General features: G+C 48.8%; 4 protein-coding genes across 9 annotated transcripts in view; 3 read left to right on the top strand and 1 right to left on the bottom strand.

Annotated features, from left to right (window-relative positions):
• Zpbp2 (zona pellucida binding protein 2) overlaps positions 1-2101 on the top strand; it is an 11842-nt gene extending 9741 nt beyond the window's left edge. For 2 of the 3 annotated variants that reach the window (XM_036197047.1, XM_036197046.1), the window contains 2 exons: positions 74-254; positions 1661-2049. In XM_036197047.1, the coding sequence (XP_036052940.1) occupies positions 74-254; positions 1661-1755 (276 nt within the window). In that variant the 3' untranslated portion in view covers positions 1756-2049. Of the gene's footprint in view, positions 1-73; positions 255-1660 lie in introns of all 3 variants that reach the window. The other variant, XM_036197045.1, reaches the window with a different exon arrangement.
• An 18480-nt stretch (positions 2102-20581) lies between these two features.
• Positions 20582-26557, bottom strand: Ormdl3 (ORMDL sphingolipid biosynthesis regulator 3). 2 transcript variants are annotated; one of them, XM_036198187.1, is made up of 4 exons: positions 26419-26557; positions 23275-23473; positions 22418-22569; positions 20582-22108 (listed from the first exon to the last, which is right to left on the bottom strand). In XM_036198187.1, exons 2-4 carry the CDS (start codon positions 23446-23448, stop codon positions 21973-21975), a joined length of 462 nt encoding a protein of 153 aa, XP_036054080.1. In that variant the 5' UTR covers positions 23449-23473; positions 26419-26557; the 3' UTR covers positions 20582-21972. The 2 variants fall into 2 exon arrangements, with proteins under 2 accessions (XP_036054080.1, XP_036054079.1); XM_036198186.1 differs by lacking the exon at positions 26419-26557 and adding an exon at positions 26285-26407.
• Positions 26558-37578: 11021 nt separating this feature from the next.
• Positions 37579-38343, top strand: Lrrc3c (leucine rich repeat containing 3C). Its single transcript, XM_036195030.1, has one exon. The coding sequence runs from the start codon at positions 37579-37581 to the stop codon at positions 38341-38343; it is 765 nt and encodes a 254-aa protein (XP_036050923.1).
• A 10605-nt stretch (positions 38344-48948) lies between these two features.
• Gsdma (gasdermin A) lies at positions 48949-59651 on the top strand. 3 transcript variants are annotated; one of them, XM_036197985.1, is made up of 12 exons: positions 48949-49032; positions 50703-50921; positions 51106-51286; positions 53680-53845; positions 54719-54815; positions 55256-55303; positions 55648-55674; positions 56175-56195; positions 56745-56899; positions 57344-57458; positions 58831-58904; positions 59144-59651. In XM_036197985.1, exons 2-12 carry the CDS (start codon positions 50708-50710, stop codon positions 59384-59386), a joined length of 1341 nt encoding a protein of 446 aa, XP_036053878.1. In that variant the 5' UTR covers positions 48949-49032; positions 50703-50707; the 3' UTR covers positions 59387-59651. The 3 variants fall into 3 exon arrangements, with proteins under 3 accessions (XP_036053878.1, XP_036053879.1, XP_036053880.1); XM_036197986.1 differs by lacking the exons at positions 48949-49032; positions 55648-55674; positions 56175-56195 and having other exon boundaries at positions 50708-50921; positions 56715-56899; positions 59144-59581; XM_036197987.1 differs by lacking the exons at positions 48949-49032; positions 51106-51286; positions 53680-53845; positions 55648-55674; positions 56175-56195 and having other exon boundaries at positions 50865-50921; positions 56715-56899; positions 59144-59581.
• The last annotated feature ends 1573 nt before the right edge of the window (positions 59652-61224 follow it).

Consider the following 61224-nt stretch of genomic DNA (forward strand, 5'->3'; position numbering starts at 1 on the left):
GCCTGTGTTCATGAGAAGAAGTTTGGTTATTGTATTAGTAATTGTAATTTTCTCTGGTATTTCTAAATCTTAGGCAAGAGATCGGATAGAAGAATTTTTTCGGAGCCAAGCATACATTTTGTACCATCACTTTAATAAAACTATACCAGCTATGCATTTTGTGGACCACAGTTTTCAAGTAGTACGAATAGATAACTGTCGACCAGGCTTTGGGAAAAATGAAGGTCTACACAGCAATTGTGCTAGCTGCTGCGGTAATTATAAAATATAAATACCTAAATGTCTGTATATTCCAGAGAAAAGATGAATAACTCACCTAGGATTATTGAACTTGATCTTTGTTGTTTGTTTGTTTGTTTGTTTGTTTGTTTGTTTGTTTGTTTTTTCGAGACAGGGTTTCTCTGTGTAATTTTGGTGCCTGTCCGGATCTCGCTCTGTAGACCAGGCTGGCCTTGAACTCACGGAGATCCACCTGGCTCTGCCTCCCGAGTGCTGGGATTAAAGGCGTGGACCACCAGCACCTGGCTACTGGATCTTTTCATTGATTCTTTCATAAAAAAGAGAAGTCAAAAACTTCAAAGCCCAAATTTCCAAATATAATTATCCTAATATATGTTCTTTGTACGGTTCTCTCTTATCTTACAACACATTTCCATGGTGTTCTGGCATACAATACTGTTCTGTGCAGAACGGTCCTGCCTGGGAAGCACAGAGCTAGGACACAAGGTATTGCTGCAGGCAGGCACTTATACACGAGGCGCTGAGAAGGCCTTGGGAATAATGACAAAAGGGAAAATACAGTATTCTAACTCTTCCCTGTAGCAGGCTTTCTTAGACTGCCAGCTCTCAGATAATGACACAAAGATTTAGTATTAGTTATGAGTGCTCAGCCTTAGTTTAGGCTTGTTCCACTACCTCTTAAAACTTATTTTAGCCGGGCGGTGGTGGCACACGCCTGTAATCCCAGCACTCGGGAGGCAGAGGCAGGTGGATCTCTGTGAGTTCGAGGCCAGCCTGGTCTACAGAGTAAGTTCCAGGACAGCCTCCAAAGCTACAGAGAAACCCTGTCTCGAAAAAACTAAAAAAAAAACCAAAACTTATTTTAACCTGTTTTTCTTCATCTATGTTTTGCCTTGGGGCGTTTTACGTTTGTTCCATTCTGCACATACTACTCCATGGCTGGCTGGTCCCAGGCGTCTCCCTTTTTTCTCCCCCATTCTCTTCTCTCATTCTCTCCTGAGTCTAGATTCCTCCTCCTACTTATTCTCTCTGCCTGCCAGCCCCATCTGGCCCTCTCCTGCCTAACTATCGACGAGTCAGCTTTTTATAAGACCAATCAGGTGCCTTAGGCAGGCAGAGCAACACATCTCTACCTTGTTAAACAAATGCAGCATAAACAAATGCAACACACCTTTACATAGTTAAACGCTGCAGTACAAACAAAACATCTTTGTACAGTTAAAGTCATAATCCACAAGGCTCCCCTGTTTTTAAAATTATCACATTACAAAGTTTGAGGTAATCTTCCCAACTTTATTGGTTGAACTAGTGTGGGTGTCCTATGTAGGAAAGGTGTAATATTGAAGATGCTTTTGTGTTGTTGTTCTGTGGTATCTATGAACTATGTTGACTGACAGACAGCTTGTGTTTTCCCTTGCAGTGGTCTGTAGTCCTGGAACATTCAGTCCTGATGTCGATGTCACCTGTCAGATCTGTGTTTCTGTCCATTCATATGGAGCTAAATCTTGCCCATAAACTTCAAGACCAGAGATGAAAGCATGGTTACTTGCCTCTGAAGGTGGGGACAAAGATTTGTTCACATCTGAGAGCATCATAGATACGTCCATAAATAAGATCTGTAAGAGCAAAACTTTGGGAATGTGCATTTTAGAAACAACAGAAAAGTGCTGACAAGGCATTTCTGAGGAGTTGAACTCAGTGTCCCCAGTGTATGAGCGGAAGTGAAGTGTTAGTGGATCCTTTAAATGAAATGTGTTCTGTTATCTACAAAGTAAAACATGCTTTGTACCTGGTACTATATAAGGTCAAAATGAGTAGCAAAGTATATTACAATAAAAAATTTCTATTTTCCATATATTAATTTGTTAAAATGACTTCTATCAAGACATACAGAATACCCTTTTTGATTTTGGTTTTTAATGCCAGGCAATGGTGGCTCACGCCTTTAATCCCAGCATTCAGAAGGTGGAGGCAGGTGAATCTGAGTTTGAGGCCAGTCTGGTCTACAGAGCAAGTTCCAGGATGGCCAGGGCTACACAGAGAGACCCTATTTTGAAAAGCGCATAAAAAAAAAAGTGTTTAGACTTATTTTGTCGGATGTGTATGTTTGTTTTGCCAGCATGTATATCTGTGCACCAGATATGTGCTTGGTACCTTCCAAGACCAAAAGAAGGCATTGGATCCCCCAGAACTGGTTACAGAAGGTTGTAAATCCTCATGTGGGTGCTGGGAATCCAACCCAAGTCTCCAGGAAGAACAGCCAGTGCTCTTAACAATTGAGCCATCTCTCCAGAACCCATAGTACTTTTGAAATTAGAACTAAACAAGCTACTTTAGTCCCTTTGATTCTATTTTTTAACAGTTCATGTTGAATATAGGCTTAGATTTTCAGAAGATGAAACAAGTGATATATAGCTCACATATACCTCCATGGACACTTGTTCTCCCCCACTCATCCTCCATTACTATCTGATGTAATCCATGGTTCACATTAAAGTTTTATTCTTCCTGTTATAGGTTTAGGCAAAGGCGTAGTGATGTATGCAACATTTAGTTTCCTATAAACTAGTGTTGCCACACTGAAAATCCGCTTTGCTCCTCTGCTCCTCCCTGCATCCTGAGTCCCTGGTTCTTCTCACCACCATCTTCTTTTGTTTTGTTGTTGTTTTGTTTTTCAAGACAGGGTTTCTCTATCCTGGATCTCCCTCTGTAGATCAGGCTGGCGTCGAACTCACAGAGATCCGCCTTGCGCCACCACCGCCTGGCCATCTTTTTGTTATCTTTATAGTTTTACCTTTTCCCAAATGCCACGTAGTTGGGATTATACTGTAGCAGAAATCTTAAAAGTCTTATTAATAAGATCAAACCTGAGGCCAGTTACTGGGGTGAATGCTGGAAGATCAGAGACACAGAACAAGCCACAGCTTCCTCACCTCGCCAATTCCTCAGCTGATCTTGTTTCCTCAGACTGTAAGCTTCTGAGTCCTCATCCAGAATGGATCTCAGCTGAACTGTGCTGCTCCAAAGCCTAAAAGCTTAACCAGCCAAATCTTAACCAGCCAAATGCTGCTAGTGTCTGGTCTTCACACCTTATATATCTTTCTCTTTCTGCTGTCACGCCCTGTGATTAAAGGCTGTGTGTCTCCATGCTGGCTGTATCCTTGAACACACAGAGATCTGCCTAGCTCTGCCTCCCAAGTGCTGGGATTAAAGGCCTGCACCACTACCACCCAGCTTCTGCTATGGCTTGCTCTGACCCATTTTCTAGCCACCATTTTTGGGCTCCATATCTAGTGGCTGTCTGTTCTTTGGCCCCAGATAAATTGATTAGGGTGCACAATATATTGGGGAACACAATACCACCACATTATACAATGCATTGGCTCTTCAGATTGGCTTCTTTTCACTCAGCACTATGCATTTTAGGTTCCTTTATGTCTTTTTATGATGCAATAGCTTATTTTTATTGCTGAGTAATTTCCTCCATGGTATAAATACATCTGCCATGAACATCTGTGTGCAAATTTTTGTGTGGATATAGTTTCAGCTCAGTTAATACTTAGAAATGTGGTTGTTGGCTAAGACAGTACGACATGTCTTGTTTTGTAAGAGACAAGAATACTGCCAACCAAGTTACCATTTCATGGTCTTGTTCCACCTCCTCACCAGCATTTGGTACCATCGGTTTGGGGGTGGGGAATGACTACTCTAACACAGGGAGCAGGTATTCCCTTTTTGTTTTAATTCCCAAATTCTTAAACCTTTTAAGCCTTCTGATACTTAGCATCTTTTTGTATGGTCACTTGCTCTCTGTTTCTGTTTGTTGGTTATTATTTGGTGTCCAGATTTTTTGCCATTTTTTAATTGGGTTGTCTGTCTTCCTGTGTGGTCTAGGATTTCTCTGTGTATTCTAGGTGCAGAGTTTTAGATGCTTTTACAAAGATTTTGCTCCCTCTGGAGTTCGATGCTTCATTCCTTTCACACTTTGGCTCACAGAGCAGAAGTTTTCATTTTAATGAATTTCCACTCTACTGTCTGCTTGTCTGTCCTTAGTACTGTGCTGTCTTGACTCATGGGTACCAATCACAGCCTAATTGGACTAGTGTTCTTCAGTATTCTACTAGTAATTCTGCACTTATTGACACAGTCATATGATTTTCCTTTAGCCTGTTAATATGATGAATTACATTAATTCAGAAAGATTACCACAAGTTCAAGACCAGCCTAGGCTACACATGCATTCCAGAGCAACCTGTACTACAGAGTGAGACTATCTCAAACCTTCTCCCAACAGAATTTTCAAATGTTGGATCAGATTTGTGTAGTTGATTAAACCCTTCCTAGTCATTGTATATAATTTTTTCTCTAAATACTTTGTCTTTCTCAAAAGACAGTAGTATTATGGATTTGGGGAAATTTGGGGATTGTTTTGCTTCATTGTTGGGTTTTTGTTTGTTTGTTTGGTTGGTCTGGTTTGTTTTGAGATAGCCTTTGTTTGGCAATGCTAGGGATAGAACCCAATGTCTCGTATAGAATAGGTGTGGTGGCTTGAAAGAAAATGGTCCCCAAAGGGAGTGGCACTATTAGGAGGTGTGGCTTTGTTTGAGTGGGTGTGGCCTTGTTGGAGGAAGTGCGTCACTGTAGGGGGTGGGCTTACGGATACCAGAAGTCAACCTCACATACTGACCTTGGGTTCTTTTGTTTTGTTGCATTGTGTTGCATTTGAAATCACATCTTCTCCCTAGCATCTGGGGCGTGCCAATTCAACTCGACTGGCCGGCTAGCGAGACCCCGGACCCTCCTGTCTCCATTTCTCTGGCACTGGGATTACAAACGCGTGCCATCACACCCAGCTATAGAATTATAGATGTTTGTTTTGTTTTATCTGTGGGTGCATGCACATGTCAGCATGGATGCTCTAGAGGCCACAAAAGGGTGTTCTTTGTCTAATATGGAAGTGGACTTACAGGCAGTTGTGAGTCGGTCAGCATGGGTTCTTGGAACCAAACTGTGGTCCTCTGCAAGAGCAACAAATGCTCCTAACCACTAAGCTGTGTCTCCAGCTGCCATCATCTAGCTTTCTTACGTGGGTTCTGGGTACCAACCAGACTAGGATCCTCTTACTTGATTAGCAAACATTTTACCTACTTAGATATCTCCTCAGCCATCTTCCCTTTGTTTTTCTTGATGTTATTTGATCTTTAGAGACATGGTCTCATGTAGCCTAAGCTAGCCTCAGACTTGTAACTAGGGATTACTTTGATTTGCTAAGCGTCTTTTCCCCTAGCTCCTAAATCCTGGGATTACAAGTATGTGCCTCCATGCCAGGCCTGAATCCCCTACTTTGATAGTTATAATGAATTAAAGCAACTGAGTCTGCATCCAGAAGTAAATTTTTGGTTCCCCCTACTCACTGTTTATTTTGAGCTTTGAATTGTTTTCTGGTGGTTTACTGAGTGACATTCCCCCACCCACAACACCCTAATCCACAATAACCCATTTAAATATAATACAGAAAAATAAGGAGGGAATATTGAATGGTAAAACAGTAATTAAGTAACGGTCACCTTCTCTTTCATTAGCATTAAAAGATCCTGAAATGGCAACAAAGTTACATCTTCACATTATTCAATAAAAAACAGATACTGTAACATCATCCTTCACAGGGTAGTATTGGAAAAATCCCAGCTGTCTTTCATCTTGAGTCTGTAAGTGTCCCTTTGTAGGGCTTAGAAGTCCAATGTCATGTACCTGTTATCTACCAAATGTCACTGTTACATAATGTTTTGTACTTTGTACTGCCACAAGGGTATTTTCCAACATTGGTAGATTATTAATGATAAAGGACCATTTGGATCTCATTTGTTTGGTCTAATATCCATCTGACTGTCTGCAGAGTTAAAAGGCTTAAGCTTTCTGTCTTGTGGATGCTTTTGCTTGAAAAGACTAAAAACATTAATGCATTTACTTAGATCAAATAATACACTTCAGTGAAATTTCCTATCCATATGCAAAATACCACTGACGTAAAAGAAAATTACTGATAATTCAAACTTCAAAGAATTCAAACTTTGAAGAACATAATTTCAGGCTGGAGAGATGGCTCAGCTGCCCTTGCACCTGGGTTCAATTCTCAGCACCCACATGGTAGCTCACAACCATCCATAACTCCAGTACCAGGGCAGTGCAAGTGATTAACAGCCTGGTGGTCTTCGTTATCTGTTGGGCCAGGCCATATCAAGTTCCTAAACCAGGACTAGAGGTGGCTAGTAATCTAAAGGACACTTACAGCCAGGGTCTCCCCAAGTCCCCACAACAGGGAAAGAGGTTGCTAATAGCTCAGTTGATACACAGCTATCTGTATGACCAAGACCAGGCCAGCTTCCCTAGGCCCTTAAGCTAGTACAGGTAGCCTATCTCCATCTTCTTGAAAGAAATCACATATGCACTGAGTTGAGTTTTGATGTAATTATGCTTTCCTGTGCACCTGGGATTGTTTTACACCAAGAAACTTTTTTTTTTTCAAATTATACTGTGTTTAAATATACTGGCAATAAACTGACTTCAGACTCCCTGAAGTCCTTTATTTTTATTTACTTATTTATTTTTATATTATGTGCATTCATTTTTTGCTTACACATATGTCTGTGTGTGAGGATGTTGGATCCTCCAGAACTGGAGTTATAGACAGTTGTGAGCTGCCATGTGGGTGCTGGAAATTGAACACAGGTCCTCTGGAAGAGCAGCAGTGTTCTTAACCTCCGAGCCATCGCTCCAGCCCCCCTCCCTGAAGTCTTAGAAGTCGATCTGGACTAGGTTTTCATTCTCACCTCTTCACAACACCTGCAGAGACCTTCCCCAGGTCATTATTTCTGTGATGAAACATCATTACCAAAAGCAGCTTGGGGAGGAAAGAGTTGATTTCACTCACAGTTGCATAGAACAGTTCATCATCAAAAGCAGGGCAGGATCCTGGAGGCTGGCTGGTGCAGAGGCCATGGAGGAGTGCTGTTTACTGGCTCGCTCCCCATGGCTTACTCAGCCTGCTTTCTTATGGAACCCAGGCCTGCTAGCCCAGGAACAGCACCCACAATCGGCTGGGCCCTCTCCCACCAATCACTGATGAAGGAAATGCCCTACAGACTTGCCCACAGCCTGATCTTGCTAATGCATTTTCTCAGTTGAGACTCCTTTCTCTCTGGTGACTCCAGCTTGTATCAAGTTGTCATAAAACTAGCTACCACATCCAGTAAACACGGAGCTACCCACCACCAAAGAAAAGACTACTCTTCCATGTATAATCCAAACTGTTATTCAGGTTGGTTGTACTAGCTTGTAGCCTATGAAAGTTCTTGGCCCCTGGCTTAGGGCCTGTCAGTCAGTCATCATGGTAGGGAAGGTGTAGCAGTTGGAATAGACCCGCCCAGGGCAGCAGAAATTTGCTAAGTGGCATCTGCACATCTGTGGGATCAGAAAGCCAAGACTGGAAGCTAAAGTATGCCCCCCAGGCCTGCCCCGTGTTGCCTGTGTCCACCTAGGCCCTCCCTCCCAGTACTTTTACAACCTCAAAACAGTGCTTCCAACTGGAGATGAGGTTTCCAAACACATGCACATATGGGACATGATACATATAAACTATAGAAATGGTGCTCTTGGGGGCTGGAAAGATGGCTCAGTGGTTAAGAGCACTGACTGCTCTCCCAGAGGATCCAGGTTCAATTCCCAGCACCCACATGGAGATCACAACTGACTGTAACTCCAATCCTCATGGCAAAACACTAGGGGGAAAAATGGTGCTGTTGAAATCCCTCACATAGTTTCCTAGTGGGTCTTCTGTTTTGTTTTGTTACCTATACAAGTGCCTTCATGTCCTAGATGGCAGTCTCCAAAAAGTGTGTTTTGGTTTGGTTTGGTTTGGTTTTTCCAGACAGGGTTTCTCTGTGTAGCTTTGGAGCCTGTCCTGGAACTCACTCTGTAGACCAGGCTGGCCTTGAATTTACAGAGATCTGCTTGCCTCTGGCTCCCCCTCCAGGCATGGTGCGTTGTTTTATGCAGCATCTCATTCTGTGCTGCCTCTACCCTGCTTGTGATATATTTTGATGAAACTGAAGTTTTGATGTTACCATAATTACATTTTTGCCATTCACATTTTGATTGAAAGTGCTTCTGGAGTTAATACCGGGTAAAGGGATGGACACTGTGTAATCACCTCTGTCTGTGGCTGTCCCATTGTCCTGGCACTGGCCTTTCCCACTGATCTTCAGTCTCTATTCTCTCATATGTCAGATGTCCTTGTCCACATGGATCCATTTCTGAGGTATCTCATCTGTTTTTGTTTTTGTCTACAGCAGCTCCAACGTCACACTAAAATATTAAAGTTTTATAATCGGTCTTTAATCTAGTGGAACAAGTTTTTCTACTTTGCTCTTTTTGAAGACTATCATGGGGTTGGAGAGATGACTCAGCTGTTAAGAGCAGTTACTGCTCTTGCCGAAGTCTTGGGTTCAGTTCACAAAAGACCTGGGTTCAATTCAAAGAACTGGTGTCAGGCAGCCCCCAGTCTCCTGTAACACCAGTACCAGTGAATGCAGCACCCTCTTCTGGCCTCCATAGGTACTGCACACACATGGTGCACCTCAACTCATGCAGGCACACACACATACACAAAAATAAATAAATCAGTATTCTTTTTAAATATCATGGCTGGTTTTAATCCTTTGCATTTTCAAATCAGACAGACAACCATTGGGATTGTAGTAATCTGTAAATTACTGTGAGAAAAATCAACTTTTTTTTTTGGAACTGAGGATCAAACCCAGGGCCTCTACCACTGAGCTAAATCCCCAACCCCCCCAAAAAAAAACAACATTCTTACAATATTATCTCTTCTAATTCTTCAGTATTTATCTTTCATTTCATCTTTTCAAAGATCTCTCATTTAACAAGGGAGTAGAGCCCTTTTATACCCTTTGTCTGATACTTTCCTAAATATTTCATGTTGTACAAATTTTCTTTTGCATTTATTGGCAATCTATCTAGTAAATATTGATTGTATCTTGATACAATCAATATTTATTTATTTATTTGTTTGTTTGTTTATTTATTTATTTATTTTAATAAATTTTCTGTAAATCTACAGTTTTGACACATATATTTGGTCAACTTGAAGCCACAGGTGTTCTCCTCTGCCTCCTCCTTTCTTACACCTCACTACCTGCCTCCTGTTCTTGCTCCATCTCCTGTACAGTGTGAAGTGGGGACCGTGGGCATGCCCATCTTTCGAGGCCCAGAGAGAAGGCACAGAAACACTTCCTCTGCTGAGCCTGTGCTCACTGGGTGTTCTCATGTACTCCGATCAGATTAGAGCAGTGCCTGCGTGTGTGTGCCTGCTTTTCTAGGAAATGAGGACATACTGAATTTTACAGAGTGCTTTTTCATTTCTGTTGAAATGATCATATCATTTCCCTTCTTAAATTTCTTCCTTTTGTTTATTTTGTTGTTTTGAGAGAGTCTCTCTGTGTAGCCTCGGCTGGCCTGGTATTTGCTGAAATCCTCTAGCCTACATTCTGAGTGCTGGGATTACAGGAATGAGCCACCATGCCCAGTTTAAATTGGGAATGAGCTAAAATCTGACATGTTAAGCCAGACTGAAACCCCAGATTAGTAAAGATATTTTTTTCTGAGCTAAGAATCGAACCCAGGGCCTTGCGCTTGCTAGGCAAGCGCTCTACCACTAAGCTAAATCCCCAAGCCAGATATATTCTGCTTGGGGTTTTTTGTTTGTTTGTTTTTTGTTTTGTTTTCTGCTTTTTCCTCTAAGTTAATGAGGAGGCTGACCTGCATCTTCCTTCGACCACACATTAGATTGTGCTTTTACTCAGAACCTTCAATCATTCTCCCACCACCATTTTTTTAGGCAAGGTCTCTCAATCAAACCTAGAGCCAACGGATGTGGCTGGTCTCCATAACCAGCTTACTCCAGGTTCCCCTTCTGAGGCTGCAATCCAGGTGGTCACGTGCCTGAAATGGCATTTGCTTGGACTCTGGGGATCTGGTTCCAGTCTTTTGCTCACTTGTGTTACGGTGCTTTAAATACTGACCCACCTCTCCAGGCTGTAGCCCTGACTTTTTTTCTTCTAATCTAAATTAGGGAAATTCATATTTTTCTGGGTTTTGTTGGTTTTTTTTGTTTGTTTGTTTTTTGTTTTTGGTTTTTGTTTTTTTTGGTTTTTCAAGACAAGGTTTCTCTGTAGCTTTGGAGCCTGTCCTGGACTAGCTCTGTAGACCAGGCTGGCCGTGAACTCACAGAGAGGGCTGTGATTACAGACATGCACTACCACTGCCTGGCCATATTTTTCTGTTTTAAAAAATGGTCTTAGCTTACCCCCACAGATTTTCTATGTATATTTTAGTACCATTAAGTACAAAAGAAAACCTTCTAATTTATATTAGGATTTTCCCTTGACTTGTGATTTACTTAAAAATATGTGCCTTCCCTATTGAGGAGACTCCTCAAACCAGGATCCCTAGGTTCACCCAAGGCAAAGTATGAGTCCAATGGTCACCTTGAAGGGAGACAGAGTTAGCACATTCTCCAGTGCCAGGTTCTGTGTGTGTGAGTGTGTGTGTGTGTGTGAGTGTGTGTGTGTGTGCATATGTGAGTATGTATGTGTATGTGTGTGTGCCAGAATGTGAGGGTGTGTACATGTATGTGTGAGAGTATGAGTATGTGTGCACGTGTGTGTGTGTGTGTGTGTGTGTGTGTGTGTTGTGTTTAGTTTTTTTTAGCAGAGTCTCTCTCTATAGCCCTAGCTGCCCTGTGGCTTCTAGCTCTGAATACATCCTACTACACACTCAGCCACGCATTGTCTTCTGTTTAACAATCATGTCCTTGCCTGTTCTGAAACATGAACGGGTAGCCCGGGGGCTTACTCACATCCTTGAAAAGACTTTGTTTTCTTCAGTCCAGAAGGCTATAGCTAACCCAGCCCCGAGGGGAGATGGAAAGAGGGAGAAAGAATAAGAAAATAGTAGTTTCTTGCTGGGTATTGGTGGCACACTCCTTTAATCCCAGCACTTGGGAGGCAGAGGCAGATGGACCTCTGTCAGTTGAGGGCCAGCCTAGTATACAAAGTGAGTTCCAGGACAGCTAAGGCTGTTACACATAGAAATCCTGTCTCAAAATTTAAAAAAAAAAAAAAAAAAAGTAGTTTCTGATTCTTCCATCCCTCAATCCCCACACTCTGCTCCCAACCAAGGAAACGAAAGAAAAACTATTGCTAATCGTTAGGATGTCATGGCGAGTGCAAGCCGGGTCAATCTGGCCGGAGCCCATATGGCCCTCAGGCCTTCTCTGGCCCTCTTCCCTTCTTCCTCTCCCACCTCTGTGCTCACCAGCCACCCATGCCAGGCTGATACAGAGCTTGGCTCACTCCACATCCACCCACTCGTGTTCAGGGCCCCATTTCCTGTGCCCATAGCATTTTGCTTACATATTCTCCCCTTCTCGAAGAGGAGCTGCTTCTTTCCATAGGCCAGGATCATGTTGGCAGGGATGGCGACTTTGTTCTGGCTCGAGGGAGAGCGAGCTCATGTTGATGGATATTACACTGCTATCTTGCCTCATCTCCCACACACTCCTATGAGGTGGACATTTTTATTCTAAGTTTACAAATGGAAGGACCAAGACTCTATGGCAAGTATCTGAGCCAGCCCTACAGCTGAAACCGACGGCAGGGCTAAGACTTGAACCCATGTCTGACACCAACCCCATGCTGCTTTCCGCTGTTCATTTAACAAGTATGTACTGAAGACATTCACTTTGTCCCGGGACTCTAGCTCCTCTTGCCTACTAGAAAGGGAAACAGACAAGGGATAGACTAGAATACTCATGTAATTAAGAATTCCAAATGATAGACTGAGTGTGCTGGTGCACATAGTACTCCAAGAGGCAGGCAGATTTCTGTGAGTTCAAAGCCAGTGAGTTCCAGGACTATGTGGAGAAACCTTGTCTCAAAAGACTAAAAAAATAAAAGTTGAAAAAGAAAGAAACTGAAAAGAGAGCATCCTAAGGCAGGGACTCCTCCACAAGACACCACTCTCTTCCTTGGACTGAAGAAAAACCAGAGAGACCAGCCAGCACTGCTCCAAAGGCCTGAGGGAGGAGCTAAGATGGCTGAGTCGTGGCTGGCACCCTCTGGCCTTGAGTGGATGGCACAAGGCTGCTGGTCCACACCCCATCTCCCAGGAAACTAACCTTGTTTTCATGGCTAATGCCCTTAAGGAGTGAGCTCCAAATCTGATATTGCGTTTCTGCTTGTAGGGTCTCCAGAGTTCCTGTCACTAGGCACACACTTTCAACTATCGTTTTGAATGAAGTTGGTAGTTTCTGCTTCAGCCTTTTACAGCGAGTGGAAGGGGTGAGGTTCAGGGCCCCCAGTGACACCTCTCCCTGTCCACCAACAACTTCCTTTTGAGAGTAAATGCCTGTGTGGCTGCAAAACCAAGAAACATGGCAGCTGTCACACTTCTTTCTGCCCACTATGAGCTGGGGCAGGGGCACCTGTGGTGGTATTGTGTTCCCCGAAATAAAATTATCTGGGGTCAGAAAGCAGGACGGCACAATATTAAACATGAGGATAGGCAGTGGTAGCACACGCCTTTAATCCTAGCATTTCAGAGACAGAAATACCTCTGGATCTCTAAATTCAAGGCCACATTAGAAACAGCCAGGCATGGTGACACAGGCCTTTAATCCCAGGGAGTGACGGCAGCAAGTAGAAAGATATATAAGGCGTGAAGACCAGAAACTAGCAGCATTAGGCTGGTTAAGCTTTTAGGGCTTTCAAGCAGCAGTTCAGCTGAGAGCCATTGGGATGAGGACCAGAAGCTTGCAGTCTGAGGAAACAAGATCAGCTGAGGAACTGGCGAGGTGAGGAAGCTGTGGCTTGTTCTGCTCCTCTGATCTTCCAGCGTTCACCCCAATAACTGGCCTTGGGGGGTTTGATTTTCTTAATAAGACCTTCTAACCATTCTGCTACAGGCACCGTGGCAAAGGAACTCACTGGCATTTTCAGTGTGTTCCTGCCCACCACAGATCTGCATCTTTTTTTTAACTACATCTATTGGTTTGGGGGTGGGGTGGGGAATGTATGGTGGTGTGAATGAGGTGTCCCCAAAGTCTTGGTTCCCAGTTGGTGGTGCTGTTCGGGAGGTTTAGGAGGTGTGGCCTTACTGGAAATGCAGCACTCAGTGGAGCTTTGAGGTTTCAAAGCCTCCCGCCATGGGGTCACTCTGCTCCCTGCTTGTGGTTAGGGATGTGAACTCTCAGCTTGTGGTTAGGGATGTGAACTCTCAGCTTGTGATTAGGGATGTGAACTCTCAGCTTGTGCTTCCTGACACCATGTCTGCTGCCTGCTACCAAATCTCCCCGTTGTGAGACTGTTTGTTTGTTTGTTTGTGGTGTTTTCGAGACAGGGTTTCTCTGTGTAGCTTTGCCCCTTTTCTGGAAACTCACCCAGGCTGGCCTCGAACTCAGAGATCCACCTGCCTCTGCTTCCCGAGGGGGGGTGGGATTAAAGGCGTGTACCACCACCGCCTGGCACGATGGACTCTTATTAAGACGGCTTATTATTAAGGCCAGCCTGGGACTCTACATTCGAGTTCCAGGCCCACCAGAGCTATAATAGTTGAGACTCTGTTTCAAAACAAACAAAAAATTGTTTGTTTGTTTGTTTGTTTGTTTGTTGATCTAAAGAGGTAACTTGGTGGTTAAGAGGACCTGGGTTCAATTCCCAGTACCTATGAGGTGGCTCACAACTGTCTGTGACATCAGCCCTAGAGGACATGAAACCCTGTTCTGGCCTCCTTGGATACCAGGCACACATGATGCAGACATACATGCAGATAAAACACTCATACATATACATGAAATAAATTTATTTAGAAAAACTGTTAACAGTATAGGGCCACACAGCTATTAAGTATACAGCTGTGGCAGCTCAAACCCTGGTCTATGAATCCAAAGCATGTCTTTCTCAGACACTAAAGGTCTCTGGCAGGGCTGGCACCACTGAGAAGGGATGACTCCAGCTCCTGGCACTGGAGCCCCAGAACTCACCTGGCTGCTCTGCCTGTCCTCCAGCTCATGAGATAGCCCTGATTCCATAAGAAAAGTCATTTGTGACTTAGAAAATAGCTTGATAAAGCTTCTGCTACTTACAAAGTCTCTCAAACAAGTGCCTCCAGATGGAGGTGGTGACGGTGGCGGCAGTGGTGGTGGCGTATGCCTTTGATCCCAGCACTCAGGAGGCAGAGGCAGACGGATCTCTGAGTTCAAGGCTACTCTGGTCTACAAAGGGAGTCCAGGACAGCCAGGGCTACACAGAGAAACCCTGTCTCAAGGGAAAAAAAAGAGGATGTCCCTCCATACTGTCCATGACCTTCCCCTCCCTCTTTAGGAAACCTACCATCAACCTAGAAACAATCCATTCAAGAAAAGAAACTCAACTCTAGAAAAGCCCTGGAGACCCTTCCAAAGCAGTTCTGCTGTAAGAGTAGTTCAAAGGCCCAACAAAGCCTCACTGAGCTTTTAGGCTTGCAAAAAGAAAAAAGTGCTGGGCGGTGGTGGCGAACACCTTTAATCCCAGCACTTGGGAGGCAGAGCCAGGTGGATCTCTGTGAGTTCGAGACCAGCCCGGGCTACAGAGCGAGATCCAGGACAGCCAAAACTACATGGAGAAACCTTGTCTCCAAAAACAAGCAAAAAGGAAAAAGTATAAATATGCCCACTCTATTAAGAAAGAACTAGCCCAACCCTTTAATCCCAGCTCTTGGGAGGCAGAGGCAGGTGGATTTTGTTGAGTTCCATTCCATCCTGGTCTACAGAGCAAGTTTCAGCACAGCCAGAGCTACATAGAGAAACCCTGTCTGGAAAAAAAAAAAGCCAAAAAAAGAAAAAGAAAGAACAAACTAGCCCTCAAAACCAGCGGGGCGCCTGCGCCTGAGGGCTGCCATTCCCAGCCTGGTTATTTTAACTTCCTTGTGCTTTACTTCTGACCACCTACTGTGTGGAGTCAACAGAGGTGAGCACAGCCGGTAACTTGTCCCAAGTTGCTCCTAATCCAGTGGGGCAGATGACAGGGAGACTATGGGTTACAAGGCAAAGCAAAACATGCACAAAATGCTGAGTTGGACCACTGAGTGCAGGAGAGCAAGGATAGCGGCCTCAGGACAACAGCTGACATGTCCAAAGCACAGGAAATGAAATGAGGACGTGACTGCTCCAAGGTATGGTTGGAGGTTTGCACTGTAGACCTGTGAGAGCCAGCCAGAGTCATCCGGAAGTGTCCAGAGCAGGGAGAGAAAAGAGTAGACTGAACGGAGCAATGGACTGGGGGAGTTGGGGAGAGAGGAAGAGAGAGAGGAGAGAGAGCAAGCTGACCAAGCAACATATGGCCAAAATGACAAGGTTATAGAGGAATGAGAGGCTGGAGGGTGAGAAGCAAAGCCCACAGGCTGGAGAAGGTTAGGGTTGGGGGCAGATGTGAAGAGCTGAGAAAAGCCACAGGGAGTGAGTGAGTGAGTGGAGGGGAGCAGCATCCACTTTGGTATGCTAATAGGCGCCATAGTTAGTCTTTTGTCCTGGGTTTCTTTTTTTTTTCCCCTAAAGATTCATTTATTATGTATACAGTGTTTTGCCTGCAGGTCAGAAGAGGGCGCCAGATCTCATTACAGATGGTTGGGAGCCACCAAGTGGTTGCTGAGACTTGAACTCAGGACCTCTAGCAAGAATAGCCAGTGCTCTTAACACTGAGCAATCTCTCCAGCCCTGTCCTGGTTTTCTTTGGACCTGACAGCAGCTGGTCATCCAGAAGATGGCAGGCTATTAGGGAACTAGGAGGCTGTCTGGCCAGAGAAGGAAGGTCAGTGCAGTAGGCCTGAGGGTGAGGAGCCAGGGTGCCCCTGCGATGCCTCCAAGCCCAGAATGCACCCTTCCCTTGTTCCTTCCAGCAACTGCCTGACTCCAGCCCCATCTTTAAAAAATCGTTATTTACGTGAAAGTGCCTAAGTGTCTGTATGTGTATCAGAAGAGAGCATCAGATTTGGAACTGGAGTTACAGATGCTTGGGAGCTCCCATGGGAGTGCTGTGAACCAATACCAGTCCTTTGCATGAGCAGCAAGTGCTCTTAACCACTGAACCGTCTCTTCAGCTGCCAGCCTCACTTGTTCTCAAGGAAATCCAAACAACTGGGTTGTTTCCCGATGTGTGATGGTGGCTTTCCATTTGCAGGACCGCAAATACTTGAACTGCAAATATTTCTTCAGGGAATTCTGCTGTCAGCTCTGAATCTGTGTTATCGTGACTTGAAATTTAGCCTTTTCATCTGGAAAGGAAAGACCAGAGTAAATATCACATTGACACTAACCTAAAAGACCTTTCTCCAGAAAGTCCTTAGAACAGTCCTTCTCAACCTTCCTGATGCTGCGACCCTTTCATACAGTTCCTCCTGTTATGGTGACCCCCAACCATAAAATTATCTCATTACTACATCATAACTGTAATTTTTCTAGTTATGAATCATAATGTAAATATCTGATATGCAGGATATCGGCTATATGGCCCCCATGAAAGGGTCATTATGACCCACAGAGGGGTCGCAACCCATAGGTTGAGAACTGCTGCCTTACAAATTTCAGCTCACCAGCTTCTCTTTCAGCCTGTGCCCAGGGAGGAGAGAGTACGTCTCCAGCAGCAGAGCTATCTGAGGGCAGCTCTGTGTGCACCTCCTGTGGCTGGCACTGCCATTTACTCTTAGTCCTAGAGTGAACAGGTGAACACTGAAACTCACACAGATAAAAGCAGCTTGGCCAGAGGTCGCCCTGCTGGTCAACAGCAGAGTGGGCTTCAAATCCGGGCAACCTTAGCTGTAAAGTCTGCATCCTTCCTTGGCTACCGTGCCATCTCCCTCCATTTCCCCGTCAGCTTAATGATAAAAATATAAACACCGAGCTCTGAAATTGGACTTGTAGAGAGACATAGGAAAGGAAGACTATGTAGGAAAGATTTCCAAGATAAAGAAATCTCACTGGGTGGTGTTGGCAGTGCATGTCTTTCATCTCAGCACTCAGGAGGCAAAGGCAAGTGGACCTCTAAGTTCAAGGCCAGCCTGATCTACAGAGTGAGTTCCGGGATATCCAGGGCTACACAGAGACACGCTGTCTCGGAAAAAAAAAAAAAAGCAAAACAAAAATCTCTACTTTCTTCTTCTTGCTCACCGCCTCTTCTGTGTGTTTCTTAGTGGAGGTGTGCCAGCATGTACAAGTCAACAGCTGAGGGCAATGAGGAACGGAGCGCAGGGCAGAAGAGAAGCAGCCAAGGCCTCAGGCCGGCCATTCCTCACCCCCCCCACATACTGACCTGAGTCCCACAAGCAGCCTCTCAAACAGCTCTTTGTCCAGCATGTCCTCTAGGGTGAGATCTGGCTTGCAGTAGCGCCATCCCCAAGCCTCTTCCGCCCTCTCACCAAATAACCGCATTTGAATGCACCAGCATCAACCAGTCTTCAACTCTTGGACCAGAGATCTCGTGACTCTTTCAAATACAGACATTAAGCCTGGCCCAACATGAGAGATGTGCTGGTTCAGAGAGGAGGTTTTGTTATTTGGCTTTATTTTAAGACAGTCCTGTCTAGCGTAGGCTGACCTCAAAACCTGCTATGTAGTGAAGGACGGCCTGGAACTCCCAGTTTTCCTGCCTCCACCTCCCTCCACCTCCCAAGCGCTGGGATTACATGTGGATCGCTACATCTAGCTTTTTTTTTTTTTTTTTTTTTTTTTTAGATTTATTATTTGATGTGTGAGTGGTTTGCCTGCATGTACACGTGTGCACATGTATGCCTGGCATCCATGGAAGTCAGAAGAAGGTGTCTGATCTCCCAGAACTGGAGTTACAGATGGTTGTGAGCCATCATGTGGATGTTGGGAACCAAACCCAGATAGATGCTTTGGAAGAGCAGCCAGTGAGCTATCTCTCCAGTCCCTGACTCATGACTGACAGCCTGGGGTCAGGCAGGAGCTCAAAGTTCCAGGACAACTAGGAACTGGACTCCTGAAAGTGAGGCAACCGTGACGCAGTAACCCCAAATCTCCCTCTGCCCTTCATAGAACCTATCGGGCCAATGGGGTGAGGGATTACCCCACAGGGAAAGTGAAACCCACTTTCTGCATTTCTCAGAGCAAATTTCTGTCTATTCCCAAAGGCATGAAGGTTAAGAAGGCTAGACTCTCACCAGTGTTGAACACCCAACTTCAGGATACCAGTTCAAATGGCTATTTCTTCCCTTGGCTCTGGCTGGGATCCCTGGGTCTCCCCTACCAACCCTTTCCCGATTTCAGGGTGCTAAGCCAGGCCAAGAGAAGCAAAGGCTTCCTGGGTTTCCACCACCATTACCACTGTATCCTTCCTCTTGTGACTCCTAAGTCCCTAATGCCTGGCCGGGGCACCTAACCCCCCGCTGCCCTTTTCTCCACCCCCAATCTTAGCATAGTAGTCTGCTCTCAATTCTTTTCTAGTCTGGGGATCCTAGGCGTGTAGACAGTGCCCAGAACCACAGCCTGTCTCAAACTCACGTCCTTGGCTTCTTACCTGAAATGGAGTCAGAATCCTCTCAGATCCCTGCGCAGCTCCCGGCTGGAGGGGTTCTAGGAGAGGTTCCTGAAAGCCCCCAACAGGAGCACTTCCCGGAAAGCTGGATAAGGGTGGGAGCCCCACCTCCCTGACCTTCAGATAAGGCTAATTATGGACAGGAATGACATGGCCAGGAGACATCTTGCCCTTTGGACTCAGAAAGCAAGTGAGAGATACATGGGCTAGGTGAGTTTGGGCCAGAGAATGACCAATGGACCGTACAATCCAGTGAGCTAAAATGGAATGAGTGGTTCCAACTAAGACAGATAATAGCCATGGCTGTACCAGAAAAATAAAAACGACCTCGCTGGGTGGGCCATGGTGGCACATACCTTTAGTTCCAGCACTCGAGAGCCAGGCAGATCTCTGTGAGTTCAAGGCCTTCCTGGTCTGCAGAGCGAGACCCAGGACAGGTACCAAAACTACAGGGAGAAACCCTGTCTTGGGGGAAAAAAACAAGACCTCAGGGCCAGCTAAAAATGCCATGGTATGCAGGCAGCAATGAGGACCCAAACTCAGCAAACAGCTACAGGAGCCAGGCCGGTCCAGGACATACTCAGCCTCCCCAATACCACACATTTCCATGTGCTCCCTCCTAGACCTTCCTTATCTGGATGCCACCCATCTTCTTCATCCACCTTCTCCTCCCTCAGAGGTAACTGCTAGAGCGAGCCCAGCCTATCTTCTGGCCTCCCCGTCCCTCTCTTCAGAAGCACACAGAAGGAAGTGGCAATGGTATTGATTGTAATGTAGTTGTCCAACTGCTGGCCACACCCCAGGCACTGTGCTCAAGCCCACAGCAACCCGGAGAGGCACTCTCCTCATCAACAGAAAGCAACTCAGAGAAGCAGCTAGGTAAGACCGCAAAAGTAGCAGAGCTGGCATCTGAACAAAGATCACTGTCCAGGTACCCTGGCACTCCACCCTGACTGGCTTCAAGGCCACGGAAGCAAGTAGACGGCCCCACTCCCAAGACTGAGCCCAGCGAAGGCAACACTTCTCCCAACATCGTAGTCCCTATTTGAAGAGGGACAGTATGGCTGGACTAGGTCACGCTTTCCCTCACTCCAAGAACACCATGATGCTGGGCCAGGGCCACAGAGCCAGGCAGCTGGGAAGGGAGCTAGCTCCTCTGCTGCCTGAAACTTTGTACCTGGCCGGTGACCACAGATAATACTGCACAGAACCGCCTGAGAAGCCAGTGTCCTCGGGAGATAAGGAGTCCTACCTCTCCTAACAGGAGGCGGCACAAAAGCCAGGACTGGCAGGCAGCCCTCTCACCAGGAACCAATTGGGAGTGACTTAGGTGAGAAGTGAGGACAGGCAGACAATGCCAGAGCACCAGTAGTAACCCCTACCCCACTCCATGTGTAAGCCATGTCTGGACTGACCTTTCTGGCCACCAAGCCCCAATTCCTCCAGCCAGGCCTGGGAAGCCAAGGGCTCGAATCCAATCAGTGGAAACAGCAGGGCAAGGCACAGACAGTGGGATTCTGCCCCGACTTACCAGGGCCTTCACCAGCTCCCTCACACGGGTTTTGGCTTTCTCTCCTGGGCCGCCCCAGAATCCCCACCACTGCCTAGGCAGGAGCTGCTGCCCACGCGGCCACCCATCCCTAGGGCCAACCAGGAAGCAGAGTCCAGACACGTGGTTAACAGAACATGTTGCACTTTATTTCATTTTTCAGAATACTGTACAAAGGGCATAAAAATCCTATTCACACTTTGCTTAGAAAGAAGGTGAAAGTTCCCTATGATACACGGGGTTGGGAACGAGGGTCAGGAGAAAACACAAGTGAGTGACTTCCTCCAGCCCCAGGAAGAGGGCTTAGATACCACACCTTCCCAAAGGAACAGGCCCAGCCGAACCGGTGAGCGTGAAGACAGCCCTCCAGCTTAGTCTCAGGTTCTGTGGCCACCTCTTCGGGCAGAGGACAAAGTACCTGCAGCTGTCCCTACTAGTGTCCTGCTTGGGCAGGGATCCTACAGCACTGTGGAGCCCACTGACCTCACGTGGAGGTGGCCTCCTGTCCCCTCACACGGATGCCACACAAGAGGCACTGCCCCAGCACAGTCTACATGAGAATACAAGTTCAAGGGCTGAGGAAGCTTCCTCATACTGAGAGGGAAGTGTCGAACTGGGCCTGTGCTGCTGAGGACTCACAGGCCTCTTCCAGCCCGTGCACACCCTGAAGCACAGGAGCCGCAAGTCCACAGAGGCCTCCCTTGCCCATCACCATCATTCTGTGGGTAAATTAAGCCTCCACGCCAGCTCTCCTTCCAGCCCACATCCCAAACGAGGCTGGGTCTGGCTTCTCCCCAGATCCTCTTTTTCACACTGATCTGTATTGGCTGCTGCTATCTTGACCATTCTAAGACCCCACCCTACCCCTGCTCAGAGCTCCCCTCTCCCCAGGACCAGGGTGGCAGCATCCTGGCCCCCATCGCTACACCAGGTGTCCCTCAACCCCATCTTCCTTTCCTAATCTTCCCCCTCCCCCACAGCTCACCCAGGGTGGGTAGCAAGGAAGTCAACAAAGCCTGACTGCTCTACCTAGGGGGCGGAAGCAGTGCAGCACACGTGTTGTGTTTCCAATACCTACAAAAGTGAGTTTCCCCACATACTGAAAGACTAGGGGAAACAATGCAAAAGCCGTACCGTCCCTCTGCCCCTTCTCAGGGGCTAAAGTGCTATGGTTGCCTGAGGGCAAACAAGCCAATAGGGGTCCTCCGGGCTTCCTGTCCCAACTTCTCAGGTCCACAGTCAGCCAGAAAGCCCAGCCCCTTTCATGACCACCCCCATGGCATCTCTAGGCAAAAGGAAAAGGCAAAGATCAAAAACTTCAGAATGGGTTAGAGCCCAAGGGCCCCACCCTAACCCCACTACAAGCTACTCCAAGTCGGCTACTGGGGAAGCGAGGGGGAAGCCAGGCCCAGGGCACACCCCCGTCTCTGGCAATGTCCAGAGACTCCTGTCTTCAGCATCACAGCAAAGGCCTTCCACCCTTCCCCTGCCAACCTGGCTGGGGAAGGGGCTACAACCTCAGTACTTATTGATTCCAAAAATCCGGACTCCATGGAGCTGGGGCAGCTTGGGGATGAGCACACTCATCAAGGACACAGTGTTGAGTATGAAATGGACTTGGTCATACTTGGTGTAGAAGCTGGTGAGGAAGTACCTGGGGGAGGGGAATACGGAAATAAGGGTCCCGGATAAGAAGTAGAGGGATGAGTCTCTCTAGCTAACAAAGCACTCCTGACCGACTCCCAGCTTACCCAGGCCTGGGACCCTGTCTCATGCACACAGAGTCGAGGAAAGTCAGGGCCAGGGAGGCTCAAGGCCCAGTGTGAGTGAGACCCGAGGGTACATCACTCCCTTCCCTTTGCTTGCCCCCACACCAAGGGCCAGGGCTGGGGAAAGTTTAAGCCCAGCTGAGGCCACCAGCTTTACCAGGCCCGCTGGTGTCTCCCTCAGCCGAAACACTCACAGCACAATAGGTGTGATGGTCAGGAACTTCCTAGAGGCCGTGAACTGGACTCCATAGTCCATCTGCTCCCAGTGGGTCAGCAACCTGGCTTTGCCCTGGTCTGGAGTCTCAAAGGGTGTCCCTTTGACCGTGTGCAGGAAGATGTACATGCCCTGAAAGGAGGGACCTCCATCAGAAAACACAGAAGGCAAGTCGGCTCCCAGCCTGGTTTCCCCACCTGTCCCACACGGAAGCAGCTCCAGGTGGACAGGCCCCCTCCTCTGCTGCAGTGGCTCAGGCAGACAGCTCACAGACACCAGAGCACCCAGGAGCCCACAGGGTGAACATGGGCACTGCATGAGGGGAGGAATGAGCTACAGAACGGGCATCCCCTGCTGCCCTCCAGTCCAACTGGGGTCCCAATGTGCCAGCTAAAATGAGCAAGCCAAGGAAGAAGGACTAGATCCCTGCCTGCTCAAAAGTGGGGTACAAGGAAGCAGGTTTTAGGGAACAGAGGGTCAGGAGAACATGCTTTGAGACCCTAACTTGGGAAAGAAACATTTCTACACTAGATTCCTGGGACCTGGGGGGCAACCTCAGCAAGGTCTCAGCTCTCGGTTGGCTGTCCTCCAAATGCACCAGTGAGCCCATCCTGGAGGCACAGGCAATGTGCAGACTGGATTCTTGTAGGTGTGCCACAGCCCACAAGGGGGAGCAAGGCAGAGATAAGAGCTGGGCCTGGGCTCTGGCGACAGATGTCAGGACCTGCAGCCTGTCCCATGTCAAGCTCCTCCTGTCCCATGTCAAGCTCCTCCTATCTCTCAGCTCTGGCCCAGAACAGCCCAAACGGTCGAGGCCGGCAGTGAGCAGGCTCTCACCAGGTTGTGGATAAGGTTGGTGAGGGTCCAGACGACGGGAACGCTCACAAAGGGGATGCTCAACAGCACGACATGCAGGAGTCCGATGGCCAGCACGTATGAGAGCCAGATGCCACGGCTGTTCATCACCCGAGTGTTGGGGTTCACCTCACTGTGTGCCGTGCCCACATTCATCCTGCCACCCCTCTCCACTGCAGCTCTGCAAACAAGCAACACAGGAGAGACAGGTCACACCACTTTCCCAGCCCCCTCACACCCCGAGACCCACAGAGGCAGGCTTTTCCTCCCCTGAGAACGCCACACCACTGTCCACTGTTTTGATTCTCAAGCCCAGAGGCTGGAGAAAGTCCACATGAATGTAACACTACTCGTTTCCTGTTGCTGGGCTGGGATTATGACCAGGCTGTCCACACATCATCCACTGGGACTACATTCTGACAGAGCCTGGGAAGACAAGTCACCAAAAGGTTTCCAGCCCAGACTATAGCAATCAAGGTCCATTCCCCAATCTTGACCCCTAGAGTACCGAGGCCCTCTTGCTCTCTCAGAATGCTCACTCAGAATAACCTCTGCAGGCTCTCACTGGAGAGCTGACAGAAGACATCCTCTACTCTAAGCCCCTTCCAAAAAGAACAAAAGCAGGGGAGGCCTGTGGGCACAGGTAACAGTGCATCAAGTATTTTGGGGTTACTGTTCCCACCACCCCTATTTTTCTAATCCTGGATTTCCTCAAGCCCTGGCCCAGGACTAACAGGGCAGGGAGAAGAGGGAAGAGAAACAGCAGGCTAGGGCAGCCTTTGCTCAGACCTACAAACATTTTGACACAAAAATGATCAACCCATTGGGACGTTTTATCCACTGGGCACCTGCTCAAGCTAACTCTCTTGGGGTGCTACCACTAGGCTGCCAAATGACCAGAGCCCTTTACCCCACCAGAGAGAGAGGAGGACAGGACAGAGTACACAGCCAATATCTACAGTTCCTACAGGTGGGATGTGGTACCCACATCAGCCTACCCTCCCCAAGGCTACAAAACTACCTGTGGCCTCCCTCCTCCCTTTCTGGCCCCACCTGACCTCACCTCCCTTCCCAGCACCTGTTTGTGGGTGTAAGTTAACAACCGCCTTTGCTTGCCCAGCTCCAGTGGTCAAAGCTCTACAGCATAAGAAACCAAAAGGGCTGCCCTGGGTGCCCAGGAAACAATGGTAGCAGCAAGCCACAGGGGAGAAGGATGGTCTGTCCCTTTCCTGGGAGCTTGGTTGTCCCCAGATTTCTGAGGGCCCACCGACTGACCAGCAGAAGGTGGATACGGAAGGCATCAGTTCTGTATTCTGGATTACCTACCTAGTTTAGGGTCCTGCCTGATAAAGACCCCAAGGTCATTACTCCACCTTGTCAAGATGTACAGAAAGGAAGGAATAGCAGGTAGCAATAGTCTGGGAGTGCCAGACCAGTTCCCTCACCCCACTGTAACCACCTCACCCCCAGACTCAGATGCTATCTCACCCAGCCAGGATTCCGGCCAAGCCTCCTCCATAGGAGCCAGAAGTATCTCAGGTACGTCCCTTACTTAAGTATAATGGAAGCAAGTTCCCTCTTCTCAGATACCTCGGGAAATAGAACCCACGGCAGTTCTCCAACAAACAGGCCCGAGTCGTCCTAGGGTGCATCCTGGTGGAGGTCATACTCCTGGGACCAAACCCCTGGCCCAGTAAGATGGATAATTGGTCCCAACAGAAACCAAAGCAACTAGAAAACCAGTTGTTTACCTTCCCCAGACCTTAGGGCTTCAGTTACCCTAACACAGCCCCTGGGGCATCTATTGTGTAACAGCCTCCGCGTGAGGGCCAGGGACTGAGACCTGAAGTTTCTGAGAGATTATTAAGGGGAGGAAAAGAGTTGTTTCACCAGAAACTGCTGTCCCTTCCCAGAGGCCAGCCCTACAGCCACAGACAGAACTCCCTCACATTTAGTTCAGGAGGGCCAAATTCTAGCTGAATCCCAGGATTTCAAGACCCTCCACCCCTTTCTGGCTCAACGGGGCATTTAACAAAACCTAGCTGACCCCATGGGAATCGTCTTCCTATAGCCTGAATGCTACTAGATGCCCTTGAAACCATGAGACCCCTTGGCCCTCTCCCACCTCCTCCCCACCTCCCTACCTCCCCACCCACCCACCCCCCGCAAAAAGACTGGGAACCAGAAAGTATTTTTGAGACTTTCCTGTGCTGTGTACATGTCATGGCACTTCATTAGTACACAATCGACCTTTCTCCCATAAGTGAGGAAATACGAAACTGGCAGAGGCAGAAAGATCTGGAGCAGCCAGACTGAAAACTTCTGCTACCACAGCTGGCAGGTGGCTGCCAGCACCAGGCCCTGATGCGGTTTCATAACCTGCCTCAAATCAGAGCCCGAAGCAACTCCGTTCTGTTAACTACTTTTTTTGCTAGAGCTCGTGTCCCCTCTCCCGTCCAGGCCCAGCCAGTCTGTCAGATATTCATGCCAAAACCAGATTACTCCTCAGCTTAGCCATCCGGCATGCACTTCCCATTCCCTCCCCAGCTGAAGGCTGACCCTTTACATAGCAAACCTGTTCCCAAGGGATCCCGACAGGGACTTCATGCAGCACACACTATGTCTCTGCCACCCGGCCCACCCTCAACTGCAGGACCACGGCTGTCCTCGCTGGCCCAGACTCCTGGACTCAAGAGAGTGGGGTTGGAAAGAAAGCGTACCCCCACTCTTAAGGAGCGAGGAAACCCCTTCCATAGGGCCTCCCGCTTTGCCCCGCAGCCTGGTACCTAGCACTAGGAGCCTGGCCGGGTCCGGGGCCCAACCCCCATCTCCACGCATTCACTCGGGCCCGGAGGCAGCCCAAACCTTTATCCCCGAAGTCCAGCCGATCCCCGCCTCCCACCCCCAGCTGAAGCGCTCCTCCCGGACGCCCCACCCCCGGCCTCCTGCTCCCACTTCCCTCTTTCGGCACGCCTTCGCCCGATGCACTCACTCTCTCCACCCCCAGCCACAAAGCTCAGGTCTCCTCCTGCGCGGACGCCTCCTCGGCAGCAACCTTCTCTCTCGCCTCCCCTACCCCTGGAGCCTTCGGGCTTCACCACTCCGAGGCCGCGCGTAAGGACTCACCGCGCGGGGCCGGAGGTCGAGGGCCCGGGAAAGGAGCCCGAGAACCCGGGCCGCGGACACTCCAGCAGCTGTAACAAACCAGCGGCGGTAGCCACCCCGCAGGCAGCTCTGGCCGAATCAGCTCCCTGAGCCGGGAGCCGTGACGTCACTGCCACGCGCCTAACACGTTGCGCCTCTTGGGAAGTGTAGTTTCTACGCTGCCTCTTCACCCGCCCGCCCTCCGCCTCCTGGGAGTTGTAGGCTTTCCCCCCCACCCAGAGCTACACCTTCCAGCTCACCGCCGGCGTCTGTGCTGCTGCGCGGCAGAATGTCTCCTTCTCATCCTGACGCAATAGTGAGATCAGGTGGAGTCTCTTTGGTGTGTAATAATCCCAGCTTTTGCATCTGGGCCCTTCTAGAGATGTACAATCGGTTTGCCCAAGCTCTCGTTTTTTAGACCAACAGACTCAGGCTTTTAAGTAACTTGCAATAAGGCCCTGCTTATATAATCTGACCTTAACAGTAGAGGTTTTTTTCCACTAAACATCGCTGCCTGGGTCCCAGACTGACTGTAGAAGCCGAGAAGCACGGCCCTTTGCCCTGAAGGAGCTCCACCCGCCCGCCCGCCCCCAACTCAGGATCTTGGTTGGGGTGCATGTCTGTAGGGTAGAGATGGGAGGCTGTGGGCATCATTGGTCCACCTGGTCGCTACACTTAATCCTTGCTGGTGTGGGTCTGGCCGCATCAGATATCAGATGGGATATGTGTCATAGGAAGAGTCCTTACGAACAGTAAGGAGCTTTAAGTTTCTGTTTCAAGTTAGCATGTGTGGCTTTAGGTAGTGAGCCTCTCTCTGCAATTTTCATGTCTCGAAGCTCTGAAGAGAAGGGCACAGATTTTACTGCTGTGTAGATATAGTGCAGGTACTCCTTTATTGGCAGTGTAACCCTAGGCAAATTGCTCGTCTTAATCTCAATTCCACAGCTGTGAAAACCTACCTCCGAGGTTGCTTTGATATTTCAAAAGAATGTAATATAAAGCACCTATTACATTGTAGGAACTGAACTAAATAGGTCTTAAGCTCTTCTGGGCCACTCCCACTGTCCACGTCGACGAGGGTGGCTCTAAGTCCCGTGCCCTTAAGTCCTAGCAAGGCTGGAATGACAGGATCAGATGTTACTAGATGCCAACATGGCCGGCTGTAAATGCACGATGAACTGAGCGTGCAGGGAAGGAGAAGGCCTGCCCAGACAACCTGGAGAGTATTTTCCTTCCACCCACCCATCCTCAGGGAGCTGCCAGGAAAAGTTGTCTCAAGGCTGGAGTGAGTGTGCATTTGACCTGCCCAGAGCAGAATTAGGCAGCTTCTCAAGTGTTTCCAGAGCCAGAGGCCCTTTAGATCCTGGTATCTAAATAATCATCCTAGATGCTGAAAAAAGTCTCACTGCCTGCTGAGCATTAGAGACAAAAACAATGGTTCATTTTTTCCAAAGTGAACCTCCATGGTTCCTTTGATTTCTCTCTGGGATTCTTCCATTTTCCATCAAGTTGGTTGAGCTCTGGATTTTTGCCAGTTTTCTCACATCTCTGTGAAGTTCAGTGATCAGACGGGGTCTACATCTCAACAAGGCACTCTGACTAATGTAGTCTATTGGCAAGGTCAGTGGACATGTCATGGCCTATTAATAACTCCTGTTATCAGGTGGTGGTGTTTTTCTGCAATGAGAAAGGACAAAGTTCCAGCTCTTTCTACCCTGGTGGTAAGTTGTGGATCACATTCCACTTTAGTTAGCTGGAGTCCCTGTCATCATCTCCTCTAACTCACTGCCCTCATAATTACTAGGTCTTCAACAAACATCCTTTAGCTGTGCTGGCCTGAGCACTCTCCAGGAAGAGTGTGGCAGCAATCTAATATGGTGCCAGGGAACATGCAAGCCCTTGGACAAACAATTGGCACTGTGTGCCAAAGAAAGAAATTGTCCATGCCTTGAAGGCATGATTGTACTTTCCATATCACATTCTAAGAAAGTGGACCTGTATACATGACAAAGCTCTGTGTGTGAAGCTGTATATCCCAGAAAAGTCTATAGTAGTAAAATCCTGAGAACATGCCAGGCGGTGGTGGCACATGGCTTTAATCCCAGCACTCAGGGGGCAGAGGCAGGCAGATCTCTGTGAGTTCGAGGCCAGCCTGGGCTACAGAGTGAGTTCCAGGAAAGGCGAAAAGCTACACAGAGAAACCTTGTCTGGAAAAACAAAAAGCAAAAAAAAATTAAAAATTAAAAAATCCTGAGAGCAACCTAAGTGCCCAAGAAAAAAGTGAATGTTCTCCACACTGAATAGAAAAACATGAAACCGGGTTGGGGATTTAGCTCAGTGGTAGAGTGCTTGCCTAGCAAGCACAAGGCCCTGGGTTCTATCCTCAGCTCAAAAAAAAAAAAAAAAAGGTTAACAAAGAGAGCTGTAAAAAAAGTTTGAGGCCCTCTCTTAAAAAAAAAAAAATAAAAAGAAACCATTTATAGTTGTAGAAACTATGTGGCAGTATGGGAAAAGAGTTGCCAGGTTATATGAAAAAATAAGGCTAGAGACGAAACATTTCTCGGGTATATCATCAGTAAAATCTAGATCAAGGGAAACATGGACCTGCTGGTGAGTGCCTTTCCTCCCAGCATCTGGGAAGCAGGGCCAGGAAGCTCACAGACTGGAAGTCAGCCTGGGGAACACACTGAGTTCTAGGACAGCCTGGGCTACATAGCAAGGCTGTACTTGAAACAAAAGAGCTAGGCCAAAACCATCTAGGGCCAGTGAGCCAGCTCAGTGGGTGAAAGCCCTTGCCACACAAGCCTAGCCACCTGAGCTCACTCCTTGGAACCCATGGTGGAAGGGGAGAACCAGCTTCCTAAAGTTGTCCTCTGACCTCTTGAGAGTGTTCTGTGGCATTCACACATGCACACACATAAACACACAATACTAATACACATGTTAAGACTTTACCTTATTATTCAGAGATACTATATATGTATGTATGTATGTATATATATATATATATATATATATATATATATATATATACACACACACACACACACATATATATTACACACACACACACACACACACATGTGAGGGGAAAGCCAGGTGTGATGTCACATTCCTTTAGTCCCAGCACTTGGGAAGCAGAGGTAGGTGGATCTCTGAGTTTGAGGCCAGCCTGGTCTATATAGTGAGTTCAAGGATAGCCAAAGTTAAGGAGAGAGACTCTGTCTAGAAGGACCCTGTCTCAAAAAACAAAAACAAAAAAAATTAAAGACAAACAGAGATGGATATATTCTAAGCTGTTTGTGGGTGAATGGTACAATAGCTGGATTTACTATGAAGTAATATGGACTGGAGACACAGGAAACGAACAGCCATAAGCTGATGATTATTAGAACTGGGTGATAGGGACATGGGGTTCCTCATATTATTTTCTCTATTTTGGTGTTTGAAATTGCCCATCATAAAAGGATTTTGTATACCTGAATATGAATTTGTGCATGTGCTAAGCAAAACTAGGGTGGTGATCTGGCATCAGGCTCAGCTCTCTCCTCCTTTGGCTGCCAGCTGTGTGACCTTGAGCAAGTCTCTGGACCTCTCTACTCCAGTTACCTCATTTCTAAACAGAGATGGTAATGCTGGTTCCACCTTGTTTACTAAGATCAATAGGGTAGATAAATGTAAAGTACTTGCGACTGTCCCTGGCACATAGCTAAATGCTCAGGGCAGGTCTGCTGTTAGTCTATTCCAGGTTGGAATGATGTTGAGGCCTTTACCAGGCTATGGAAAGTCAATGAAAGGAAAGAGACCTTATATTACGATGGACGGACTCAGGGTATCTTTTCATTCTCTAGTTTCAACCTCTATGTAATGTGATATTACTTTTAAATATTTTATGAAATGTATTTTTTAAATATCACAAGCTCTCCCTGCCCTGTGCAGGCTGCTCAGTCAGCTGAGGTGCACACATCCCCAACCTTGGAGTGATTCCATCTGGGACTGGGGAGGCCTAGATTGTGACAGACACACCTACACATGGGATGGTAGACAGGGCGCACGTTGTTTGAAAGAAAGCCACAGCAGATGCTGGGAAGAGGGAAGTGGAGACCCTATGCTCTGTCTTGTCAACCCAGCACTGGTCCACAAATGCCACCCATCCTCTGCCCCTCACCACCTCACCCCTACTTCCTTCAGAAGTGCAAGGAAGGAGAGAGCTGTGTGCAGTTATGTTTGAGCCTTTGTTTGGGTGCGGGGCACCCCACGACTGGGGAGAATGGAGTCTGGACAGTTGGCTATCATGAGCTGCAGAGGGTAGAGACTTGGTCTGCCTCTGGGCCCCCAGCCAGTGCCTGAGAACCAGAGCCCCTCCCCCTGGGAACCAAGGGTGGAAAGATACCTCCAGGAACTCTTCAATCTGCATATTCTTTAATGTGGCCCACTTTCTCACGAATGAAAGCAGTTGAGAACACCGGATATCTTGCAGAGCCAGAGGACAGGGGATATAAAATCCAGCAGTTTAGACCCGCCCTGGTGCCCTCCCAACTGAGTTCCTGCTCCTCGGAGGCCTCACCTAGCTAGAAATTCTGGGTGGCCTCCACCCCCACACCACTCCTCCCCCTGCCAGAGGCCAGCCCCTCTTGTAGGGTGCTCGCTCCATTTCCAGGGCAAAGGGCTTTCTATGTGCAGACCTGCCGCTCAGCTTCCCGGCTGAGGCTGCTTGCTCCGAATTTTAACTCGGGTGTTTACATTTCCTGCACAGAGCAGAGCTGGCAAATGAAGTATGTCCCTGCCCATGAACCCCACAACCCAGCTGCCCAGTAGGGCTTTCCTTCCCAGAACACCTGCACTCTCCTGATTTTGCTTCAGTCTCTAATCCCCCTCCTCCATCTTTTCCTAACAGACCCCTAGTCACCCCTAAAACCTCACTCAGCTGTGAGCCTTCCTCAGTGCCCAGGTGATGCCCCCGACTCCATCCTCTGGGCTCCTCAGATACTTCAGGACAGGAGGGTGAAGCCTACCCCTGGGAGATCACACTGAGGCAAAATAGAAACATGAGGAAAATTGCACACACCTTTGATCCCAGCACTTAGAAGGCAGAGGCAGGTGGATCTCTGTGAGTTCGAGGCCAGCCTGGTCTACAGAGTGAGATCCAGGACAGCCAGGACTACACAGAGAAACCCTATCATGAAGAGAAAAAAGAAAGGAAGGAAGGAAGGAAGGAAGGAAGGAAGGAAGGAAGGAAGAAGGAAGGAAGGAAGGAAGGAAGGAGAAAGCCATAGGGACACAGAAAGGAAAAGGAAAAGGACCCCTCAATCCAGAAGTCTACACTCTCACAACAGCGGGAATCCCAGCATAGTTAACAAGCACTGAAGACCATTCTTCCTTCCCAGCTGGAACCCTGCAATTGCCCACGAATCTCACCTGAAACCCCGTGTACAGGGAAAGGGCATTACCAGATCCTGTGCAGCCCTGTCTTCCTGCTTCCACCTTATCAGATTATAAATTCAGCTAAGTCTCTCAGAAGCCACCTCATTTATCTCACTCATTGAGAGAGGAGTGAGGGTTATAGCAACCTTTTCAGATGTAACTTGAGAGCTACCAAAGGGTTTATATGGCTCTGTGTGTGTGTGTGTGTGTGTGTGTGTGTGTGTGTGTGTGTGCAGATTTTGCATATGAGAGAAAACATTTGATAATTACTTTTCTGGATCTTCCTTATATGCTCAACATGAAGATCTCCAGTTACATCTATTTTCCTGCAAATGGCATAATTTTACTCTTCTTTTTGGCAAAAAAAACAAAAAACAAAAAACCAAAACCAACTCCATTATATAAATCGTATTATATTTTCTGTACCCACACCAGTTGTTTTCAAGGCTGCCCATATCCTTTATCCTACCGTGTAGCTAAATTGAAGGAGGAGTTTATCTTCCCACTTGGTGAAAGGAGGTGCAAGGGGAGGGGCTGCGTCTCTGACCTTCACAGGCAGCAGAGAGACAGCCATCGGAGGCAAGACGCAGTAGCCAGGGTTGTTTCACACTTTGGAAGTCTGACTCCAAATGGTTTATTTTAGTCATTTTTTAAAGCACCGCACAATTTGATGGAAACTATTCTGGTCCTAATTAACTAGATCCTGTATGTACAACAAAGCACACATAAATTATCTTCTTGAGGAACAAAGCAAGCTAAATACACATCAGACATGTCTACACTGAAACTCTTTGTAAAGTCCATAAAGATGGGTGCTATAGATTGACTGAGAAGGACAGATTTATGATAAGGATCTAATCTAGAGGAGGGTCCAGTACCAGAAAAGTGTCTAGCCACACAGAGTGCAAAGGTCACCAGACTAGAAAGCATGCCCCCTATGGCCTTCTGGATGGATAACAGGTTCTACATTCCTTCCCTTGGAGGAACAACCCTTGGTGTTTAACATCCCAGGTTCCCTAGTGCTTGTCTGTGAGCACAAAGACCTCTGTGCCCCCCACAAGTCTGATGATGACTGAGTGACCCATTGATGCCCAGGTCAACACCTCACTGAGATTGTTCCCCTCTGCTGTATTGCCCCATGGTGACAAGATGGCTAGACTGTCCCTCCATGTTCAAAGCACAGACACATAGGAATCAAAGACTGTCCCAGAAAATACTTTAGCCAACCCCTGAGAAATCACTGGCTGCAATCGGGACCGTTTCTAGCTGCCAAGGAGGTGGGAAAAGTGAGCCACAGAATTTGGGGTAGCTGAAGAACCAATCCAGCTCCATCATCAGAGACTGAGTGTCTATGTACTCTCCCAAATCTGCATGGCTATCCCAGAAGCGGGTGAGTGCTGGATACCAAGATGGAAGCCACCAGATCCTGCTACATCTTTTCTCTGCTTCAAGCTCTTTATATACATGTCAGTCAAGACAGACATTCCATTAATGTATGAAGAAGATGTGTGTCAACCTGTCTCCTAGACTGACAAGTGTCAACACAGGCTCACATTAGAAATTCCTGGGCAAAGTTGGAAACATACTAATGCCTAGAGTCAATGAAGATTTAATGAACCCCTGGAATGAATTTTTTTTTTTTTGAGACAGGATTTCACTGTGTAACAGCCTTGGCTGTCTTAGAACTAGCTCTGTAGACCAGGCTGGCCTTGAACTCACAAAGATTTGCCTGCTTCTGCCTCCTGAGTGCTGGGATTATAGGTGTGTGCCATCTCCAAGAGACCGAAACATGTAGACAGTTTTCAGAACCACTGCTTCAGACACAGCACCTTAGGAACAAGGTCTGTTCTGTACCCTCTAACTCACAAACTTGAGCATCAGGCTGACAGGAAGTCCTCACTGTGTGAGGGAACCAAATTGCCAAGATGGCTCAGTGGTTAAGAGCACCTGTTGCTCTTACACGGGTCCAGAATTCAGTTCGCAGCACTCATATAGGGTGTCTCACAACCACTTGTAACTCCAGCTCCAGAGGATCTGATGTTCTCTTCTGGCCCCCTCAGGCACGTGCATTCATGTGCACATATTCCCCAACACACACACACACTTTTAAAAATTAATAAAAGTAAATCTTCTAAAATGGCAAAGCACAATTTCTAATCTCTATTAGTCTCCACAGGGTAGTGAACACAGTCCTAACTGCAGGCTCTCCCCCCGGAGCTCTCATTTCTTGAGCCCTGTACTTGGTTCCCTTTATTAAGCACAACCACAGCTCCAGGTGGCCTCTCCTGTGGGCACAGTGCCAGCTGCTCTTCTAACTGCTGTGTGGGACATCCCAGTCTCACTCTGGCTTGGCAGATGCCCTGGTCCAAGAAGATAACTCTCCAGCAACTGCCAGGCTTAACCCTTGGGCCTTGGCTAACCTCCCCGACAGGGTGAGGGAACAGCAGGATGGGAAGGTTTGCAAATGCACTCCCATCCATTCAGTAGCAGACTGACTAGCAACTCACACAGAACAAATGCAAAAAGATATAGTTTATCTCATTCTTCAGATAGATGTGAACCTGAAAAATGCCCCTGCTGACATCACAAGAATGAGTCAGAGGTGAGTACATCCCCAGAGGTGATGACTGCTAGTACCCTACTATCTGGTCCTAACCCTACCACACTGTTAAAACTACTTGTTCCAAGATAAGTCACAGGAACAGTCTTATGACATGTAGTGTCCACAGTTCCGGGAACACCCACATCAGTGCTTGGAGAAACCTCAGGCTGGGTTTTAAACCCTATTACTACCTTAAAATTCTTAAGTTTTTAAACAAAAGGCCTCATATTTCATTTTGCACCAGACTCTACAGCTGTGTGTCTGGTCCTGATCAAACACAAACTCATACTAAATCCAGTAAGGTTTGGGAGGCTAAGGGAGAAGAAGTGTGAGTTCAAGACCAGCCTGGGCTACATAGTGAGTTTATGGTTAGCCTGAGCTACATAGTGAGACATTGTCTCAATAAAAATAATAATAATTGGCAGGGTATGATGCATGCCTTTAGTCCCAGCACTCAGGAGGCAGAGGCAGGAGGATCTCTGTGAGTTCAAGTCCATCCTGGTCTACAAAGTGAGTCCCAGGACAGCCAAAGCTACACAGAGAAACCTTGTCTATAAAAACAAAAACAACAACAAAAAAAACATAAAATAATGATGATGATAATAATAATAATAATATAACCACCCAGTAAGTTTTCCTCCTCAGGAAGATCTGCAGTCTGACTTCATCCTCCTTAGAGTACCTTCTCATGTCTCACCCTTACTCTGTGATCCCCCCCACATTCCAATTTTGTTCCACTTCTAGTGGGAGTGAACCAGAGAGTTCCATACAAGATCACTGTGGTCAAAGAAGCACTGAGGACCTAAGTGTGGCTTGTGGGTGAGAGATGCCAATGGGAACAGGAAGTGGTTGGAGAAGGATACGACTGGGTCGTGGGCTTTGTCTGGTCACTGACGCAATCCAAGTCTAGTCATGTTTGGGGCCTCCATTTACCTGCCCGAAATCTGAGAGGATGCAGCTGGATGGTCCCCTCTTTTGAGCCCCCATGCATCACTGAAGCTCTAAATCCTGTGCCAAACTAGAGATGGTGTGGGTAAGATGATACCACAGGGGACCAGGCTGTGAGGTGGCATCAGTGTGGTTGGCTGGCCTTAACGGTTGGTTCATCTACATCAGTGGCTCTCAACCTTCCTAATGCTGCAACCCTTTAATACAGTTCCTCAGGTTGTGGTGATCCTCAACCATAAAATTATTTTTGTTGCTACTTCATAACTGTAGTTTTGCTACTGTTATTAATTGTAATGTAAATATCTGTGTTTTCCAATGTTCTAAGGCAACTCCTGTGAGAGAGTCATTTGAAACCCCGAAGGGGTCATGACCCACAGGTTGAGAACTGCTGGTCTACATAGCCATCCATAGCCATGACTTTGGGTCACCCCTGCCTCTGCAAAGCATGGGAGGTAAGGTGGAGTGGGAAAACCCATCTTGATGTTGTAATCATGAAGCCAGACTGTTCTGAAAGACGGTCATGAAAACAGCAGCGTTTGCATCTCACTGCCACAAGCTCTCTCCTGTCACTCCACCTCGTGGGGCCTCTCTATGCTCTACCTTTGTTCAGACACAAGGGCTCAGGGACACACACAGAAGACTGCGGCCTCAAATCCTTCCTTCCCACAACCCAGCAGACATCAGGAGAGGGGATGGTGTGAAGTGGGGGGTCTGCAAACACTCCTTAGGATGAAGAGGCCTTGGAGGGAAAAATAAGTCATCCTAGCCATCTTTGGGTCACAGGCATGAAGAGGGACTCAAAATGCCATCCTTGGAGCCCAAGAATATCACGGAACAGAAAAGTTGGCAGGAAAACTCATAAGCCACCCTATCAGGCTTCAAGAACCTAGCCTAGCACCATCTACACAGCAAACAGAAACTGAACCACAGCGCCCCCTGGTAGTCAAAAGGGTTGGCCCTGTGAAGATCCAGGCATCCATCCTCTGAAGATGTTTCTGAGGAAAAGACCGAGGAATGTTTGCTAACAAAGGGCACCATGGGGCCTACAGAGAACACTGAACAGTACAGGAAGGCTTGTGTTGCAAGTTGCAGATGGAATTGCAGGGTTCTGCCCCCAGGGCAACCAAGCAGCCATCCCTTTGGCCAGCTAGACTCGGGACAAGAAAGGGGCTTCTGGAAGGCAGTTTTCAGCAGCAGACAGAAGACAGCAACCACTGAATTGTGGGAGGAAAGCCTGGGGCAAGGAATGGAATCCAGGCCTGTTCTCCCACACAAATCATCAGGGTCTGGGATCTGCTCTCTCTTGGCATTGCCTGGCCAGGCCATGGCTCAGGTATCGGACACCTGGGGCCTAGAGTCACATGCCAGGAAACTCTATCCACTTGGGCCCCAGGTCACGGCTTCCAGCTGCTGCAAGCAAACAGGACTTCTGAAGGAGGAAGCGGGTCTCCAGAGCCCACTGTCAGGGGGACTACTTCCGGGGAGAAAGGTAACTGCACAGGAGAGGTCTCTGCCCGGCAGGAGGGAGAAGGAAGAGGAGGAAGATGAGCGGGTCCAAGAGCACAGAACTGGGGAGAGCAGAGGGATAGACGCTTCCAGAAAATGGGGTTGTTGAGCACAGCAGGTGGAGCCTGAAGTCCCTGTTACCTACTTGAATAGTCTAGCTGAACACCTGGAGTCCTGCCACTAATCTGTCACTCTTGTCTTTACATTAGTGCCAACCAGACCCCCTGGTGTTTACCTGGCCTCCCTGGCAGTCACACAGGTACGTGGAGGACAAAAAGAGAAAGAAAAAAATGTTTATTTCGAGAAGCAAAATGAGTATAAAAGCTGAAGCAATAGTTTGGGACCTCCCAGGCCCATTTCAACAGGGCAAAGGGACAAAGGGACCTCATAGATTAACCTTCTAGAATCGATAGAACCAAAAAGTTTCAAGCCTAAGGGATTCTTTCCCCTAGAATCCTGTTGAAGACAGACAGGCAGACAGACAGACAGACCTAGGGCTGAGAAAGAAAGCCCCCAAAGGAGAGGTTCTGGCCTAGAGTCTCCATCGAGGAACTCCAGCAGAGAGAGCCTCGGTGGAACATAGCTTTCTAACTGTTCTTCCTTCCTAGGACCTTCTCCTGCCCAGACTCTCCTCCACGCAAGGATTATGTTTATCTGTGACCATGCCCCTACTGGCTCCTGGCCTCCTGCACCTCCTGCTGGTGATAGGCACAGGGGGTTCTGTGCCCACTCCCCAGGCATTGCCCCAGGGCTGCTACATAGCCGAAGAAGCTGGCCAACAGACATTCCGCTGCAGCCGGGCTGGCCTGAGTGCCGTACCCGACGGCATCCCCAACAGCACCCGAAAGCTTTACCTGGATGCCAACCAGCTGGCATCCGTGCCAGCTGGTGCCTTCCAGCACTTGCCTTTCCTGGAAGAATTAGACCTGTCTCATAATGTCCTTGTCCACCTCTCAGGGGCTGCTTTCCAGGGCCTGGAGGGCACTCTGCGCCACCTTGACCTCTCTGCCAACCAGCTAGCATCCGTGCCTGTGGCAGCCTTCGTGGGGCTGCAGATCCAAGTGAACCTGTCCGCCAACCCATGGCGCTGCGACTGTGCCCTACAGGAAGTGCTCAGGCAGGTGAGGTTAGCTCCAGGCTCGGGGACAGGCATCGTGTGTGGTCCAGGAGCCCGACCAGATCTCGTGGGACAGGAGTTCCTTCTGCTGACTAGCGGGGAAGAGCTGTGTGGCACAGGACGAGGCGGGACCCGAAGGAACACTGATGTGGCCCTGCTAGTCACCATGGGAGGCTGGCTGACACTGGTAGTGGCTTATCTGATCCATTATGTGTGGCAGAACCGTGATGAGACCCGGCGCCCCCTCAAGCGGGCTCCTGTGCAGCCTGTGCGCTCCGAGGACTCCTCTACCCTCAGCACAGTGGTCTGATGACCTGGATGGAGCACTCTGCGCTCTTGGCCTTTCCTCTGCCCGTCTGCCTGCTATCCCTGCCTGCTATCCCTGCCTGCCGCCCTCAATACCTTCTCCCGTTTCACTCTCTCGCTCTTTCTTCTCCAGAACACTATCTTTGGAGCCTGGATTTGGGGGTACCTCCTTCTATACCTGGGTTGTGCTAGACTCAGAGAATCCCAAGTTCCTGAACCCATCGGGTGGGGTGGGGGTGGCAGAAAAAAACAACATCTCAGTCTGCGGAGACTCAGAGGGAGAAACCAGTAGCTTAGGAACTTAGGGGAGCAGCCTGCACCTGGTTACAGGTGACCCCAGAGGCCTCACCATACAGCTGTAGGAAATGACCTCAGATGAGTGACAGCTTTGAGGGGGCTAGGGAGACGGTTCAGTCAGTGAAGTGTCTGTCCTGCAAGCCTGAGGACTTGAGATCAGATCTCTAGTACCCACTTAAAGGCTGGGCACAGGGTGGGTGTCTGTAATCCTGGTACTGGGGTTGGGAGAGAGACAAACAGACCCCTGGAGCTCATTGGCCTGCCTGCCTAGCCAAGTCAGTAAGCTCCAGGTTCAGTGGGCCACTGGCCCAAAATAAGGGGAAGAGCAATTGAGGAAGACATTCAGGGGCATCAACCTCTAGCCTTCAGTGGCACCCACAAAGATGCTCACATGAACGTGTTTATACACCGCGGAAACACACACCCACATACACCCATCCAGAATGAGGGCTTTGGGAAGAGAAGAGAGAGTGTACAAAAGAAAGGGTGATATGAGAAGATTTGGAGATGTGGGAAGCAACCTTGGGAGTGGGAGAGAGGGTGTGGAGAAGGGTGAGGGAAGGGTGGGAGCAATCTGGGAATACAAAGAAAAAGCAAGGGTTCAGCCATATTGAGAAGGGCCCCTGGGCTCTTCCTCTCTGCTCCATCTGCCTCCTCTCCTCCACCTCACTTCTAACCTCTCTCTCTATCCCGTACTCTTCTCCTTGTGTCCTCTATCAAGGACCCCCTGCGCCATGGTCCCCTACTTCCTTTCCCAGAATTTCCCTGTCCCTCTGCTATCTCCTTTATACACTGACAGCTTTCCTGAGCCGGTTTCCCTTGGTGGAAAGATGGTCCCCTTTAGAGACTGAACTGGGGATGCATGACAACAATTTGGGGGTACAGCAGAGACCCCAGAACATCATTGAGCAATCCAATTAAAAAGGAAAAAAACCTTTTATGAACATCCTTGATCTCTTTCTTGTTGTTCATTTTACTGAACATGTGTGGTATGGCACTGAGGAGCAGAAGAATGTGGAGTACCCCCCCCACCTCTCCTATCTGTGGGGTGATCCCACTGGGCTACACGTCCACCCCATCTCTCTTTCTGCCTTGGTCCCTGACATTGGAGGTCAACAGTAGGAATCAGAGTCTGTGAACTAATAAGGATGGGACTGGAAGTGTGAGGAAGGCAAGAGAGAAGGTGGCCTGGCATTAGCCCTACCCTCAACTCTGCCAGGAATCAGGGAGGATAAGCGCGGGTTCTAGGATGCCAAGGGCCCTGTGAAGCAGATGGGTAGCCTTGCTGATGTTACATACTTACGGCTCAGCAGAGAAGAGAATGGTAAACTTTTCCGAGGGGCATAGTATGTCAAAACTAGCCTCTTCTACCTAGATGTACTAGGTAGGAAGCGAGACAACAAGCCCCAGAAAGCCCAGGCTTCTGTTCCTGGGAGTTGAGAACCAAAAAGGCGAAGAAGTCCTATAGAAGCCAGTTGCTACTGCCCGGTACCCAAAGCTCAATCTGGGCGTGAACACACAGGGTTCCGGGTGCTAGAAACCCAGGTGGAGGGTGAACCTTGATGCTGAAGGGTTTGATCCCGCTAGCGGACTTCTGACAAAGAGAAAAAGTGCTAAGCCGGCTCCAGCGCTGGGCTGCACAGGCGGAGGACAACGTGAGAGCTACGGAGAGGCCCAGGGCCGAGTGGGTGGGCGGAGCTTGAGAGGAGTGGGCGGGACTGCGTTGTTGCAGGGCGGAGTAATTAGGGGGCGGGACTGGACCACGACCTAAAGAAGCGGGAGGCGGGGCCGAGGAAGGGGTCGGGTGGGGCCGGGGTGGGACTGAAGGAAGGTGGGAAGTGGTGCCGAAGCGTCTTTTGGGTTGCCCCGGGCAGCCGAGAACGGAAGCTTTGGGGACCGTCACTGGTGTGGTGACGCACGCGGAGCTGGACGGTGACTCCGGGACTGGGGGGGGGGGGGGGGGGCGCGGGAGGTAGCAAAGAGGGTACTTAAGGCGACTGGGGGCGGGCTGTTCACCCGAGGGTAGGGCTACGGGCTGCTGGGGCGGGAGAAGGGCTTAAATGAGGCCTTAACTGGGAGACTATCTTTAGCCTCAGTGAGAGCCCGGAGCTCGCGCCCGAAGGAATGCCCACTCGCCTCCCTGCGGAAGCTTCCTGTTCCTGGAACTGCAGAAGTATCTTATCTGCCTGGTGATGGCCCGGGAGAGCGGCATGGTAACAGTCCTTAATCAGCTGCTGGAGACTTCTAGCAAACTCCACTCCTAGCTGTCTAGGAACATCCTCCACCTGCTGGGCTCTGCGTGGTCAGGGTCAGAAATGAGGGGAGAGCAATCTTCTATGTACTGGGCCTACAGGATACAATAGCACCGAACAGAACCTACAGTGTAATGTGTAGTTCTTAGTGCAAAAAGAAATGCAGAGTTACTTGTTCAAAAATAAAAATAATTAGGCTGGAGAGATGGCTCAGCAGAGGACCCAGGGTTTAATTCCCAGTACCCACTCAGCTGCTCACAACTGTCTGTAACTCCAGTCCCAGCGGAATCTGACGCCCTCTTCTGGCCTCCATGAGCACTGCATGCACGTGGTGCGCACTCATACATGTGAAATAAAAACAAATGAAATAGCTGGGCGGTGGTGGCGCACGCCTTTAGTCCGAGCACTCGGGCGGCAGAGCCAGGCGGATCTCTTGAGTTCGAGGCCAGCCTGGTCTACAGAGCGAGATCCAGGACAGGCACCAAAACTACACAGAGAAACCCTGTCTCAAAAACCATAAATAAATAAATGAAATATAAAAATAAAAAAACAAAACCGGGTATGGTAGCAATACATTTCTAATCCTCGCACTGGGAGAATTCTGAGGTGGGAAAACTGCCAAGAATTTGAAGCCAGTCTGGGTTATATAACAACACTCTTGTCTCAAAACAAACAAACATGTTTTTAAAAGAGTTAGATTGGTCTTCCTGGTGCACTTGCAATTCTAGTACTTGGGAGGCCAAGGCAGGGGACCAGAGGAATTCAAGGAAGTTAATGCAGAGACTCATACTTGGTAAAAGTGCTCAGACTGAGTGACTCCTGAGTGTCCGGCCCTAAATGGGGTATCTATATCAACCCCCACCCCAAGGCTCCAGAAACATCATGGAAGAAGAGGTGAAAAGAACGGAAAAGCCAGAGCGTAGAGACGAGTGCTCTGAAATGTCTCTGGACGTGACATGTCATTGCGCCCATGAACTTACCCTGCTATGATTACTGAAATAGGACCTGAACAAGATCAAGCCCACAGGATCAGCAAACATCCCAATGGGTGGTCCTAAGTGGACTCAGTGGGGGAGAGACAAAGGACTGGAAGTGGGGAAGGGGACATGCTGGGGATGCTGGGGGAGCAGGAAGGGAGGGTTGGAAGTGTATGACCAAAATACACTGTTAACAAGTACTAAATTGTGATACAAGTAAGGAAAAATACCCTATTACCAAAACAAAAACTCACAGGTGGGACTAGATAGCTCAGGGATTAAAAGCACTTGCTGCTCTTGAAGAGGATGTGGGTTTGATTCTCAGCACCCACATGGTGGCCTCAGCACTCACAAGTCAGCTTCCAACAGTGTGTAACTCCAGTTTGGGGAGGGGAATCTGATGCCCTCTTCTGGCCTCCATGAGCACTGCATGCACATGGTGCACATCATACACGTGAAATAAAAAGGAATATTAAAAGGGGTGGTTAGAGATGGCTCTGTAATTAAACCATTTGTTTAGATGCTGCAAGAAGAAAGCATGGGGACTAGAGTTTAGAACCCCAGGATGCACATAAATGTTGGGTGGTATGGTGGCTTACCTGTAATTACAGCATTAGATAGTAGAGACAGGGTCTCACTAGAGCAAGCTGATTAGCTAGACTACTATTGATGAGTTCTGAGTTCGACTGAGATACTTGCCTCGATGGATAAGACAGAGACCAACCAACAAAGACGCCCAATATCAACCTCAAGTCTCCACACAAGTACATGCAAAGAGACACATGTGAACATCCATGCACCTGGATACACTAACACACACACACACAAGACACAATACTTTAAAAACCAAGAATTATTATTCAAGGGGTTAGAAAAATGGCTTATTGGTTAAGAGCACTTGTTCTTGTAGAGGACCAGGATTCAGTTCCCAGCACTACATGGTGGCTGCCAACCATCCGTAACTCTAGTTCCAAGGGATTCAATGCTTTTTTTCTGGCCTCCATGGGCACCAAGCACACACTTGTGTGTGTGTGTGTGTGTGTGTACATAAGTGTATATATACATAATGTATACAGACAAAATACTCATAAATATAAATAAATCTTTTTAAAAATGTTTTAGAGTCAGATATGGTGGTGCACACCTTTAATCCCAGCACTAGGGAGACAGAGGCAGGTAAGTGGATCTCTGTGAGTTTGAGGCCAGCCTGGTCTACAGAATGAGTTCCAGGACAACCAAGACTATGTTGAGAGACCCTGTCTCAAAAAAAAAAAAAAAAAAAAAAGTGGAAAGCAAAAAGATTTATTAAATAAATATATAAGTAAATAAATGTGGGTTTTTTTTCTTATTACTCAATATTCCCTTATTCCAGCATTAAACCAAGCACAGTGGTGGGGTCCCTGCACAGGTTGCTTGCCCATGAAGCCACCCCTGCTACCACGCCACAGGGAAGATGAAGCAGAGTATACCTTTGCTGTCCACTCCTCCAAGAAAAAGACAAATGTACAAACCCATCCACCTCCCCTCCACCACATTTGTCTTCCAGCACAGAGAGAGGAACATTCCCTTCCAGGAATTTCTCATCCTCCCCTGGGGTGGGGAGTCATTGCCTCCCAGTCCCACTAAACACACACACACACACACCCCTTAACCCCAGCTCCAGAACCATCTGACAGTCCTGAAGGGAGAGCACAACCTCCCCTTTCCTTTACTTCTGCAGGACTGGGAGCTGTTGCAGCTGCCGGTGACACCCCTGGAGACAGAGACCTGACAGATGGGTGGACAGACAGATGGACGGGGCTAGCATGGCACTCGGGTTACAGAATAAACCTGAGATTACAACAAGGACAAAAGTGAGTTCCAGCTGTCAGGGGTGAGTCCTCTGACACCAGAGAACATGGGGGACTTCAGGGCCACCCCGGATACCCCTAACAGTATTCCGTGCAGAGCTTAGGTCTTTGGAGTCTAATTCCTTGTCCATTTCTGCTCAACCCTAGCACTCACAGGCTCGAGGGTCGTCGAGAATGAAGATAGAGGTGAATTTTTAAAATGTGTGCTGCAGGTCACCTCTGAAATTGATGGCTCTCCAGGTGCAAAGCATGTTGTATTTTTGTCATTGTTTGCTTTGTTTTGTTTTCTATACTATGCAGATGGAGGCTAGCCTGGACCAGAATTTCTTCCAGGGTCCTTCCAGCTTCATATCCAATACTCGAGGGCATCTGGATGAAGCGCTGGGAACTAAGCCCTGACGGGATTTTTCTGGCCTTTACATATAAGCAAACAGCTGGTCATGATGGCAAATGTCTGTAATCCCAGAACTCATGAGGTTGAGGCAGGAGGATCAGTAGTTCAAGGCCAGCCTCAGCTACATGGACAGTTTGAGGTCAGAGTAGGCTACATGAGACACTGTCTAACATAACAAAACAAAACACACAAGCAGACAAGCTTCTCTAGACACAAAGTCAAGAGTCTTGTCACAGCTCTCTGGTCCCTAATATTTCCTCCATGTCTTGGGCACCGGCAAAACAAAGCCCACTCTGCAGATGTCGGGTCCTGCTGTGGAAAGCCGAGTGGAGCCCTGGGATAAGTCTGGGGGAGCTTTGGTTCCAAGTTTTCCTCTGTGAGTTCAAGGCTAGCCTGGTCTACAGAGTGAGTTCCAGGAAAGGCGCAAAGCTACACAGGGAAACCCTGTCTGAAAAAAAAAAAAAGAAAAAAGAAAAAAAGAATGAGGAAGCTATGTTCCAGGCAGGTCTAGCAATCTCAGCTGAGGAGGATATCGTCTCTTCCACCAGCCACGTGGTGAGCAAGATGCCCTGACACCTTCACTGCCACATCTTCAGGGACTCGGGAAGAATAGAGGTGGGGGGGGGGGACAGGGACGGGGGGGGGGGGGGGGGGGGGGCGGTGTGTGTGGGGGGGTCAGCTGACGAAAGGAGTTTCTCAGAGTTGGTGTGGATGCTAGCAGTAGACTCTGAGCTTATATCAACATGACAGATGGGGAAGGAGAGGGGGGAAAAAGGAGGAGAGGAAGAGATGAAACAACCGGTCAGTGTGGTGATGCACAACTATAATCCCAGCACTCAGGCGGCTGAGGCAGGGGAATCTGGAGTTAGAGGCCAGCCTGCACTATATATATTGAGGGGGGAGGAGAGAAGGGAGAAGAGGAGATGAGGGAGAGGGGAGGAGAGTCTGCACCCCAAAACTCTCCACCCCCCAGTGTGAGATATAAACACAGCAGCCCAGGGGCAGCCTCCTCCTGCCCAGTCTTTCCATCATGTCTTCATCTCCATCCTCTACCTCCTTTTCCTTGGGAAGGTCTGGGGATGTGTCTGTGTGAGGAGTCTCCATCCTCGGCTGCTCCAGCCACCCGACACCTGACTGCATGCTCCACCCCCTGCACCTCCTCCGTCCCCTGACTTCCAGATGCCAGATTTTCCCATTCTTGCCAGGATCTATGACTCCCAAAATTTGGGACTCTCGCAGTCAGATTTCACTCTTTACTCCTTGGCCCCCTCCACAGGGCAAAGTCAGCAGCAATGAGAAGAAAAGCAAGTAAGGAAATAAAGCCCTGTCCTGTGTCTGTGCCTGTCTACAGAGAATCTGCGACAGAAAGAGACAAGTCTCCCAAAGAGCATGCAGCTAGGGGACTTCCTCCTTTTCCTATTTTCTAGCAACACATACCTACATACATACATACACATATACACACATACATATAGATATATACATGCACGCATACATATATATGTATGTACATGCCAGTCGGAGGATCAGGGATGAGCATCTGCTAGCACTCACATGGATTGACCACCAGAGGGAGATAAAGATCAATGCCTACTACCAATTTAGGCAGTTTTCAGTTGGGGGGGGGCGGTGTCAAGCCCTTTTTGGATTTGTTTGTGTTTTATCCTCCCCTGGGTCCTTGGCCTCAAGGATTCTTACAGGAGCTGGAGAGATGGCTCAGTGGTTAAGAGTGAGTGCCACTCTTGTCAAGGACCTGAGTCTGATTCTCAAAACTCAGGCTAGGCAGCTAACCACCTCTGGTAACGCCAGCCCCCGAGGGATCCCACAAGGCTGGCCTCCACGGCATTCACATACACACTCCCACACACATCTACAAAATTAAACACAAAATGAAGGGGCTGGAGAGATGGTCGGTGGTTAAGAGGATCGACTCCTCTTTCAGAAGACTCGGTTTTCATTCCCAGCGTCCTCACGGTGGCTCACAAATTATCGGCAACTCCAGCTACAGGGGACCTTACAACCTCTTCAGGCCTCCGTGGACACCAGACACACATGTGGTACACAGACATACGTGTGGGCAAAGCATCTATGTATATAATAAATTAAAGACAAAAATAAAGGAGCTAGAGAGATGGGTCCACTCTTAAGAGCGTTGACTGCTCTTGAGGAGGACTGAGTTCAGTTCCCAGCACCCACATGGTGGCTCCCAACCACCTATAACTGCAGACTCAGGGGCTCTGATGCTGACTTCTGGCCACACTTACATGTATTTAGGTAAACACTCTTACATATAAATAAAGTAAGAATGTAAAAGTTCTTACAGAGCAAGTGTAACCCCAATACTCAAGAGGCTGAGACAAGAGGATTGTGTGTTCAAGGCCACCCTGGGCTACACAGACAGAATCTAAACACACACACACACACACACAAAGAATTCTAACAGATTAGTCAAATTCATTCAAATGCAATTCAAATTCTTACCTATGTTCCCTTGAACATAATGAGCCAGCACTCTTGGGGCTGAAGAAAGATTCTGAAGGGAAGGGCTTTTGCTAAGCAAGCTGAATTTGCTAAGCAAACTGAATGACCTGAGATTGCTTTCTGGACCCTACAAAAAGGTAGAAGGAGCCAGGCAGCGGTGGCACACGCCTTTAATCCCAGCACTCAGGAGGCAGAGCCAGGCAGATCTCTGTGAGTTCCAAGCCAGCCTGGCCTACAGAGTGAGATCTAGGACAGGCACCAAAACTACACAGAGAAACCCTGTCTCAAAAAACAAACAAACAAAAAAGTAGAAGGAACTACTTGGGCTCCACAAGTTGCCCTCTGACCTTCACACATGCATCATGACATCTATGACTATCCACAACACACACACACACACACACACACACACACACACACACACACACACGTCTCTGATAATAAATTAATAAACAAACTCTGAGGAGGAGATCAGGGATGTAGAGAGGCCAGGGCAGCAGCCCAGGGACACACCTGAACACATCTTCATCTCCTTCTTCCTTCCTTGAGCCCTCTAAGCCCAGTGCTTAAAACGCCATTAGTCAGTCTGGGGAAATGGTGCAACAGGACAGGAACCGGTGGAGGTGGGACAAGGAGAGTGATGTCAGTCTGGAGAGAGAAATGAAAGAAGATGAGAAGGGTACAGGGGCTTCGGGTCCTCCAGAGAACAGACACGTGTGAGACTTTGTGAGACTTTAATCAACTGTGGCTTTGTAGACCTTTCAAAGATAAACGAGACAAGAAACCTTGGCCATCAGCCACTGGAGGAGGCTCTAGGAAAAACCTCCCAAATGCCTGGCCCAGGTCATGGTCAGTTGGGCCTCCTTCCCAGAGCTGATTAAGGGACAAGAGTCTGTATGCCACTCCCCCACCACCTACCCACTATATACGATAGTTCAGACGCCTTACCAGTGTAGTGATCCAAAGAGACAGAGGCAGACATCTGGGGGGTCGGGGAGGCAGGTTTGCACAACACATACACCACATTTCTGTACTTGTGTGCTGACACAACAGAAACTAGATGACCAGTGACCACCATCCCACACACTGAAGCCCGCAACTGGGCCTGTAGCTGTCCTGGACTAGCTCTGTAGACCAGGCTGGCCTCGAACTCACAGAGATCCACCTGCCTCTGCCTCCCAAGTGCTGAGATTACAGGCGTGTGCCACCACTGCCTGGCCTTTGTTTGTTTGTTTGTTTTCAAGACAGGATTTCTCTTTGTAACAACAGCCCTGGCTGTCCTGGAATTCACTCTATAGACCACACTGGCCTCGAATTCACAGAGATCAGCTTGCCTCTGCCTCCCAAGTGCTGGGATTAAAGGAGTGTGCCACCACTGCCCCACTGAATAATAAAGTGTTTAAGAAGTTTTTCAGAGTTTGAGATTATCTCCTCATCCCCACCAGCCCCTGAAGGAAATCTCCAGCAAACTGATTCTTCATAGAGCCTTGCTGTAAATTGAGTCATTTGTATTCTAGAAACCTGCCATGCATGTAGAATCCTCTTTTAAATTATTTCCAAGCATCAATTAAAGATAAAGACAGACCCTGAGGGACTCTCGGGGAGACAGCCGAATGCCCACAGCATGAGTCCTGGGCTTCCCATTGCTGCACTGCTGTGATCCACCACCTCTGAGTGTGGATATGCATGTATCAGTATTCCTGGAGAAGCAGAGATCTGGCATGCTGAGCCACTGAGGGCCATTCAAGCTTGCTCTAGACATTTGTGTATACTGGTACTAAGCTGTGCCTATGTAGTCAACACCTATGGAGAAAGGCAGGGAGCAGCAGGCTGATGCAGAGAAGGATGAAGGGCGGGTCCCCAGCTGCTCTGCTGTCTGTAGTTCCTGAACATACAGGAATTATTATCATTTATCATGTCCACAGGCCTCAGATGAATCACAGATGCTTCCTGAAGAACCGTGATGACACCAGAGAAGAGATCTACCCTTACCACCCACACACACATACAAGCACATTCATGAGTACACATATACACATACAACCAACACCCACTGCCTCCCTTGCTCCCCAAAGTGTCCACAAGCCAATTTTTAGTTTCCAGTCTTTCTCTCTCGACCCCAGCTATCCACACCTACACTGGCACCTGCCTGGCAGCTCCCTACCCACCCCCTCATCTCTTAAGAGGCCAGGGCCCAGGGCCTAAGGTGGGGCACACTTGGAACAGGTTGATGCTGTTCTCCTGGAAGTGGAACATAAAGGGGTGGAGCCATTGAGGCAGGCAGGGTCTGTGGAAGCCTACATCCCGCCTCCACACTGTGGAGGCATAAAGTGGCCTGTCCTGGGAAGGGACAGTCATTCTGTCAACAGACAGACAGAGCAAGCTCTGGGCCTTCACCCCACACCCAGCTGCCAGACAGGACTCAACATCACTCCTTCCCTGGTAAGAACAATGGCAGCAGAGGAGGCAAGGGGACATTCTGGGTGTCTAGGGGAAAGGTTGGACCAAAAAGGTGTGGGATTTCCTAGCTTTTATTGTGGCCATAAAAATTCCCTCTAGTCCCTCTGGTCCCTGGGGGCTCTCCTGTGTCATCCGAGCCCTTCTGGGGAATGAGGACTGAAAAGCATTGGAGATGGCAGGATGGCCCCACGCATCTGTGTATGCATCTCCTGTTTCCCTACCTCCATCAAGTATCACACACAGGTGAGGCCCAGCCAGGCGATGGAGGCGCACACCTTTAATCCCAGCACTTGGGAGGCAGAGGCAGGCAGGTGGATGTCTATGAGTCAGCCTGGTCTACAGAGAGTTCCAAGAGAGCCAGGACTACACAGGGGAAACTCTGTCTCAGGAAGATATATATATATATATATATATATATATATATATATATATATAGAGAGAGAGAGAGAGAGAGAGAGAGAGAGAGAGAGAGAGAGGAAGAAGGAGGAGGAAGGGAAGGAGGGAGGGAGGGAGGGAAGGAGGAAGGAAGGAAGGAAAGAAAGAAGGAAGGAAGGTGAGGCCCATGGAGGGCTAGCTGATGTATCTGCTTCCACTCACCAGAATAATCTGCGGGTGTCTACTGGCTGCCCAGGTGATCTACCTGGATCTCAAAGACAGAGCCCTAAAATGGTGACCTTCAGGTCCCTGGCCCTTGCCCCAGCATGTCTCCCAGGGTCCTGGTCCCTCTTCCCTTCTTTCTGCCAGACACAGTGCCTGGTGCTGATGCTGCAAAGGTGACTAAGCCCCATTTCCTGCCCTCTGGGAAATCACAGTAGGCGAGACAGGCAGGTGAACAGATGGTAACAAGATGAATGAGCAGGTGTTTCAGAAGTGGGTCTACAAGCTGCCTTGTATACAGGAATACAAGCAGAGTCACTGACATGCCCCAAGGAGTAACAGGTGACCTGAACTGAGTCTTACAGGATGAGTACGAACCCCTTCTATTGGAACATGGATGGTGTAAACAGAAATAACAACAGCAAAGAGGTGGGTGGGACAGAGCCTGGGGAACTGGTCCAGTTACAGCCATGTTGTTAGAAGGTGGGTGTGAGGGATGTTGGGGGGGGGGTACAAGTAAGTGGTGGCCCAAGTGGTGGCTGCTTCCTTCCCCAAGTGTCCCAGGTCCTGGTGACTGCTGTCCCCTAGTGTGAGAGGAAGCCTCACTTCTGCTGATGATACGCCAGCTGGGCGGTGGTAGAGCAAGCCTTTAATTCCAGCACTCAGGAGGCAGAGGCAGGTGGATCTCTGTGAGTTCGAGGCCAGCCTGGTCTACAGAGCAAGATCCAGGACAGGAACCAAAACTACACAGAGTCACCCTTTCTTGAGGAGAGAGAGAGAGAGAGAGAGAGAGAGAGAGAGAGAGAGAGAGAGAGCCCTTGACAAAGGGAAGGTCTGTCATCTCATACCAGCTGTGTGAATTCTGGAGCCAGGATTCTTCATTACCAAATAGGAATCCTTGGGTTCCTTCCAGATCCAATATTCAAAAACCCAGGCCTCTCTAAGGTCTCCCTCCACTCTAGGAGTGAAGCCTGGTAACCCCTCTTTACACAGTCTTTCCCAGGCCTCGGTGTCCTCAGCAGCGATCTAGACAGGCTCTCTCTCTTTCTCCACAGAGACAATGACTATGTTTGAGAATGTCACCCGTGCCCTGGCTAGACAGCTGAACCCTCGAGGGGACCTGACACCCCTAGACAGCCTCATCGACTTCAAACGCTTCCATCCCTTCTGCCTGGTGCTGAGGAAGAGGAAGAGCACTCTATTCTGGGGGGCCCGCTATGTCCGCACCGACTACACACTCCTGGATGTGCTGGAGCCTGGCAGCTCCCCGTCAGGTCAGCCTCTCGAGCAGAGCTGGGCTCTAAGGGTTCCCGAGGGGCTAGGCCTAGCCCTCCGGACCACAAGGAAGGCCTTCTTGCCTGATATGGTTAGGTGTCACCAAGCCCAAAGTTCTCACTGGGTGCTGAGGCGCCAGTGGGGGTGCATCTCAGCTCAGCACCTGTCTTTTCCCTCCTGTAGATCCAACAGATTGTGGGAACTTCAGCTTTAAGAACATGTTGGATGCCCGCGTAGAGGGAGACGTGGACGTACCAAAGACGGTGAAGGTAAAGGGGACCGCAGGCCTGTCTCGAAGCAGCACCCTGGAGGTCCAGACACTCAGCGTGGCTCCCAAGGCTCTGGAGAACTTGCACAAGGAGAGGTGAGAGAGGGTGGGGCTGATGGGGTGATGGGATGGGGTTGGGCAGTGCAGAGAAGATGCTCTGGACCACAAGCAGCAGGATAAAACCCTCACCCTGGTCTTGGTTCCATGTAGTCTGCACAGGAGAATCTTTAAAGAGAATTCTCCTGGGGGTGGGCACGTGCTCAGTGGTGAGGTCTAGCAGGTGCAAGGGGGATCCTTTGCAACTACAGGTGCAACCAAGACATTTCCTAGACATTCTTCCCATCCTCTAGCCCCCTTCTGTATCATCCCCGCCTCCTCTCGCACTGGAACATTCAGATGTTCATATTCACTTGCTGTGTGTGTGACCTTGGAAAAGTCACTTCTCAGGGAACCTCAGGGTTTTTTGTTTTGTACTGTTTCGCTGTAGAATGTTGGGAATGGAAGATAGTTTCTAAGGTTCCTTCAACCCTAAGATTAGAAATGTAATGGAAAAGGTTCCTTACAGATACTGTTCAGAACTCTCTCCCATTGAGCAAGCTTCATACTGGCTCCATCCATGCACCTCAGGAATGCTGCCCCAGTAGACGAGGGGTGTGGCAGAAAGGTTGTTCATACAAGGCTCTGACATGCATCTGGCTTAACAGGGGACCTGACTTTTAAATAATTAAGTAGTGGTTGAAAGTAGCAGGTGAGTACTGGAGGAGCCGGAAGGAAAGGTTTGAATGTTTGCTAAGTCACCTAGTAAACATCTGCAGAGTTCTCGCTGAGTGTAAAACATCCTACTATGTACTGGTGTACCTAGAATGTCTATGTCCAAGAACCTTGTGGTGTAGGAGGGAGCTAAAGAGAGGGCTTAGTGGCCAAGAGCACTTGCTGCTTTTGCAGAAGAGTTCAGTTTGCAGAGTTCAGTTCTCAGTCCTCACATTGGGCAGCTCATGAGTACCTGTAACTCCAGCTCTAGAGGATTTGATGCCTTCTTCTGGCGTACACACACACACACACACACACACACACACACACACACCAAAAAACAAACAAAAATCTTACCAGAAAGTATTAAGGTTCCAAATCAACTGGAAAATGGGGAGTCAGAGAAAATGTACATGATTTAGAAACCAGAGAGAGAGGAGAAGTGGCAGGCAGTTGGAAGCCAGGATAGGACAGAGTCACATTGGACAGTTAGAGAGGGCCATCCAGTTTGGAGAGTGCAGGTCCATTGTGATTCCAGCTGAGGGGCAGAAGCAGAAGCCAAATCAGAAGAAAGTAGTAATTAGAAGAAAGTACGCTGGGGTAATGAAGACAGTGAGTATGGTGCATCTTTTGAGGTATTTACCAGTGAGGTGAAGGAGACAAACAGGTTGGCAATCTGAGGGAGTGTTCTGGGAGCGAAACTGGGTCTCTTAGGGACAGAGACACGTTTACAGATGGAAGGAAGGGGAAGGAGCTAGTGGAAAGGAGGCGCTGGGGATGACAAGAGGTGAGATTAGGAACGGAGCAGAGACAAAGGGGATGGTCCACATCTGGGAAATGGAGGCGGAAGCAGGTAAACTGCTGTCCCACAATGATGAAGACCTGTTTCATCCCCAGCGCCCATGGAAAAGCCACACACATATTGTCATGCCTCTGAGATCTCAGTATTCTTACAGCAAGATAAGGGCTGATCGGAGACAGGAGAATCCCTGGGAGTGTGAACTGGAGGAAGGAGGACCAGGCTAGCCTGGGATATGCAGACAACAAAAGATCTTATCTTAAACAAGGCGGAAGGTAAAGACAGACACCTGAGGCTGTCACCTGACCCCATATTGTAGTACATATCTCCATGTACACATACATCACACATGCATGCATACATGTGCAGGCGTGCACACACACATACACACACAAACATAGAAAAGGAGACAGAGAGGGCCTCAGACACATGAACAGAGGCCAAAGAGGAGAACCTGCCCCTGAGCGGTGGAGGAGAGGAGGAAGTGACCATGAGGCCTCAGCTCAAGCCAGGTGCTGAGCCTCCGGCTGTTTGCCCAGTTTATCTTGCACCTTGGGAGGTAGTTGGCGTCATCTCTGTTTTATAGATGATGCAACTCGGACTCAAAACAGATGCCCTGCCAGGAAGCCAGAGGTCTGAGTTTGCACTGAGGTCTGAGCTGAGGCCCTCATTCCTTCCCTGGCACCTTACTGTCTAGATGCTAGAGTTGGCAGATTAAAAAGTAGACACTGCGGGGCATGGTGACACGAGCCTTTCCTCCCAGTGCTTGGGAGGCAGGGCAGGTAAATCTCTGTGAGTTCAAGGCCAGCTCGGTCTACACAGAGAGCTCCAGGCCAGCCAGGGCTGTACAGTGAGACCTTGTCTCAAAAATAAAATAAGTATAAAACAAAGCACTGGTGAGGAGACGCTGGGTGATGTCCTTACGCTTTTCCTGCCTCAGGAAACTGGCAGCAGATCACCCATTCCTGAAGGAGATGTGGGATCGCGGGGAGAACCTGTATGTGGTGATGGAGGTGGTGGAGACCGTGCAGGAGGTCACTCTGGAAAGAGCTGGCAAGGCAGAAGGCTGCTTCTCGCTCCCGTTCTTTGCCCCACTGGGACTACAGGTTTGCTTCACACACACACACACACACACACACACACACACACACACACACACACGCTCCATTAACGCTGAATGAAGCCTACTCAGGATAGATGACCTAAAAAAAAAAGCATCCAAAGCCAAGTTGGCCACACACCCCTCTCGTCTGTGTAGTGGTACTAAGCAGGGCAGGTCCCTGTTCCGATAGGACCAACAATATGGAACAGGCCAAGTGCTACTGAGTTTATCTTCAATCCCCCAACCCTCCCCTGCCTGCTCTGGTGGTGCACACCAGTAATCCAAGTACTCTGAAGGCAGAGGCCAGAGGGTCACAGGTTCAAAGTCAGTCTGGGCTACGTGGTGAGACCCTGAGGTGGGGGTAGTTGCTTGCTTTCAGAAAGTCCTTATGTATAGATGAGATACACAGTTAAAGCCCAGAGGATGTAGGCTTGGAAAATTCAGTAGAAGTAAATGCATCTCTTATATCTGTACATGCATTTAGTGCGGGAATTCATGAGGGATGGATAGATTGGGAGCCAGGGGAGGAGTTAGCCGTGGAAGACTTCCTGGACGAGGTATGAATGGGGCAGTTGGTGTAAAGGAAGAGGAAGCAGGGCAGAAGAAAGCTGAGAGGTGAGGGAGGGTGATGCACAGACCCAGTTCCCTTCGCACGTCGAATCCAGGATCAGGCGGCATGGTAGATGGGGGGGGGGGGGCTAGAGAGGAGTGGGGAGGCTTCAGGTCCAGACCACCGGGAAAGACCAGCCTACTGGAGGCTTTCTAACCGCTTGTCCCCTCAAGGGCTCTCAGCCCCAGCTCTGCCTCCGGCCCCTACTCTCCATGTCTCCGAAATGAAGTCTCGGAGGACTCACAGACTCTCCTGGTGTAATCCTAGGGATCCGTGAACCACAAGGAGGCTGTAACCATCCCCAAGGGCTGTGTCTTGGCCTTCCGAGTGAGACAGCTGATGGTCAACGGCAGAGATGAGTGGGGTGAGCAGAGACCAGCATACTCTCCCCTTAAGAAACGCGTTCCCCGGCTGGGGATCTAGCTCCGCGGGGAGGCAGCATCTTGTATTGCCCATTGCTGGAGACAGAGCAGAGGCTCCTCTAGAAAGAAGGATCTGAGTTCCAGGGGTCTCTGGGCACCGGAGAAGCTGTGGGGAGTGATATAGAAACCAGACCAGTGCAGCCTGTGACCTCAGGAAGCCCGAGGAGGAGACAGATCCTGACACCAGGGCTGGATTTCAGGGGAGAAAATGCTATTGTAGGGGAGAATTTACAACTTCCAGCGGTAAGGGTTGGGTAGAGAACTGGATGGGGGGCATTTGAGGGGCAGGATCAGTCCTAAGCAGAACCCTTGGGCTTGAGGCTGAAGGAGGGATGTGGCAGCTGGTTGTGACCTCCTGGGTGCCTTCTCTTGTCCGTTACAGACATCCCACACATCTGCAATGACAGCATGCAAACCTTCCCTCCAGGAGGTAGGTGCCCTGCTTACAAGCTTCCACAGCTCTTGTTCCATGTTATCTGCTAAAATCTCCCAGCCTCCAACAGCCCCAGCTCCTATCTGCTCTTGTTTCCTGGGTCCTCAGACAGACAGAGGTGTGGAATATAAATACTGCCCGAAAAGGGAGAAAGAAACAGAGGCCAGAGGCACAATCAGAACCAGAGATTTGGAGACAAGGCGTTCCAAAGTTATGCGGATGGGTGTGCTGACAGAGTCTCCATGTTTTCATAACGATGCAGCGAGGCTATCTTGACAATGACTTTAGCGAAAGGCAGCCAAGAGTTCGTCCTGACAGATGTGCTCTGTTTGTGTTTTCAGAAAAGCCAGGGGAGGAGAAGTTCATCCGTGAGTGTTTCCTTTCCTTTTACAACTCTCTTGACTCAAGTTCAAAACTCTCATTTTCTCCCTCCTCCGTGGGACTCACCGGGAAGTTGGGACAGGTCTCAACAAACAGATCTGCAGAACTTCCAATGGAAAGTTAGGAAAAAGCCGCAGAAGGGGGAGATCTGTGGATAAGATGCGCAGGAGCTCGGCTGCCTCAGCCCTTTGTTGTCAAGGGCCTCAGGAGCTGCAACCTGTTCCACACGAATCTGCTGTCCAGTAACCAGGGCAGGAGGCGCTGAGTCACTCAGCTGCCGGGTGACACCAATTCCGTCGATGGGAGTCTTCACACTGTATTAGCTCTTCTGCTCTGTTCCCCAGGAATGGGGCAAGAGGACTCGGGAGGCAGCTGGGAGCTCAGAGGGCTGGTGCTGGCTCATCCTCCCTAGAGACTCAGGGCGAAGGATGGCGGCCACTCTGAAGGATCGTGTTCTTACCTGCCTGTTTACTTCTTATTTTCACAGTTATCCAGGCATCTGATGTTGGTAAGGAGTTCTGTGAAAGCTTTCAAGACTTTGCCACACAGGTAGGGGGAGAAGCATTGGGGTCCAAGGAAAAACGCTGAGTCCCAAGTCCTGGGAAGCTGCTCTTTCCAACACAGACTGGATGTGCGTTAGGGTGCCGGGCCTCTACAAGTCTCTAAGTTGTCAAAGGCATCGTTTCCACAAACTCAAGAGAAGGGGAAATAGGACTCCCCTAAACGGCTAGCTGGAGTGGTTGAATACAGGCGTCATCTGTGCACTAATACAGGATGAAGCTGGGGGTGCGGGGCAGCGTTGCGGGAATGGAGGTGTGGTTTACTGTCCAGTTAGCTGACTGCATGGGGTCTAGTCCACCTCCTTGCTCCATCCTTCATGACCCGAGGCTTTAGCGTGACTTCATAACCACACACCTTGGAAAAGAAGGAAAGTCATATTCAAGCCGGAAGCAGGGTACTGGGTTCCTGAGGAGGGCATGACAGGGCCTACAGAGAGGATGTCCTGGGTGGGAGGGGCCTGGTGAAGGGGTGTCTACGGCATTGACTGTGCCCCCAGGGGAGATGCATGAAGATTTCAAGACCCTAAAAGAAGAGGTTCAGAGGGAGACCCAAGAAGTGGAGAAGTTGAGCCCGGTGGGGCAGAGCTCTCTGCTCACCTCCCTCAGCAATCTCCTAGGAAAGAAAAAGGAGCTCCAAGACCTTGAACAGACGGTGAGGTCCCATTGGGGAAACAGGAAGTGTGGGAGAAAGGACGAGTGGGTGGTGGGTGGCGTGGGTGATGGGTGGCGGGCCACTGCAGATGCGGAGGGGGGACTGACTGGTACAGAGGCTATGGAATCCATAGCAGATACTTTCCCAGGGCGGCCAATTGTACCTAGGCTGCTAGGCCACCGCTGGCCCATTAGTCCCTGGAAAAGAGCCTCAGTACAGAGTTCCCGGAAGGCATGGGCGCCCTCTGCTGGATAACAGCTTGAACCTTCCAGAGCTCAAAACCCAGGGACCAAGGAACTTACCAGACCCGCACGTTCTAGGGCCGGGCTTCCCAAAAAAGAAATAGGAAGTGGGAGAGAGTCAGCCTGAGTCCAGAAACTATTGTGTGTCGAGTGCTAGGTTAGACCTTCGCCTGAGGTATTAGTCACCCCGTTTTCCTCACAGCTTGAAGGAGCTCTAGACAAGGAACACGAAGTGACCCTGGAAGCACTCCCCAAAGATGTCCTGCTGTCAAAGGATGTCATGGGTGCTGTCCTCTATTTCCTTGGGGCTCTAACAGGTGAGTGAGTTAGGCAGTTTTCTCTAAGAATAAATCATGTGAATGACTTCCCCAGTGAGTGAATGAGTGGATGCTAGGTGATTTGTGCTACAGTAGTTTATCTATACATTTCTTTAACTGGTTCCAGTTGGGTATGTAGTTCAGCATCACAGCACTTGCTTAGCATACACAACGCTAAGGGCCCTTGAGTTCAAACTCTGGTTCTAGAGGGAGAAAAAGAAACCATCACCATTGGTGTCATTGCTAGGGCTTCAGCTGGTCCTTTTATTTATTTAGCCACATATTTAAGCCTTCTGCACAGAGCTAAGTTCATCACTTCCATATTGCTGCCCACCTGTCAGCTTTAATTTTGGAGAGAGTAACTACTCAGAAGACTCAGTGAGTAAAAGCTCTCGCTGCCAAGCCTGACAACCTGAATCCAATTCCTGGAACCCGCATGGTGGAGAACCACCCTACAAATTGTCCTCTGTCCTCCACATACACATCATGGCATGCAAATGAGTGTGCTTGAATGTGCGCGCGCACACACACACACACACTGTGTGGGGGAAAAGCCAGATATGGTGATGCACACCTTTAATCCCAGTACTTGGGAGGCAGAGGCAGGTGGATTTCTGAGTTCAAGGCCAGCCTGATCTACATAGTGAGTTCCAGTACAGCCAGAGCTACATAGTAAGACCCTGTTCTAAATAAGTAAACAAATAAATAAATAAATAAATAAGTAAATAAATAAATAAAGTGGAGGGGGGAAAAAGAAACTTTCTGTCAAATGCCAAACCCAAAGGGAACCCATCAGCTATGACTCTCTTTACACCCTGGATTGTCACTGCTGTGGTAGTTCATGCTTATAATCCCAGCACTCAGGAGGCTGAGGCAGGAGGATCACTGTGGGTCTGAGGCCACCTTAGGTTACAGATCCTGCCTCAAAAACAAACAAAAAGCATGTCTTTGTCTTCTCCCCAAAACTGCAGTGAAAGATTAGAATTTGGGTTTGCTATGTTTTTTTGGACAAGGTCTCACAGTATATAGCCCTGACTGGCCTGGAACTCACTACATAGAACAATCTGGCCTCCAACTCCAGAGATCCACATACCCCTGCCTCTGAAATACTGAGATTAAAGGTGTATGCCACATTACTCAGTCAAGGATCGAAACTTTTATTTGATGGCCAGCAAAAGTGTGTGTGATAGAGCAGGGGTTCAACTCTGGATGGATGGATGGACGGATGGATGGACGGACGGACAGGTGGACAGATGGATGGACCGGATTCATTGATTAGAATGTGCAGGAGTCCCGTAACTTCGCTATTTGGAGTGTTTGCAGTCCCTTCTGTACCGGCAACACGTTTTTCTTTCTCTGCTTTTCCATCCAGTGTTAAGTGAAGCCCAACAGAAACTTCTAGTAAAGTCCCTGGAGAAAAAGATCCTGCCAGTGCAACTGAAGCTGGTAAGAATGAGCAACAGATGCCAGGGAGAGGTGGGGAGGGAGTAGCGAGAACCAGTGAGAATAGCCTTAGAGATCTCTGCCTTATCCTAGGAACGCTTGCCTTCCCCACTCCCTAGATTTTTAGGGTAACCAGCCTGCCTCTGTTAGAGGAGAGAGAGAGAGAGAGAGAGAGAGAGAGAGAGAGAGAGAGAGAGAGAGATTCCGGTACCTCCTTTTCAGGCCACTTTGGTCCCTTGCAGGTTGAAAGCACCATGGAGCAGAACTTCCTGCAAGATAAAGAGGGTGTTTTCCCGCTGCGGCCTGACCTGCTCTCCTCCCTCGGGGAGGAAGAATTGACCCTCACAGAAGCCCTGGTGGGGCTCAGTGGCCTGGAAGTCCAGAGATCCGGCCCCCAGTACATGTGGGATCCGGACACACTCCCACGCCTCTGTGCCCTCTACGCTGGTCTCTCCATCCTTCAGCTGCTGAGCAAGGCTTCCTAATGCACCTTCTCTGCCCGCTTCCCTAATGCCTTCCCAACCTTACCGTGCCCTATCTATAACACTCCAAGTCACTACAGAGCCTCCAGGCTGAGGATAACTGAAATGCCATGCTCATCATGCATGGTCACCAAATTCCACCTGCCCCACAGTCTATCCCCTTCTGTCCTCTACCCCAGCCACCCACTAAGCCCATCTCCTGATGCTTAAATCCTGAAGATACAGAATCATTCAAAAATCTTTGCGAATTTGAGCCATTTCATTAAGAAAAACAAACATCAATTTCCTAGTTGAATCCTTCCCACTTCAATATTATGTCAAAACTAACACAAGCTATCTTCTGGTTTTTCTGTAAAGGGAATCATTCATTTGTGTCAGGGAAAGAAACAGACATTATCTGCTGGGCGCTGGTGGCACACGCCTTTAATCACAGCACTCGGGAGGCAGAGGCAGGCAGATCTCTGTGAGTTCAAGGCCAGCCTGGTCTACAGAGCAAGCTCCAGGACAGGCACCAAAACCACACAGAGAAACCCTGTCTTGAAAACAAAACAAAACAAAACAAAACAAAACAAAAGGAAGAGGGGAAGAAGGGACCCTTTAAGGGTTGATCGACCTTTCACAGGGGTCGCCTAAGACCACCAGAAAACACAGATATTTACATTATGATCACAACAATAACAAAATTACAGTTATGAAGTGGTAACGAAAATAATTTTATGGTTGAGGGTCATCACAACATGAGGAACTATATTGAAGTGTGGGAGCATGAGGAAGGTTGAGAAGCACTGTTTTAAATGGTACTTACTTACTTTCTCTTTGCTGTTGTTTTGTTTGTTATTTTCAACTTCAGGATGGGTGTGGGAGGAAATAGTACAGTTAGGCTTGGCCTGTCTGTCTTAATCCCACCAAACTTCTAGGTTCGTATCACCCTCTGCCTAAGCAGGCTTTGTACATCTGTCACCAATCTTATTCATTTGCACTTATTAAGTGGGGGTGCATGTGTGCCATGCCATGCTTGCATGGGTCAGTGGACAACTTTTGGGAGTTGGTTCTCTCCTCCCATCATGCAGGATCCAGGGATTGGTGTCAGTCACGAGGCAGCGAGCAAAACCATCTCAGCAGCCCACCTCTGTCTCCATCTCCGCCTCCCTCTTACATGTATGGGCGTTTTGCCTGCATGTATATATGTGTACCACTTGCATGCCTGGTGCTCTTAGAGGCCAGAAGAGGAGTTTGGATCCCTGGAGAGAACTGGAGTGTAGACAGCTGTAAACCATCATGTGCATGCTGGGCTCTTCCAGGTCCTCTAGAAGAGCAGCCAGTGCTCTTAACCTCTGAGTCATCTCTCCAGCATCCTTCGACACACACACCCCCACATACACACCAATCTCTTTTAAAGCATTTTATGAGTAGAATATAACTCCAAGCTCCCAGAGTCAGAATCTCCCACTTCTTACCGACCTCCTTGCCCAGGTCAGTTCCTCCATGCAACAAGAACTCATGACCAGCTGCCAAAAACTTCATGTTTAGCCTTTCTCCCCGATTCTTGGCATCTTCCAAAGTCGTCAGGTTCTACTTCGTTGTTCTCTGCTGACTTGTTCATCCTTTCCTTGTGATGTAAACGTAATAGAGAGATGAGCTAACATCTCAACTATCCAGCACGGTAACTTCTTTGAGCAGAAGGATGAACAACAAAGCCGGTCTGTTTTCGCCCTTTACCGTTCTCGCCCACCTGCAGTCCAGGGTGTCATGAAGGTACTTTAATAAGTTTATCCCTGAGCTCATTAGAAACCTCTGTTCCCTGCCCCCCAGCATTGTGAAAGGACAGCTTGGAAGAACAG

The sequence above is a fragment of the Onychomys torridus genome, chromosome 8, assembly GCF_903995425.1.
Source record: "Onychomys torridus chromosome 8, mOncTor1.1, whole genome shotgun sequence".
NCBI classification, from domain to species: Eukaryota; Metazoa; Chordata; class Mammalia; order Rodentia; family Cricetidae; genus Onychomys; species Onychomys torridus.

What these genes read in the sequence shown, in the direction of transcription:
- Ormdl3 (XM_036198187.1), bottom strand. Translation starts at nt 23,448, where the DNA reads ATGAATGTGGGCACGGCACACAGTGAGGTGAACCCCAACACTCGGGTG. An exon ending in CCAACCTTATCCACAACCTG is followed by an intron (nt 22,570 to 23,274) that starts GTGAGAGCCTGC and finishes CCCTCCTTTCAG; the next exon opens with GGCATGTACATCTTCCTGCA. An exon ending in ACCATCACACCTATTGTGCT is followed by an intron (nt 22,109 to 22,417) that starts GTGAGTGTTTCG and finishes CCCCTCCCCCAG; the next exon opens with GTACTTCCTCACCAGCTTCT.
- Lrrc3c (XM_036195030.1), top strand. Translation starts at nt 37,579, where the DNA reads ATGCCCCTACTGGCTCCTGGCCTCCTGCACCTCCTGCTGGTGATAGGC.
- Gsdma (XM_036197985.1), top strand. Translation starts at nt 50,708, where the DNA reads ATGACTATGTTTGAGAATGTCACCCGTGCCCTGGCTAGACAGCTGAAC. An exon ending in TATCCAGGCATCTGATGTTG is followed by an intron (nt 56,196 to 56,744) that starts GTAAGGAGTTCT and finishes CTGTGCCCCCAG; the next exon opens with GGGAGATGCATGAAGATTTC. An exon ending in TCCAAGACCTTGAACAGACG is followed by an intron (nt 56,900 to 57,343) that starts GTGAGGTCCCAT and finishes TTTTCCTCACAG; the next exon opens with CTTGAAGGAGCTCTAGACAA.